The following is a 72,089-nucleotide window of genomic DNA, read 5'->3' as shown; positions in this document are numbered from 1 at the left end:
TTAGCGCTGGAGAGGATGTATTTCTTCTCCGCTAAGTCCCTGGCGCTACAAAGGGGAGTGTTGGGTACTTCGTAAGTCTTGTGGAACCTCGAATAGTCTACTTTGTAGTAATGCTTCTCCTCGAAGAGGACGGGCTCGTAGCGGTGGCCCCAGAGGATTTCGTTGGCCAGGTACGAGCTCCGGCACTGCGTGGTCATGGCCGTGGCTTCCACCATGCCTTCGAGTATCACCACGATCTCAAAGTCCGCGTTGTCGATGTCCTGTTTGCTCAGATCGTATAAAGGGCTGTCCTCGTCTATCTCGTGGACGATGGTGATGGGGGACACCAGAAATATGCGGTCAATGCCGCTGTCAAAGCCGACGTTGATGTCTATTTGATCCAGGGGGATGTACTCCCCTTCGGAAGTAATCCTGGATTTGAGGAGCTGTGCTCGCACGTGAGCTTCCACCAGGTGGCTTTTCCGAAGGTTGCCCACCCGCCACATCAGACAGAGCTTGCCATCCCTCATGGCGATCACGGCGTTGTGGCTGAAGACCAGGGTCTCGTTTCTCTTCTTGGGCTTGGCCATCTTGGCCATGACCGCGCCAATGATAAAGGCATCGATGATGCAGCCCACGATGGACTGGAAGACCACCATGAAAACAGCCACGGGGCACTCGTCTGTGACGCAGCGGAAGCCGTAGCCTATGGTGGTCTGCGTCTCGATGGAGAAGAGGAAAGCGGCCGTGAAGCTGTTGACCTCGGACACGCACGCTTTGCTCTCCTTGGATGCGTCCAGGTCCCCGTGGAGCAGCGCTATCAACCAAAACACGCAGCCGAAAAACAGCCAGGAGAGAACGAAAGCCAGGCAGAAGATAACCAACATCCACCGCCAGCGGATGTCCACACACGTGGTGAAGATGTCCGCCAGGTACCGCTGGCCCTTCTCGCCCACGTTGATGAACTGCACGTTGCAGTGGCCGTCCTTCTTCACAAAGCGGCTCCGGCACTGCTGTCGAGTGTGGACTTTACTCTTCCCGTTCCCAAAGCCATTGGCCACCGCCAGGGTGGCCAGCTTCATGCCGTCCTCCTCCGAAGAGACGATGCTGTAGCGGTTGGTGCGTACGCTGCCCATCACTTCTGCTGTGGACGCCAGCGCTTCTGCTTTGGAAAACAGTCTGAGTTTTTGCAAAACCCTTTGGAGAAACAGGTTTGAATGTTCAGTGAAGACCCACACACACAGAAAAGAAGGAGAGATGGGGGTCTCCAAGAGCCTTAAGGTTCTTTCTACCAAGGTCTCTCTCCTGGCGTGCAGAGTCACCTTAGTAACTCAGCTGACATCCAGAGAACAGGTCCTACCAAAAAAAAAAAGAGAGAGAGAGAGAGAGAGATCGTTCGTTACAAAAGAAGTCATGGAAAAATGAAGTCTACTCCCTAAGGCAACATTTCCTAGCCAGACACAGGGTCAGATATAGATAAATGTCCTCTACGTTGAATTACTGGGTTTTTCGTTTCCTTGTAGCCCCAGAGAAATAGACAGATAAGAAAATATTTTCTTATATTATTTAGAAGCATGAAGTCATTAAACACAGAAGAGTTAGTTGTTCGTGACAGTCTTTCAGCTGAAATCTCAGGTCTCCCTTCCCCTATTTTTTGCCAGCGATCTGGAATATTCTACTTTACAGAGCTACCTCTCTCCTCTTATTCTCTTCCTTTGCCTTTGCTACTTGCTGGGGTCCCAGGTGATTAGGCAGAAGAAAGACTTTCTAACTCCAAGGTTTGCCATGAAGCTTTAAGAACGCGGACATGTCGGGAGAGCATTTCGCATGAACGCAGAACGTTAATATTAATTGAACAGCAGGTGCATGTTGAGAGAATATGAGAGCCCTTGATGACAAGTTGAAATCCAAAAGCACCGACTATTTTGTTTAAAAGATAAAACTGAGCAGACAGCCCTTCTAATCATCTGAAAGGGATCCCAGTTTCTGGAGACTGTTTGGGCTTATTCCGTCACTTCACACACTGAAAGCAGCCACTAGGCAGAAACGCCTGATAACATCTCTGTTAGCGCAAGTGATTCTGACTTGAAGACACAGGTTTACTCTGGGGGATACAGAGAGATCCTGTTGCCTAGCAATGAGAGTCCTGAAAGTCTCTGGAGGTGGGATTGTCATGTGTGATGACAGGCTAGGAAGTGAGCACCTTTGTGCCCAAGGACCAGGTCTTTAGCGGATTGACATAAGGCTGGAACTCATTTCGTGGAAGTCCAAGTCTACGTTTTCCCAAACAGAGACGACTTTGCAGTAGTAAATCGTAAGGGTCCCTCAGCTGACTTTTCACTTCCAGTGCCGCTGCTTGCTCTCTGTTCCTATGGAAAACGCACTCACCTTTACTTAATGAGAACAAATAGTAGTTTTCAGTTTTCTCCTCCTGCTCCATCTCTCCCCACCCCGGCCCAGGTGAAAACCACCCATTGACTTTGACTTCCAATTTTGCTCCAAAGAAACTCGTTTTTCCTGGACTCACAAAAGCCTAGGAGAAAGTCTAGGGTGTTTTGTTGACCAAATACAAATTTAAAAAATGAATATAGCACAGATCCGAGAAATAAAAGTGATGCTCGACTTTTCAAACCACCAAATCGCTCTCCTGTATTAAAGGGGTCAATGAGCAACAGATGCACAGGATCAGAAATCTGTCGAAGCCCTGATGACGAAGACTCCACTTTTTCTTTCTCCCCCCAAGCCACATTCAGATTAAGCACTTAACAGAACCACGTCCAGCCAAGCCCACTGCAAACAAAGAGAGCAAATCATTGGTCTGTCTCGGGCACCCCCTTAAAGAGAGGCAAGGTGCACTGTCTTTGCAAATGTCTTGTTACAGTCTTTTCACTTCTCCCTTTTTATCCAAGTTATTATGCAAGAATGCGCCCCAACACATTTTTCCTGAGATTAGTCATCTGTGAAAATTGCAATGTGTGTTACATTTTCACAGCTTTTGACACCTAAGTGATGCCTGATTTGAAAGTGCCTTCGAATTACTTTATAAAAAGAAGTTGCTGTGCCTTCCCAGCCTTCCACCTGCTTCAATGTTTTGTCTGCTTCCCCATGAAGTTTGTACTTGGACCAAAGAAACAAGACTCCTATTCCTCAGGGTTCTAGATCCTGGACACGGAAAGAGTTTTTTTAAACGGTGATTTCAGCTCACTCGGCTCGTAGGATGTTGCCAAGCGTTTCTACACAAAAACAGAGATCACAACATGACACTGAATGCAGGTGCATTTTCCAAGAAGGGGGGCGACGGAGGCCTCATTTAAATAGTACTTGCATCCATGAGCTCTGTGTGACTTCAGAATCTTAGAAGCTGACACCAAGAAATTCCCTTTTCATGATTCAAAACAATCCTTCCATCTGAGTTACCATTAGGGCCCACGAGGAGACAGTCTCAAATTTCTCCTGACTTATTTCTGCACTCTTTCCAGATTAAAGCATAACAACCATATGAAATCTAAAGACGGAATTACGACTTTCCAAAAATCTTGACCCCAGGACATTAGCTTGCATTCCACAAAACACACACTACCAGCTTCCTACGAATAGCTTTCCACATTCAGAATCTTGAAAAGAGCCTGTATCGAGCAACTATTATTGTCTTATTTCCATTGCTAATGACAGAATTTGTTCCATATGTGGAGCATCATTTAGAAATTCTACCATTTCTGCCTGGAAAGGGGGGAAAAAAGGATCTTTTTTGGCAAAATGGAAACTTCTGTCACTTCCAGCAGGTATGCTCCACAACAGATTTACGTGTGTCTATGGGCGCACACACACGATGTGCATTCGGACTCTGGTGGAGCTGACGATTACCCTCGCACACCTGCCAACGTGCGAGAGGGTAATTGTCTTAATATTCCGCTCTGAGGAATGTCTTTCCTATCAACCTGCCCGCATGCCTGAGGGGCCGCAAGTGAGCAGAAAACTTCCTTGCCTGCCCTTCTCACACTGAAAATCACCGATTCACGAGCAGCTGGGAAAGTACTTTAATTAGGAATAGGGCTTTCGCGTACCTTCATTTTAGGGCTCTAGTCTTGATACGTTCTTAATTAAGAATAGATGAAAACATCAGGTGATTGGAGTCCTCGATGGGCACAACTCAGGAGAACTGATACTGGGTTGATGAACAATGTGTAAATTCCCCCGTTTTCAGCTAAAGTATTTAAGGGCCTGATAGAAATGTAATAGACACAGATCATCATTTTTACCCAGGCTATCACCAATGAGGTAGAACGTATTCCTGGGAAACTGAGAGGTTACATGTGGTGTTCTTCATGTTAAGACTATTTATAGGCCGAGCCAAAATGAAGCATAAGCAACGGAAAAAAATAGTTCAGGGCTTCACTCTCAAGGTAGATGTTAAAGGAGAGAGAGCTGTGGACCCACATACACGGTCGAGGAGACAACACGGTGTAAAGGAATGCATCCAAAGCATTTTTACCATAAAGGAAATATTCCCAACACGGAGTATAAAAGAACAGAAACATGTAACCATGAAGAATAAATGAGAATAAGTGGGTCCCCTCATAGGGTCGTGGCGTGGAGCAAATAAGAAAGTTTCTAAGGAAGGAGAGGAAATAAGGATGGTAAAAGAAAGTGGCCTGGGATGAAAGAGAGATCGGCTGAGTGTCTAGAGCAGCTATTCCCCTGCGGACGCCATATAGACCGGCCTGAGTGTGCTCTGGGCACGCCGTTGCTATTAGAGCTCTAGGCTAGCAAAGCAACCTCTCAGAGGCTCAGTAAACAGAAGGGAGGGGGAGGGGCGGTAAGGGAGGCGGGATACCCACTCGTCTATGTGAGCCCGATAACTTTGACACCCAACGATGCAGGTAGCCTCACTCAACGTGTGCACAGGCTGAAAAATATACCTCTTTGGCCAACAAAAAATAGACACTAAAAAGAAAAAAGCTTGAAACAGTCCGGTTGCTCAGGTAAAAACATGGTCAGTCTCCCATGCTACTCAAAAGTCATACAAGGACTCTACAGCTAACCAGGGGATTCTACAACCAGAAAGTCTGAAGGAAGTAGAAATAGCGAGTGTGTGTGTGTGTGTGTGTGTGTGTGTGTGTGTGTGTGTGGTGTTTTAACGCCACATTCACAAGAGCTCGGAGCAAATATCCCTATGGAGAGCAATAATACAAAAGAAAGTGCTCGCAAATGGGGAGGGGGAGGGGCTGAAAGTAAAGTGACATGACCTTGACCCCATCTCTCACCCCTCCCACCATCCTTAAAGTAACATCTCTTACTCCTGAGCCTGGGGATTTTTCCGGATAATGCCAAATATAAATAAAACACTTGGCGCAGGGTTGGAAGCGAGCAGGAAAAAGCTAGCAAGTGTACAGGTAACATACAGCAGACACACAACAGCGGTTAGTGAGAGGAAATCTGACAGCCTACCGATTATTAACGTGAAAAGAAGACAAGTGGTACAAAGCAATATGCACTCCTCGCATACCCAAAACACGTTTTCAAATAATGCCTTGTTTCCTAAAAGGTAAATTCTGAGTTTATGAAAATCCCCAGAATTCACAGGTACTCCAGTTACCATCCTACTGACAGGATTACCCAGACACAGACGATAAACTACCCGTTTCCTATCTCGATTTTTTTCCAACTGTCATGATGACTCTATGTTATGATGCAATCTTTTGCAGAATCAAGTCGTTTGACCACTGTGCTTCCCTGAAACCACACTGTCTTCCAATTTCGGTGTTAATATTATTATTACAAAGAATAACAAGTTGCTCAGGGGAGAGTGACATAGGATGTGAAAGTTGTGCTGTCTTCCGGCTGAAATCCAACGCGAGCTCCCGCTCTCTTTCCCAGCAAAGCAACTTTGAGACGCTCGCTGGGTTTGGTACTCGAAGCTACACTTGAAGCAATGACAAAGGGGCGGGGGTGGGGGGGGGAAGACACCAAGAATCCAGATCTAGCGCTGCGTCCCCAGGTTTGCCAAAGTCTGAGACCAGTACTCTAGACGCACTCGCTCCCCCCTTTTTTTCCCCTTAGAGCGAGAGCGAACAGAGGCTCCCTCGCCCTTGTCTCCAAACTCAGTATCTCGCTACAGCTGGTGCATTGGAAGTTATGAGCACAAACAGATGCTGCAGAGAAATCTGTTTCTATTGCTCAACTGTTCCAAGCATGTCTCAGTATTTTTAGCTCTGGGGGTGTTCTGGTGCGCGCACAAACTCTATAGGCATGGTCTGGGACTCCGGAGCGTGGGTGAGCGCTAAGGCAGAGTGACAGCTGGGCACCTCTGGGGCGGCGGGGCAGGGGAGGGTCGGGGACGGCAGCCCGAGTCCACTCCCCGGGCCGCACAGGCAACGAGAGGAAAGGAGGGAAGAAAACACACAGCAGCCCTTACCTGTTGCCGGCGCAGGAGCATGGGGACATGGCGTGGAAGTGGGGGGTTACAGAGGCATGTAAGATCCAGGAGTTTGTACAAGCGAGCGAGCCAGGGCGAACCAGCATTCCCAACACCCAGCTTGCCGGCGCCGGGCGGGCTGCGCGCTGGCCGGGGCTCCAGGGCGCTCTGAGCTTTCCTGGGCTCTTTTGAGGCGTCGCGAGCCACCGGCCCGCCTGGCCCCGCCCCCGGCCGCGCCGGCCAATCGCAGCGCGCCTCGCCCCGGGGACCGCGCGGGGAGGGAGGATGCTGCGCCCGCGGCCGCGGGGCTGCCGCCGGGGAGAACCTGCCGCCGCTTCCTTCCCGTCCGGCCCCCGCCCCCCTCCACCGCGCCCCAGCCGCCGGTCCGGCCGCGCAAGGGAGGGGGAAGCTGCGGCCCGGCCCGGCCGGCAGCAGGTGGGAAGCTCCGCGGCCGGGCTCTTGCGGCTGCCTCGTGGCAGCCTGGCCCTTGGGCAAAGCTTTCAACCCCTTCGCCAGCCCTACACTTGCCCTCTTCTGTCGTCTGTGGCTGCGGGGCGGGGCGTGCGCCCCCAGAGGCTCGCGAGGTGCCAGGGTCCGGGAGAAGCGGTGGCAGCCGGGGAGGCTTGCATTTCAGCCTTTCAGCCGGGGCGCGTCTTCTTCTCCCTTCACCCCCCTCCCACCCTCTGAATCCGCCCGCCCCCCACCCCCCACCCCCCCGGGACCAGCGGTGCGCTGAAGAGCCGCGAATTAAACGGGGAAAGGGACCGCGACCGGCTCGCAGAACCCAGCGGGATTCAGACGCGCGCGAGGGTTGCAGCTGCCTGGGAGAAGAAGCTATCCCTCCTCCCGGCTCTGGGTCAATTACTTACAAAGCGCCTAGACTGCTCGGAAGGGTGAACCGCTCGCTCGCTCTCGCAGGGCCCGCCCTCAATCTCTGTCTGCACCAGCGCCCGGCACGCTCTGCTGATCTAAAATCAGAGCAATTAAAGAGTAATGAACTCTCTGGAACGGCGACTCCTACAGACACTCAGCGCTGCCGCGCATCAGCGCCTCCCAGCCCTCCTTCCCAGCAGCCAGGCAAGAGCATGTAGACCCTTTCCAGAGACCCTTTCAGAAGCTCCGTCAGCTTCAGCGCGAACCGGGTGTGGACCCTGGAACGTTACAGATTAAACCGTGTGTGTGTGTGTGTGTGTGTGTGTCTGAGTACTTTGGTGTCATAACGCAGCTTTGCTCTTAAAGGATATTTAGGAGTCCCCAAGTTTGAAATCCGTGTGTGTGTGTGTGTGTGTGTGTGTGTGTGTGTGTGTGTTGAATGTGCATTTCCTGAAGCGGTCAAATGTGTCTTCCGCGCAGTTTATTTAAACCTCTGAAAGGCCTCCTAGAGACGCCGAACTACTTCAACAAACTAGCTCGTATTCTGGGCGGCACAGCCCGGCTGGATTTGTGCGTATGGGAGAGTGAAACTGACACTTCAAGGAAAGGGTCTGCGCCTGGACCCACCTCCGAGCCTCATACCCGCACGCGGCCCCTAGGAGGTGCTGGTGAAATACGCTTGGGTTTTGCAGATCGCTCTTAATCCTGCCTTAGCAAGTGGGCCACTTTTCCTAGCACCGAGGAAGACGCTGAGATTCAAAGGGTCTGGAACAGGTTGCGCGCGCGGTGTCTCTCTGATAGCCAAGCGCATTGCTGTTTCATTCCATTTGCTGAGATAGTACAGTAGTCCGAGCCCTGGTACCAACTGTCTTGCCTTTTAAAGTCCTCTCCGTGGGAATAATGCTTCACACCAGGGAGGTCTAATTTAACCTGTGTTAAGCCGAGTGTTATTTATAGACCGTTTGGATCAACTCTGCAAAAGAGATGGATGTATAGAAAGCCAGGCTGTAGCCTAAAGCTAAAAGAACCTGGAGACAGAGGGGCTGACTCTGCGTAACCAGAGCATAGAGGATGAGGTACAGCTCACTGCACTGCAATAAGCTTCCTCTGAAATGGGTTTCCTCATGGATTTCTTCTAAGGAACAGGCGGGAGAGGTCCAATTAACCCTTCAAAGCATATTAAACCTAAATGGAAAGAGGGAGAAATTCATCATCTATAGATGTTCTCTTCTCTACTATGATTCAATCTATGTATCTGTAGATGGCTAAGAATTTTCCAAACCACAGGAATTCGGAGAGGCAACACTCTATTTCCAGGTAATGAGCTGTAGTTCAAAACCAGTCACCCAGAAAGGGGTGGCATTTCTCTGCAATTAGGATTGAAATTGTTCTACTTTAATTTAATTTAATTTAATTTACTCTAAGTAAACTGAATACACCCCAGGCCAGGAAAGTTTCATATGATAGGAAAAATCTTTAAAGAAATGAATGCAAAGTTACAAGATTATGGTTGTTTGTATAAATTTGCTGATGGGAGGGGGGCAAATAAATATATGTATTTATCTGGGTAAAGAGGCATCTTTCTCATCAGTGTCACCTTCACCTCCCATGTAATGCTATGCAGCAAGGCTTACTTGTTGCAGTAGAATATTAGAGAAAAGTTGATTATTTTAATAAGCAGCTTCCCAATCTGAATAGAATTTTCACCTTAATTATTTAGCTAAATAAGGAAACATGAAGGATTAAATTTTGTTAGTAACTGAAACTTTGTAAATTCGGGATAGCATTGATTAACTCTATTGCTTCACCTTATAAAGAAAAATATAAATTTGCATTTTAATTAATGAGAGAGACTTTTCACTACGTCCCTAGTAGGAAAATTCTAGTGTTCCAAAACATGCAGTGCTTGGGTAAATATACTTTTTTGGAGCGATGCGTGATACAGATTTCTCTAGTCAGAGTATATCTTTTTGGCTGAATCAGTCCTTATTTAGCAAAAAAGTCCCCATTAGTTTTGGACACCAGTGCAGCTGAGTGTTGGGATCCATCTGTGGATTAAATTTTTCCAAGGAAGTGACAATTATGCTCTTACTGATTCCCTCCATGGTAACCACCTATAATATTAAAGCCAAATATTAGTCACAGTCTAGATCTGCAGTCAGATTATGAATGGTCGTGTGATGCAGAAGGAGATTGTTTCACGAGGAACATAAATCTTTCCTTTGCATTTATGTAAAGATCACCAGCAATTAGATATACTTTCAGGTGTCTGTTAACCATCTATGCAGCCCAATTTCATAATGATAAAGATGAGAAACTCCTGTTATTTGCATCTACTAGGTAGTAAGAACCACTTACTAGTCTTTGCAGTAATAATTAATAATCATAAATAAGTAAACGTTATGTTGACTTGAAATGTAGACAGGGTGAGTTTGCAGTCTGCTGCTATGAGGACAAGCCACCCACTAGGGTATTTTAAGCCACTGAGTGTAATCTGTTGGGAAACGGCTTTGGCAATCTCACTTACTGCACTGGTAAGATCTCATCTCCATAATAAATTCAATAAAGAGTAGTAGCTACTTGTTGAGTAGCTACTTTGTACTTTAGCTGTGCGCTAGGTGAGATAAGAGAAGAGCCCTAGGAGGAACAGTTCCTTCTCTTTAAGAATTCACAATCTCTAACTGAGAAGACAGACAGTGCACAAGTGAAATGACTAAATGACAAGATAAGGCAGCCTCTGATTAAGTGCTAAAGTGGATTTGTGAAAAAAGGAAAATCTGGAGAATGAGGAGTGTAGAATGAAATGGATTAGAATGTATGGGGAAGTCTTTAGAATGGAAGACAACACGTGTGACATAATAGCTTGCATAGTTGTGTTAAGGATGCTAAGAGCATACCAGAAGACATGGTTGCCCCTCACTCAGATTTTGTCCATAATGGTGTGCCCCCGGCTCTGACTATATGTGTGTAATTGTGTTTATAAATTATAAGCTGCTTCTAAGAATGGCATGTCCTTCCTGCATGCCACTGCCTGCACAGTTTCCTCTAAAGCAGTGGGATTTAGACCACAAGGCTTATTTGCCATTTGTCACACACAGCGATGATGCCTAACTGATCTGGCAGACCTGGGAATGCAGCATAATCACATAATGCAGTGGTCCCCAGCCTTTTCGGCACCAGGGACCAGTTTTGTGGAAGACAATTTTTCCACAGACTGTGGAGGGGCGGGGCGGACGTGCAGGCAGTAGTGCGAGCAATGGGGAGCGGCTGTAAATACAGACGACGCTTCGCTCACTCACCCACCGCTCACCTGCTACTGTGCAGTCCAGTTTCTAACAGGCCGTGGACCAGTACCAGTCTGTGGCCAGGGGCTGGGGACCCCTGACATAATGGCTTTTCTCAATTGAAATTTGTTTGATTGGGAATTATTTTCCCTTATGTAATATATGCATCCTCAGACTCTAACTGGTTGCCCCTGTAGCACTCTGTACATAGTTCTAGTATAGCATATTTTGTTCCTCTCATGCTGTTACAGATATATTTTTCCCTGTATCTGTCTCCACCTACCAATGGGGAGCTTTTCAAAGTCTGCTGCCAGGTCTTTTTTTTTTTTTTAATCTTTATATCCTTATTGCCCTGCACATGGCCAAGTAAATAAATCAGGCTCAGTAAATGGCAGTTAAATGATGAAAAGAATGAAAGTAACAATATTTTTGAGTATAAAATGACTTTTGAATAATGACTCAGTAATAACTCATTATAATAAACATAAACTATTTCATTTTTACCTGCAATAGCGTGGGCCTGTCAGGATACCATAAGAACAGTGTCTTCTACATTAAATGACCCCAGACTAGCTTATTTAAGCCTTTCTGCTTGTTTTTCCTTCTTCTCCATCAATGAGCCTTCACTTCTCATTTTTGCTTCTGCCAGCGTGCCTTGAATTTGCCAGGCTGTCACTGTGTTCTGTCTAATTTGTTGATTCTAATATGCACTGGGCTGAGAAATTATGTAACCAAGGTTGTTTAAAAATATATGCAAAGTAAAAGTAAATATGATCTAAAGGGCTTAAAGTGGATGCATATTTTTGAAATAGTATGAGCATATGCTAAATTTGGAGTTACCTTGTTTTGGTCAGTTTCCTTTTTGGATAAAAAAGCTGCAGGATATGGACTTATGACATCTATTTTAGCTTCTCAGAGCACTTAAATGCTTCAGACCTTGTATTTGCTGTGTTAGGAATAGTTGAGAAGGAGCTCTGGAAAAGTAAGATACCTGTGTGTTTGCAGATATGCACATGTTTATACGTTTCTGTACAAGAAAATCATACACTCATTTGTGAGAAATCATTTGAATGCTTACTCTGTCCATTAAATATATCTTTGTTTTCCATCAGATATGTTAAAACCAACAACAGTAAGTGGGATGTTTCTTTAAGAAGCTCACACTTCCAGAGCAGCTGAGTTATTATTTAGTAAATTCTCTCTGTTTTGCTCTGGAGGCCTTTATTTATCTCATGTGGGTGAGACAATCACACTCTGAAAATGCCGTATTCATCTTAGGGCCAGACCCTCACATCACTGTCATTCTTAACACAATGATTGTGATGATCATTTCATTTGTGTCATCTGTGGCAGGTTAGCACTCTTAGGGGTAATATTCTACAGCTTCGGTTCATTCCCTTTCAACACAGATGGTGGTCCCTTTGACCTGATAGCCCTAAGATGCATGCAACTTGGCTTTTTCCAGAACTAACAATAACAACAACAAAACAAACAACTTTGCACGATCAATGCTCCTCACTGTTGCAGATATTTAAGGAAGGTGCCACAAGCTACAAAGAAAGTGCAAAACATATTTTGAGTAATGTCAACAATACTGTAATGATACTTTTGAAAGAAAGTTTACATACATACCTGAATATCTAAGTTCGGGGGTATGGGCTTTAACAGTTTATGTGTGTGGGTTTCTAAGTGTAAAGTGTATTTAAGTCTTTTTTTTAATTGTCAAACAATATATGCCCATTGTGAGATACGTACAAGATAAACATTACAAATATAGAAGAATGTAGGAACATACAGAAAATAAAATAAATTCATATTCCCACCATTATAAATACTTTGGTTATCTCTTTCCCTTTGTCCTATAGTTCTGTTTCTATTTTTATATCATTATTTTTCATAATTTTAAATCAATTGTGTCATACTTTTTGAAAAATGAGTACCAAACTTTTTATATTTAAGCATTTGTCATGTCATCAAAAACCATATATTTTAATGTTTGCATATATTTTATTTCCATAGCATGTATGAACCATACTGTAATTAATCATCACCTATTCTTATGCATTTATATTCTTTTATTTTATGCTCACAAGGATGTATTAACTGTCCTTGTAGATTAATGTTTATCTTCATCTCTTACTGTTTCCTTAGAGTAGGTTTCCAAATATGGAATTACCAGGTCAAAGGGTATGATCTCTTTTTTTTTTTTTCCAGGTACTATCAGAATTTATTGAAAACCTAATCTAGGGTTTGTGAACTTGCATGGGAATAAATTACATCTTTATTTTCACTCATCTCTAACTGAAATTTGGCATGTTTTCCAATTGTAATGTAAGCAACAAGTCACAGTAATATTAGCATGACCTTGACTTTGTCACCAATAAAAATCATGGATTTTTCACATCATGCTGGAGTCGTTGTAGACATTTCAAAATATCTTTCAAGTTCAAAACTACTTCAAAATTATGGTACTTATAAGACCTGCTGCTAGATCTTGTTATTTAATGTATTACTAAAAGAGGCATGTATATTACCATATTGCAGATTTAAAAAATATTCTAAAAGCTTTATTTTTGATATAATCGGCCTCCCTTGCAATCTGACATATTTCATTTGATGCATTTAAAAATACTACTCTGAGAAGAGGTCTGTAGGTGTCACCAGTTTGCCAAAGGGGCTCATGTACAGAAATCCATGCTTGTCATGATGGTAGCAACTCCTCCTCAGAAGCCTCAAGGGCCAGAGCTCTGCCTGGAGCTCCCCTTTGCCAAGACAAATCTCTCGAGGGGCAAAAGAACCCTCACTTCAACTTTGAATTCTTGTCTTCTATTCACTCGGACTAAGCTGACACCAGTGAAGCTTTCCTTTCGACTGACAGTTTGTTTCTTTGTGTGTTTTTTTCTTAATTTATTTTTTATACAACAGGTTCTTATTAGTTATGTATTTTATACATATTAGTGTATATGGGTATGATCTCTTACAACTTTTTTTTTAATTGCAGTTCTTTCAAATTATATCCAGTGCATTGATTTTTAAGGATGTTCTAAATTATGACCTTGACAATGGTGATAGCACTGCACAGTGGGGAGAATCTGGGCTTCCGGTCAGCCTGATATGATTTGCAACATTGATCTAGCTAGTTGTGAAAGATTGTTATAGAGATTAGAAATAATGTACATGAAATCCCTGACCCATAGCAGTCACTTAGACCATGGTAGTTGTTTACGCTACTACCGCAGCTACTGTTACTAAGGATGATGAAAATGACAAGATAAGTGAATAACTTAGTTGGAAAAATAAAATATTTTATTTTTTTTTAAATAAATTTATTTATTCATTCATTTATTTATTTATTTTTGGCTGCTTGGGTCTTCGTTGCTGTGCACGGGCTTTCTCTAGTTGTGGCGAGCAGGGGCTACACTTTCTTGCGGTGCGCGGGCTTCTCACTGCGGTGGCTTCTCTTGTTGCGGAGCATGGGCTCTAGGCAGGCGGGCTCAGTAGTTGCGGCATGCGGGCTCAGTAGTTGTGGCTCATGGGCTCTAGATCGCAGACTCAGTAGTTGCGGCGCACGGGCTTAGTTGCTCCGTGGCATGTGGGATATTCCCGGACCAGGGCTCAAACCCGTGTCCCCTGTACTGGTAGGCGGATTCTTAACCACTGCGCCACCAGGGAGGTCCCAAGGTATTTTAAAGAGCCATTTTTACACAGTAAATCTTTAAATAACCTAGCAGTCTATGGCAGTGCCTGATTATGTGCTAAAATCATAAATGAAGAGGTAAGTAACTGAGGCATTCAGGAGCACATTATAGCTACAGCTGGACGTATAAACTGGTGTTAGATAAGGGAGGAAAGTAAAGTGAATTTTCCAGTTGATGGTCAGCATTTGTATAAATTCAAAAGTAAAGGGATATTAGGATTGAACAGTAAATTTGGGCCAGATTTTAGACCCTTAGGACAAGCATGAGAAGCCGACACTTTAGACAGAGAGGGATCTACAGATGAGTGAGTAGGAAGATAAGAGATGGAAGCAGGACCGTTGCAACATTAATCGGACTGTCATTTCTTCCGCCATTGCCTCTGGCTGCAGCCTTACCATGTGATCTTTTGTTCTGTTTTGTTTTGCTTTTTATAGGATTTCCCAAGTCCCAATTTTAATTTATTAAGAAACAGAGATATAGAAATTACGTTCCAAGAGAGCTGCTCGTCTGAATGGAAGCTGCAGATAGGGGTTCTAAGCCTGCTGATTTCACATCCAGAGTTTCCTCCTCTACTTTCTGCAGAATATAACATTTCATAGCCTCTCTGCTCAGACAAATCTAGAAATCCTAGAATAGGACTTATATTTTTCACAGACACTTAGTAATTCCCCCAAATTATTTTCACCCTGATTATAGTATATGAAGTTTGGCCTTTTACTCCTTACACAGAGCCTAATTCCCAATGTTTGGCTCACTTTTCATGCTGTGGGAGGATTTCTTCCATGTTGAAAATAAATTTGATCAGTGTCTAAGGATTTGATTGAAAATTTTCCTCCTTCATTGACCAGTTTCTGTACCGCAGGCATAGAACCTCAAATGATATTTAATTCCAGGCTTTTGATAAAGGTATGTTTTAGTATTCAAACCCCTCGTGTATAGTTGCAAATAAATAAAACATGTATCGCAACTATGCAAAAATAAAATGCTTGTATCCTACTACTGGCAATAACATGAATGACAAATGATAACAGAACAAATAACATTAATAGCATTATATGATTATTAAAAGAAAACCCAAGTTATGTCACTACTCACCTTATAGGTGCTTAATATTTTAATGTACTGATTAGGACTAAATCCAGATATTTCTTCTCCTGCATGTGGATTTGAGCTACATCCAGCTATTTCAAATGTTACAGAAATTCAAATGAATTATCACTATTTTATAATTATCACTAACAAGCATTTTAGAAAATTGTTTCCATGGTTAGCAATAGAGAAACTCTGAATTTACGACACAGACTTAAATTCTGTTCCTAGTGTTTCAGCTTCAGATCTTCTTATCACTAAAGAAGATCGCATTTCAAAACTTGTATTTATACCAAAATCTATTCTTTTATAAGGTTTGCATAACTGAGTCACCAAGTTAGCCAGGCAGGAACTGACATTACAAGTAATGCTTTTTTGTAACCTGATTCTCATTTCCCTGCGTGTAAACTGAAATATGTGTAGACTGTACCTGTTAAGTCAACTTGGGAAACAAAAATCAGTTAGGAGACTGAACCTCTCCTGTGTGTTAACACGTGCTATAGTGCTTCCAAAAAAAAAATCCTTGAAAAATAATCATATATTTCCACTTGGGCAAAGGACAAATCCCAAAGCTATTGCTCTTAATGTCTATTATTTTTATATAAAAATGTAGTGCCTCCTCAGTACAGGTTTAAGTAAAGGAAGGAATGTAGTTAATAAATTAATTGGCAGAAAGCAAATTCAGAGTTTATCTAAACATTCAGACACACACACACACACACACACACACACAGTTATAGCTGTTGACATAATGATGACATGCCTAAAAACCTCCTAAGAGCTTGAAGACAGCTGAATTTTGACTTGTAGTTGCTTCAGTCTGACAGAAGAGCTGTAGTCAGCATTGAGACCACATTTCTCAGCAAATTGCTGTCATGATTCTGATTTTATGGTGTTCAGAGTTCAGTTGTATCTTACAATTTACAATTTTTAAAAAATCATCTACTCATCCGTTGCACCCCTATTTCTTATGTGTTAAAATACCAAAACTTCAAAGTAGATAGTAGCAACTCTCTCAATGTTTTTCGACAGTAGAATAACTATAAAGCTCTGAGGCTAAACAGCGTCAATATTTCCGTGCGACACTAGCCAAGTATATGTATCATAAGCAGTTTCCTGAGAAGAGCAGACAATAATGAAAAAGGTTGTTTGTACTTTCTTGCAGAAGTTACCTGAACATCTGCCTGGTCAAAGCATCATGTAGCACAAGAGAGTTAGTCACCAATGCCATACCCACCGTTTCAAAACCCAAGCAGTATGATGGGAATTTATGCAAGGCTCTTTAATACCGGGCTCCAAATGCATCAGCGCTCTTCCCTCAGTGAATTAAGCACAGAAATTAGTTTACCCCTTGCTATGTTCTTTCCTCATGCATTGGTCGTCTTCATTCATTTTTTTTTCCTCCACGGTCTGTACATTATTTCAAATCCTACCAAAAAGGCAGGGGCTGGGACCCCAGTCTAGCCGGTGATCAAGGCAGAGTGCTCAGCACTGTACGATTATCATAATTGAGTATTTGGTTCATCTCTAGAAATACAGTTCGGGATCGGTGGGATTCCAGCTCCACAGGACGCCTTGAAAAGCGTAACCTACAGAGCGACATGCTGGAGAAAGTACCCTGCACACTTGAGAATCTAAAACACCAACCCATATCCTGCAGGTGAGACAGTCCCGTCCGCAAACAATTCATTTTTAAAATTATTCCTCCGTTAGGGAAAGCATTCTTTGCGAATTGACTTACAGGCCAGGACATCAAACCAAAAAAGAAAGAAAAGACAAGAAAACAAGAAAGAACCCTAGGCCTTGACAGATGCTCTGTTCTTTCTCTCGTCTCCTGAACCCTCTTCCAAGTCTCCATCTGAAGGCAGCCTGACCTGCAGCCCGTTTCAAGCCACATAGGAACTGGAGGTCTTTCCTACAAAAGATTTCACCCCTAACTCCTTTGCAGACCCCCTCAGACCAAGAAAAAGTTTTCTCACAAGATTGATTTTGAGAATGTCTGAGTTCATGCTTGAAGCAAATTTCATAATTTCCTTTCTGTGCAAATACCAAGGTATTTATTTCTCTTACGTAATTTCCAGGGAGTCAGTTACATGACCTGACTTCTATTCTGTTGGTCCACTGAGGGACCTTACCGTCAAACAGTCACCCTTGGTGAGAACGTACCCAAGGACTGATCTATGACTGCAAAGGAACTTAACAATTCCTGGAAGGAAAAGGGTTAAGCGCCAGTAAAAACAGCATAAATTTACACATGACCTCGTGTGATTACACGTTTATTCTCTTCCTTGCAAGGGAGTAACAATGGCAACCCCCATAACTAATGCTTCTGGTCTAAAAAGCTTCTCCCTAAAGGAACTGTTTTTACCCACGTTAGATGATCTCAACAGCCTTCTCGTTAGAAAGGATCTCTAGACAGAGAGATGGACTTGCTGGTGAGTTTTCTTTGCAAAGGATCTAACAGATTCATTACATCATGGGAAAATCATCTCCACTATTGGGCTGTAGGGAGTAGCCTCATGTGATTGGTTTGTGACCGTTTGATTCTGACTGAAAGGTACTAGAATTACAACTGCTTTACCCCAAACCTAACTTCCTAGGAAGGGAAATGGCTTGAGTAGCCAGAGGACTTGGCTTCAGAAAGAATTACGGGCAGATAAGCGTCACTGCGGTGGTTTAAGTTAAAAAAAACAATAAAAAAAACTGGCTCTGATAATACTGCTTTTCATCAAGCATCTCGCTCTGCCTTCTTTCTGCAAAATAGGGGAAGAGGATTGTCTAACAGGGGAAAAGTGTTTGGGGAAAAATAGAGGACCCCAGTTTGTTTTCCTTTATTGATGAGATCAAATGCTTCAAAGAGTGAATGAGACAGATGCCAAAGTCTGCCCTGTCTTCACCCTGCAGTGGAGGCTTCCCTAGATGAGCGAGTGCATTGCTGCAAATTGAGCTTTCGGTGGGGGGTGGGGGTGGGGGATTTACTTAGACCAGTAGAAAGTGGGCAGAGCCAGAGTGGGGAGGTAGGGGCAGCCTCTCCCTCTCTCAACTCAGATCTCTTAACCGTCCACCAGCCCCCTTTCCTTTTCCCTTTTCCCTTTTTCCTCTAGGAATTTTCCATCAGCTGGAGAGAAAGGACATCGGTTGTCACAGTGATGAGAGAAGTTGCACTTTTGCCCTTGGCCATGGATGTATCTGGGGGCCTGTGTTCATGCAGCAGCGACTCAGGGGACACCCTGCCAATGCAGCCCTGTTCTCTTCCTCCCCTCTCCTCCTCCTTCCTTGCTGTCTGCACACAAATTCCTCCAGGAAAAACGCTACAGTGTTTTTCTGTAGATACCTAGATATCTAGATACCTAGATCTGCAGAGATCTAGAGCTGGTCTTGGGGACTTTTGAATACGATTGATTCTAAATAGTATTCAGTCTTAGAAGTCCTGATGAAGAACTGAATTAAAACGGAGAAAGTAGCAACCCAGGGGAAAATAAGGAAACATTCAGAGACAGAGATCCTTCGTTGGAAGGTTTTTCTTTAAAAATCAGTTCTTCCAAAAATTCTTTGAGTGCAGGGATTACCCTGGCACCAGATATGGCCAACTCCTAAATGAGTTCTCCCAAGCATATCCTCCTTCTTTTTTTCATGAAAAACAATATAAGATTGACCTTTTTTATGGGAGATTATCTGCAGCAAGAAAATGACCCAGAGCGGAGATACACACTACTTGGTAGGGGAATATCTCTGTATTATAAGACCCATAGGAAATAAAGCCTTTCTGCGAAACCTGGGTTTTTCTAATATTTTCAATCTTAATATTATCCTTCCCATGGTCATAGAACAGGGGTCTGCAAACTACAGCCCCCAGGCCAGACCTGGCTCCTCATGTATACAGCCCGTGAGCTAAGAAAGTTTTTATGTTTTTAAATGGTAGGAAAAAAAAAACAAAAGAAGAATACTTTGTGACAGTTGCATATTTTATAAAATTCAAATTCTGGATTTATAAGTAATGTTTTATTGGAACATAGTCATACTTATTTGCTTACATAATGTCTCTGATTGTTTTTCTGCTGTAATGCAGAGGTGAGAGGATAAGGCAGAGACCATATGTGGTCCACAAAACAGAAAATATTTACTAGTTGGCCCTTCACTGAGAAAGGTCTGCTGACTGTTGGACCAGGATAATGGTACGGAGTGTAAGACCAAGCTGAGCTGAAAGGATGGGAATGCTATATTCCTGATACTCTGATTCTAGCAGGCTGAATACATTTCACTGAAGGGTCTGCTTAACTGTTGAGGCCTCCTTGTTAAAGAGGCGATAGATGCTCGGAGATATATTTTCAGATTAACTATATAATGATTGTAAACTATGTATTCAACCACCACATACTTTCTGTTGAAACTCATTATCGTTGATATATTTTGATCAAATTCACTTCCATATTAAAATTAAGTGGCTTCCAAGTGGGTTCATAAAATAGAGTTAAGGTTACTATTAATATCAAGCCTTAAAATCAGTGAATGTCAAAACTGATTCCACAGAAACTGAGTACATTTGGACCTATTTTTCAACCTTTTATTTTCTTGATTTTGGTAAATTTAGAGCTAGATTGTTTCAAGCTTGCTGGTCTGTAAAGGGATCTGAGAGTCTGCGAAACCACCAGGTAATTATTTACCTTTGTGTTGCTTCAATTCAACCAGTCTTTAATTTGATCTCATCAGCTATCATTGTGTTGCACTTAATAGCGTGTATTGATTAAAAAACAACATCAAAACAACAAATAATTGAACAAATTGGATTATTTTGCAAATTCTGGTAAATTTCCTCTAGGAACTGAAGTACAAAGTCACCTAAAACTTATTCCTCCTAGACATTTCTAAGAATTCATAGAAGTTTGGTCTTTTCTCCCTGAGGCCCATTAAATGTACCTATAAGTCTAATTTAATCCTATTCTATAAGAGTTAAATTCCCTTTAATATCAAAAGCTCAGATTAAAGATAGATATAGGGCTTTTGGACTTCTGCTCATTTGAAAGTTTTCTTTAAGAGGAAGAGAAAGTGCAGCCCATTCCATTATGAATTCCCCTGCTCCTGTTTTGTCATTGCACTATGAACAAGATGAAATGCTAAACCCACAGGCAGACCCTGAAAACCAGACTCTAACATGTGAAAGAAAAATCTTCCTAAAAATCTTGATTTTCAGCAAGGCTTGTTTCTGATAGGTTTGTCACGGGACATTGTTTTTTCCTTAAGAAAATTACATAGTAGCATCAATGGCTGTACTTCCAGAGAGAACAATTAGCCGTTCAGATTACGTGGCATAGGTGCATACATTCTTCAGAATTTGCCTCTAAGAGTCAATTAAAGAGAAACCTAACGGGGAGGGATCGAATAGGAAGATGATGGTATTTTTAAATATAATAAATGATTGTATTTCATGAGGAATTCCACAAAGAAAATTCATCAGATATTAAAAAGAAATAAAGCCAGCTCATTCCATTGCAATGGAATTTTCAGAATCTACTCTAATGAAATGAAAATGATAATATGAATTACCTCAAACAATAGAGGATTCCCCCAAATCCATTAAATTTAATACCAAAATTTTTTATTTGAAAAAGGGAGTTGAGTGATCTTCAGGGTTAAATGTTGATCAAAAATTCATGGACAAATTAATTGTCTTTTTTTACCCTGAAGAGGGAATTGAACAAGGTTCTGTCTAGAGTTATTTTTCTGTGGTATCTTTGGCCACCCTAAAATGGCATAAATTGTACTTTATTTTATTGGCTCTCTTACCAATTTGATCTACTAGAAATAAAATTGTTATAGTCAATTTTTAAAACTCCTGCATGAATTTCAGTCCTCTGGCAGTCATATCATTTAAATGATTATAATATAAACACAGTTCAATGAGCGTCATTACCTTGGTTCTCCATGCCTTGGGGGGTTTCGGTTCTATGACATTCAACATGGCTTGATTATCTTATTTCTTTTCTTTGTTTCTGCACCGTTACTTTAATCTGATGACCTCTGAAGGCTGACCTAAAGGTGTTGTTACTCCTATGACATTATTATGATCACCATCATTGTAGTTTTCAGTAAAGAAAATGCTAACTTAGAGACCACTGCCTTCTTTCTTCATCGCAAATAACTGTATGTGCATTTAAAAACAATAATGTTGTGGGCTTCCCTGGTGGCGCAGTGGCTGAGAGTCCGCCTGCCGATGCAGGGGACACGGGTTCGTGCCCCGGTCCGGGAAGATCCCACATGCCGCGGAGCGGCTGGGCCCGTGAGCCATGGCCGCTGAGCCTGCGTGTCCGGAGCCTGTGCTCCGCAGCGGGAGAGGCCACAACAGTGAGAGGCCCACGTACCGCGAAAAAAAACAAAAACAAACAAACAAAAAAAAAACACAATAATGTTGTGTCTTTTCAACACAATGTTCTTACAGGAATATGGATTTCCTTCACAGAGGCTCCTGGAAAGACTAAACAGACTGGCAGCCATCCTTGCAAATAATCAGAACGCAAGAAGGTAGTGCCGTGGACATTTTCACGAGTGTTTCCTTTGTAAATAACCACACCAGCAAGTTTTTGGAGGCCTCCCTCGTTTACAGATTATGATCATGAACAAAAATCAATGATTTATTCTAGTGACCCGACAAAGCACTTTACGTAAACTAAATATGAACATGCCCCCTCATTCAAATACTGAATTTAAGTAGCCACAAAATAGCCATTAAAATAGCGTTTAGTTTACATCACAAATGACTGCTTCTCCATACTTCCAAGAATACACTTTGCACGTGCCTTTGAATCAGGACGGTCATGCGTGCCCTGATATAAACCCAAACACAGCTTTACAACTACTTCATTTATTAACAGAGACACCTGTTCTCAGATGTGACTCCGTCACTCTCTTTAGAACACTTTGCATGAAAAATGAACTTATTTAGTTTTTATGTTCTGATAAATTGATTGCAAATAACCCTATTAGATTTTAAGCTTCCTTAACTGTGTGTTCTAGAAGAGGGAATTTTAAAAGCATGAAAAATAAACTTAGAAGTCGAATTTAAAAAGACTTTTTTTCTAAAAGGATATCAAAGAATAGATCTCAAATGAAGGCAGCACCAACTTCATTAAGGACCCTCTCGCCTCCTGACTCCAAAAAAGTGGACATGGAAAAGGTCCATGGTGGAGGAGTCTATACAGCAAGGGTACATAGCTGGGTACATAGCTGGGTATGCAGTTGGCTTCAACTGAAAGGCCCAGTTTTGATATTATACACAAATGTGGAAGCAAAACGTCAAATCTAAATGGAAAAACAATAAGTTAAACGATCGCGAGGACAAATAAATGTTTGAAAGTTTCTCAGTTGATTGCTGTTCAACCCCAGCATGGACCCAAAGTAGCCAGGTGGCCAGGGTTGCAGAACAATTTCAGTTTGAAACAGACTCATGGTTCTCCAGCTCATGCACGCAGCCCTCAGCCCCTTTCACTAGGCTTTGTTACTAACCAGACCCCTGGGCTAGGAGAGAGTCCCAACACACTTTACACAATTCCCTTCCACAGCTGGTTGTATTGTATGACCAAACAGAGAGAGAGAGAGAGAGAGAGAGATGGAGACCTGGCAGACTGCAAAGCGTCAGAGGTATCTTCTCTTTGGTATAATGATGTGGTAGTATGTCCTTCTTGAGCCAAAATGGTAATCCAACTGCTAATTGCTAGATCGTCACAAGTCCTGTTTTAATAGCAGATCAGATTCGTCATCTCTGTTACTGAATCGTGTGAGTGCATGTGCCACTCACAAAAATAAAGCATGTTAATTTGGAAAGCTGGACTTTTTTAAACGGATAAATTCTTGGGAACTAAGCTTTATAATAAATGTTCTAGATGAAGAAAAACACACAGTCATCCTGGCTGATGTTACTTCATTTTTTTAAAACTTTTTATTATATATTGAAGTGTAGTCGGTTAAGAATGTTGTGTTAGGGCTTCCCTGGTAGCGCAGTGGTTGAGAGTCCGCCTGCCGATGCAAGGGACGCGGGTTCGTGCCCCGGTCCGGGAAGATCCCACATGCCGTGGAGCGGCTGGGCCCGTGAGCCATGGCCGCTGAGCCTGCGCGTCTGGAGCCTGTGCTCCGCAACGACGGGAGAGGCCACAACAGTGAGAGGCCCGCGTACCGCAAAAAAAAAAAATTTTTAATAAATAAATAAAAATAAAAAAAGAATGTTGTGTTACTTTCAGGTGTACAGCAAAGTGTCAGTTATACAGACACATATATCTATTGTTTTTCAAATTCTTTTCGCATTTAGGTTGCTACATAATATTGAGCAGAGTTCCCTGTGCTATACAGTAGGTCCTTATTGATTATCTATTTTTCAAATTTATTTATTTATTTTGGCTGCACCAGGTCTTAGTTGTGGCACATGGGATCTTTAATTGTGGTGTGCGGGCTCTTAGTTGCGGCATCCTTAATTCAATCCCTAGTTCCCCGACCAGGGGTTGAACCCGGGCCCCCTACACTGGGAGCGTGGAGTCTTACCCACTGGACTACCAGGGAAGTCCCTATCCATTTTAAATATAGCAGTGTGTGCATGTCAATCCCAAATTCCGTAACTATACCTCTGCCCCACCCTTCCCCCGGGTAACCATAAGTTCCTTCTCTAAGTCTGTGAGTCTGTTTCTGTTTTGCAAATAAGTTCACTTGTATCATTACTTCTTTTAAGATTCCGCATATAAGTGATATCACTCGATATTTCTCTTTCTCTGTCTGACTTACTTCACTCAGTATGACAACCTCTATTACCATCCATGTTGCTGCAAATGGCATTATTTCATTATTTCTTTTTTACGGCTGAGTAATATTCCATTGTATATATGTACCACATTAAATGTATGACCACAAACCTCAGAGGGGACTTTGGGATGGCTGGCAATCCTATTCTATTCCCCTAGTATATTCACACCCCTGGTCTCTGAGATGAGGCTCTGAACATTTTCTATCTCCACTCAAATCTCTAATACCTTTTACTCTCAGCTGATTCCCTTGCTTCTCATCACACTGGGGGAAAAAAAGGAGGCAGAGAGAAGATAATGTCTTCAACCATCAGTCCTCTCTACCCCACCTTGAAACCCACTTCTCCATCTCTACCTGGATATGTTGTTTTCCCTCCTGTACCTGTGGCTCTGATGTCACCCTCTCTTCACTTGTAGACGAGAGATGCCACACTCCTCACCTATGCAAAGACTCTACTTCTTTATCTCCTCTCCTACATCATCTATTTTTTCCTCTCTATGGGATCCTTCCCATCTGCTCATCAACATGCTCAACGACCTCCCACGAACACAAGAAAGAAAAATACAAAGAAAGAAAGAAGAAATGCAAAGCTTGCCTGGGCTCTGTCCTTCCCTCCAGCTACGATGATCGCACTCCGCTTCCCCCTTGTCTATCAGAAGGTTTCTCAAGTTGTCCTTACTTCTTACCCCTTGTTCTTCACTGAATCTCCTCGAGTCAGGCATTACTCCAGGCAGACACTCAAGTCCATGGTCAGCTCTGTTCTCTCACATGTGGTGTCGTAAGCAGCGTCCACAGTCAGTCATTTATTGGATCCCTTTCTTTACTTGGCTGTTAAGTAACCACTCTTCTCTGTCCTTTCTCAGATCTCATGGATGGCTCCTTCTCATCCTCCCTGAATGAGTTTCTTCTGTGTCTCTATCTCACCATGTTTCAGCATCCCTGGCTCTGGTACCCAGTTCCTGGCAGAGCTCATGCAAGCCTATACCTTGAACTACAGATCTACGCTGAAGGCCTCCAAATGTCCATCCTCAGCCCTGACCTTCTCCCACACTCAGAACGCATGTATACACAACTTCCTACTGTTTGTTCCCACTGGAGTGTCAAATAGGCATCTGAAATACAAAACTGAACTCTCTCCATTTTGCTACTTCCCCAGATTCTCAAACTTGTTTCTGCTGTAGGGCCTTTGCACTGGCTTGGAATTCTATTTCTGCAGGTATCCACATGGGCTACTTTCTCTATTCCAGGTTTCTGAGAAAGTGTTATCTCAACTGAGAGGCTTTCCCTGACTGCCCTACCTAAAACGGCATCCGTCCTCTTTGCTGGGATACACCCCTTTACTTTTTTTACACAGCACTTAACTATGCCTGGCATTAAATGATGTATTTGTTTCTTTACTTTCGGTCTCTCCTACTAGACTGTAAGTTCCAAAAGGGCAAGATTATTTTTCTGGTTAGTTCATTATTGCCTTTACAATGTCTGTGAATGACCGGACACAAGGTAGACACAATATGTGAATACATGAATTAATGAATTTTAGAAAAATCAGGTGCTGTGACTGAAAACTTTTATCTCACTGACGGCAATAATCCTAGACCTGGAAAATAGATATATGATAGATAGATAGATAGATAGATAGATAGATAGATAGATAAGGAAGGAAGGAAGGTCAAAAAATAGAGTGATGGTTTGGAATGAGAATCACTGTGCACTGCCACAGCACTGGGCAAGTACATAGAGGTAGAAGGTACGGCGCAGGTGTGGGTTCCGCTTTTTACTTATGGGACGCTGGGCAAGAAGCTTTCTGATTCTTATCATTTCATTGATAAAGTGGTTACAAGAGGTACATGGGAGATTTTTGTGCTTTAAAATTCTATGAGATACATACCTAATTTATGGTGACATTATATTTCTAAGTGAGGCAGTACTGCAACATCTTATGATGACAGGGATTTGAATATTGAGAAGAGATCTTTGTTCAGACTCTAAAAATAGAGACAGTCTCCAAGCGCTGAACATTTCCTCTGCGCTATTGTCGGAAGTGCTTTTGCAGGCAACTCGTCATGTAATTGTCACAACTTTATGAGGTAAGAACTTTTAGGCCTATTCCACAGATAAGGAGCCTGAGTTGGAGGTGGAGTACCATCTGCCCTCTGTATCCGAGGGTTCCTCGTCTGGGGATTCAACCCATCCACGGGGTGTGTGGGGATGTGGGACCCGCGGACGCTGAGAGCCAACTGTACTCTGCTATTTTATGTAAGGAACTTGAGCACCGGGGGATTTTGCAGGACTCCTGGCACCAGTCCCCCTCGGATGCCAAGGGATGACTATAGTTTGCCCACAGGCACACTGCTAGTCATCCACAGGGCTAGGGTTCAAATCTAGAGCCGTTCACCTCCTAGATTTTGGTCGAGGTTAATTTTGAGAGTGTGACAAAGAGAGACACAGAAAGATGGGGAGATAAGATATAGACAGTGAGGACAGGAGAGATGGAGGACTTCACAGACATAGACGCGAAGAAACAGAGGCCAAGCGAGGGATGAAGAGACTTAAGGCCCATACGAGCATGGTTACGCATCTAGGGGAACGTATTACATTCTCTCATTCTCCACACACACTATTTACAATTGCTGGGACTTCTTTTTTTTTTTTTCTGATACTTTCATCCTTGATAAAGCTATATGCTTGATGAAACAAGCACTAATAATATAAAATGGTGGCCATTTCTGAATTGATTACAAAATATTAAGATATTATTTAGTTGCCAGCAGACAGTGCTATGTGGGAAGGTGGTTTGTCCTCTTTTTTTCTGTTCCTCACATCTGGATGCTGACATACGTGGAGCTCAGAAAGCAGAAAAAGCCTCTAAATGAATATCAAAACTCTTTGAAATGCATAAAAATTATAAGACAATAATATACCTATTTACAAAGCAAATCTTCACTCATATTATTAAAATTGTGTTTATTAAACTGCTTCTATATATGCATATTGACATGATTATCCTCATACAGTATATTGGCCATTGATCCCTAAATGCTGACCGCTTTCTCATGCTATAATTAGATTGCTAAATTATTTATTAGGTTCTCAATGGAGATGACCCAGACTTCGATGCCTGTATTTGTAGATCGAGAGTGGCAGTCTTTTTTTTTTTTTGCGGTACGCGGGCCTCTCACTGTTGTGGCCTCTCCCGTTGCGGAGCACAGGCTCCGGACGCGCAGGCTCAGCGGCCATGGCTCACGGGCCCAGCCGCTCCGAGGCATGTGGGATCTTCCCGGACCGGGGCACGAACCCGCGTCCCCTGCATCGGCAGGCGGACTCTCAACCACTGCGCTACCAGGGAAGCCCTGAGAGTGGCAGTCTTAATGAACTCGAACTTCATCTTCTAAATGTATAATCCATGTCTACGCAGCAGAGGGAAAATCTGCTACATGGACTTCATCCTTAGGCCGTTTCCATTTGTCACTTTTAAGCATATGCGAGTTTTGACTTGAATGGTGCCCATTATATTTTGTTTCTAGGATTTATTGGCAACATGCTTCCCAAGTTATTCTTCCAAATATCATCCCCTAGGAGTGAGGGCGGAAAATAAAAACTTAATGGATTTACTTCATGGAAAAAAACATGTGTTCTCTTGTGACCACAAGGTGGCACAATGGTGACCAAAAATACTCAACCTCCTAATAGAATTGCAATTACTGGAGGCTTTTACATAATTGCTGTTATTAATGCTGTTGTTATTATTATCATTATGATATTCCAAAAGACCAACACATCGCCCTAGCCTTTGGTGGAAAGAGAAAGTGTCTTTATTTATGTTTTTATCTTCTTCCTTCTGCCTGCAAAATCGTTAATATTTTGCTTCCTTCCATTCCCCAACCCCCAGAAGCCCCAAGCTACACAAGGAGGTGTGCAGATCCTTTATTTATTGTCCAAAGCTTTAAAATGACAGCTTAGATAATAGTAAGTTATTGTACGTTTCTGGAAAAGGATAAACAAAACTTTATATTGTTTGATGAATCTTTTGCTGCTCTCAGAGCGTTAGGCTTTCATGACTACTTTGATATTTATTCATAATGTAAGAATAAAAAAGCCATTTTGGAAACTTTGGTTCAGATTTGTTATTTGCAAATTGCTATTTCTCTCAGGTCCACACCAGATGTGATACTGGAAAGAAAACCCAGAATATTGCAAATGCGCTCTCCGTGTATTTTATGATTGTTTGGCATTGAGATTAGCCCACCTCTCCTCAGGGCTCAGGGAACTCAGAGGTCACTGGGGTCTGGGAATCCAGGTGCTGAGATCGTAGTCAGTTACATACTTATCGGGAGGATATGAAACAGCAGCCACTTTTTCCTAAATGGAAATGAAACACAGGCTGGCCAGGTACAGTTGCCTAAGCCATTCACTGCACAAGTCACCAGTCTGCAGATGCATCAGTTAATAATGGCACAAAGGGCTACTAGCATCCTTGACTGAGCATTTCCCCCCAACTTCCACAGATTAAGCCTCCTGGCATTTCAACCATTTAATAGCATATTTGACGCCCTTTGTTCATTGGTCGTAAATTCAGTTGCCCTCGTCAGAATCTAAGTGCTGTACTTTACTGACTGCGTTTTTTATGCCACTACTTGCTTCCGACCTCTGTAACTGCAAGAGCAGTATTTCATTTCTTATGAAATCAGACTTGCGTCATTTTTAAATGCCTTAAATTTTACCATTTAAAGTAGGTCCAATTTTTTAAAAGTACAGTAATATGAGATCTGAAAACGAAGTTCAACAGATATTATTATTGTAAATGAACTATTGATTTATCATGAGAAGTATTCAGTGTACATCCCAGTTAGTTATACATTAAGGAAAGATTTGAAATGAAGCAGAAAATAACATGAAAGAGGAATTGTTCTGTTAAATTTAGATAGTCCAGTGATCATAAGAATAGGAAAGGTTGTAGTAAATTACATATGTTAATGAAAAAAGCACATACAAAAAACAAGAAACAAAAAAAAAGTCATGGGTAGAAGTAAAGTGAGGGGGAAGACATCACATTTTGTGGCTTCAAAGAATCACGAAAAAATATAAAGCAAACCAGGAGTGTTCAGAAACTGTGGACCAGAGAGGTGAGTAACTTCCCCAAATCCCACAGCTCGTTAGTGGCAGTGCTGGGACTAAAATCAATTACTCTTGGGAGTGGGAAGACAATACATTTAGAAGGTTGACCTCAGCCATCAACCTACACATCACAGTGAAAGCATGAATATTTAGAAAAAAATAATTTTGTGATCATAACTAAAGCATTCTAATGCTACAGCTAACAATGCTTTTGCTTTCAAATTCCTTTGAAACATGCTACTAGGACTGATAGATATAGAGGGAAACAGGAAATATTAGTTGATTGAGCAACTCCTAAGTGCCAGGGAGTTATGTGTATATCTTCACACACACACACACGTGCACACATATATATGGACTGTGAAGAGTATATCAGGATACGTATGTGTATTATTATCTCCATTTATACTCAAGAAGAAACTGAGGCTCCGTGACAATTGGGAAATTGCCCAAGTTCACACAGCTGGCACAGAGCGCATCTGGAATCCAAGCCCACTTCCATCTGATCGAAAGTCCATGACCCCCCTACAAGAGGGTGTCACACATTAGAGAAAAAGACTTGTACTTCCTCATCCCAAATGACTTCAACACCTCTTGTCTGGCACCTGAAGCGAGGCAGCCAGTCTCCTGGGTGGTTCGCGTATTCCTGGGGCCACCAGCACATGACAGACCAAGTTTTTCCAAGTTCAAGTTGCGGCAGCTTATTTGGGTTGTAATGGATCGTTTTTGGATACTGAGATTGCTCCTCCCAGGACCCCTCTAATTTAGTATAATGTATGGTATCGTGACATAAAAGTTAAACACTTTTTGAAACAGCTTGAAGTTCATACCCAGCAGGTGGTTTACATGGAATGGGGGGTACACTGTATGATATGCAGTCTGGTTTCCCCTTGGTTTGGTACTATTCACTAAGTCTTCGGTGTATCTGAGTAGAGTAGTATTTTTATTCTCAAAGCACCATTTTACTAAATCCTGATGCCTCGCTTAATGGAGAAGAAGTTTGATTTACTTCATCCGAAGTGGTTTGGGTAAGATCGTATACAAATCATTTACATTTGGATGCCAATAATTTATCCTCCTTCTACCAAATGATTGCTCCTTTTACTTTTTTTTCCTTTAGCAGTAAGTCCAGATTAAAAGTTAAGGAATGTATAGGGCTTCCCTGGTGGCACAGTGGTTGAGAGTCCGCCTGCCAATGCAGGGGTTCGAGCCTTGGTCCGGGAGGATCCCACATGCCGCGGAGCGGCTAGGCCCGTGAGCCATGGCCGCTGAGCCTGCGCGTCCGGAGCCTGTGCTCTACAACGGGAGAGGCCACAACAGCGAGAGGCCCGCGTACCGCAAAAAAAAAAAAAAAAAAAAAAAGTTAAGGAATGTATATTAATTGACAAAACACTAAAAGAACCTAAGAATCTGCTGCTGGAGATAATAATAATAGCTCACAATTATTAGCATTCGTACTGTGCCAGCTACTGTTCTAAGCACTTTACAAACATTATCTCGCTTAATCCTTACAGCAACTGTAAGGTGGGTACGATGAGTTTCCTCTCCTCACAGCTGAGAAAACTGGGGCACAGAGAAGTTAAGAAAATTGCCCAAAGTCATGCGGGAAGAAAACAGAGAATCCAAACCTAGGCAGTCTGGTCCGTAAGCCTGCGCTCAATCTCAGCTTAAATCAGCAAGAGAAACTCTAGATAAGGAAAGCAGGAATCAGAAACTCCAGCTAAGTTGCTCCAGGTTGTACAACTACTAAAAAGAGCAAACGTTGTCAGCCCAGGTGTCTGGGTCTGTCTCAGGTTGGCCTCCTTTCCTTTTAGGGCTTGCCTCAAAAAATGGAGCACATCCATTCACTGGAAGAAAACCCCCCACTGCTCACCGTGTGTCCTTACCCCTGAGGCTGGCCCTGCAGGAAGACTCAGTGCTCCTGCTTCCAAGGTGACAGGCTTGGTGGCTGGTCCACGCTCGGGGCTGTGCCCCACTGTGCACTAGCATTGCCCTGGAAACGGGTGAGACTTTTAAAATTCAACCACTTTGTTTACATTCTAGAAAAGATTATCGGCATTCATCGTTGCTCTTATCAGCTGTTTCCCACACTTTTTTCCCCCTTGCCCACATTCCAGCCTCTCTAAAAAAATCAATGGCCAACCAACAGTTCTGTTCAGGAGCACTTCTAGAAAATAACGGGCTTCTATTTAACAGAGGGTCTTCAAGGGGTCACTTTTCCCATTTGACGATTACAGAAGAAAACTGATCTCCGGCAGCACATCAGGACCAATTATCGCCTCTGGGGATCCCAGAGAGCCCCGGTCATTGGTCGTAGTGATTTCTTCCTCGGCTGCCTCTCCGAGGCCTTGTCTCATTGGGCAGATCATTTTTCCTCCTATGTAAAGTGGATTCTGACTAGATGCGCTGATGACCCCCAGTGTCTTAAGAATCTTTGCATCTGGAAGTGTCAGCGGCTGGCAGACGCGGCCTCTCCGCCTGAATCCAGCCCCGCGGCCAGCCTCCCTCCCCAGGCAAGCTGCTATCAGATAGAACCAACAGGCACACAAGGCACGATAAATAACTGATCTCCAACATGTGCTTCCAATTCAAATAAAGAGCCTTTAACCACAGTGTGCAGCGCACGTGACAGAAGTATTTTATGTGGAAATTTGAAGGTTTCTGATAACTTGCTGTAAAGAAGTTTTCACAGGGTCCAAACCTCTTGGGGCTTTTCTGTCTCAAGTTCACGTTACTTAGATAGTGATTAAGAAGGTTTTATAAGCCCAGTGGTAAATGACAAAACAGAGAAAAAGCATTCTTTGGCTATGTAATTTAGCAAGACTTAGTATCTGTTTGGGTTTTCATCCACCGGGCCTGCTGAAAACTGAAAATGATTAACCTGCCTCTCTTGGCGGCCTGTGGAGTCTCCAGAGTTTTCATGGAGAACCTGACATCAGTGATGACCCAGCTCAGGTTACCTTCATTATCTAGAAGCCTCTCGATCTCAGCCCAGTAGCTTTTTCTTGGGATGACAGACAGACTCGAGATCCAGTATTCTTTTACTCTGTAGTACTTACAAACTAGAATCAATCAATGAGACCAAACAGCAGAAGGCAAGCGTTTATTTTAAAAGTTCCCTGCTAGGTGCTCAGCAGCTCAGCGTCTCCTGAACTTTGAAACGTTCAGCCATGTTGACCTAAGTCTCCAAACTCTGCACAAAAGCTCCCAAACCACAGGCCTGGATATTTCCCGAGGAAAGGAGCACAGGGTGACCTGATGAAGCAACAGGCTGCTTGCCCCTGGCCAAATCTCATGACCCAACCACACGGTCGTCAGAGGCTTGTGTGAAGTTGCTTTAGTAAACTAAGAGCCGTGAAAGAGGAACTTGGGAATTCACTTGGACGTAAGGTTTTTCTTACTGAAGAAAAGCTCCAAAGCAATGCGGAGGAATCGCGGTGTCCAGGCAACAGTAGGCTTTTGCCTCTTCAGGAAAACGTCCCTGTAGGAGGCCTTGCTTGCTCTCTGCCCACAGATGGATTCAAACTGCGTCTGTTACTAGCTTTCATTTTTAAAGCCCTCCCACCCAAGACAGCCTTTGCAGAGAGTTTGCCAAGTGCCTCCCTGCTGCTTTGTCTGTGTTATTCCTCCTTGCATTCTGCGTGTGGTGCACAAGTTTCTTCTCCAGAGCACGGGTCATAGTGCTTTTAAAAGTGAAAGTTAGAGAGTGAGAGATTGGCTGCAGCAAACTTAGAAGTGGGGCAGGGCTTTGTGATTTAGAGAGTGCCAAGGGTGTAAAGGATGTTTCTAGAAGTCCGAAGGCAAAGCTTACCTCAAAAAAAAAAAACAAAACAACTCAGGGGCTTATAGTGTCTTACAGCATATTCAGAATGGAAGAATCAATGCTTATAATGGATGGAACTAATAGAGTATTTTAAACTGAGCAGAATGAGCGCCCAATCATTTAAAGGAGAGTGGTCCAGAGAATCTGCCTCACGTACCCTGGCCAACTCAGACGGAACGAAGTACGACTATTTAAAGTCAGGGTCTGGGTTCCTTGGTATATTATATATTCAGAGTCCACGTGGATGAACTCATGCAGTCTGATCTCGCCGGGGGTTCTTAAACACAGCCTCGGTAGAGCTCTGCTTTCCTGCCCAAGCTGTACGGTGCTTGCCGGCCTCAGTCTGCAGAGATTTCAGGTCACCATTAAAACACAGGTGCAGGAGGGATGGAAGAAGGTTAAGGGCAGCCCGACAGCAGGCCTGGCCCGTTATCTTATCAAGGTCACTCGGCCCTCACTGTCTCAGAGGGATTTCCAGGCCTAAAGTAATTCTTTTGCATTTGTTTTACAATCATAGCGGTATTTCCTCAACTCTCCCAGAAAATATGTGGTTTCCACAGAGACCCGCTCCGTGAAATGGCATCTACAAGTTCAGGTTGGACGTAACTGGTACATCCTCTTTTTCCTTCCCAGCCTTGTTTCCTGGTTAATTCCCTCTAGATCTATGGCTCACTCTATCAGTTTGGAATCGCATTTATTGTCACCCCTGCAGAAGTCTGGAGATGTGCAATCTAGGCTTGCGCTCTTTCTTTTTTTCTTTTTTCTTTTTTTTTGTGGTACGCGGGCCTCTCACTGTTGTGGCCTCTCCCGTTGGCGGAGCACAGGCTCCGGACGCGCAGGCTCAGCGGCCATGGCTCATGGGCCCAGCCGCTCTGCGGCATGTGGGATCCTCCCGGACCGAGGCTCGAACCCCTGCATCGGCAGGCGGACTCTCAACCACTGCGCCACCGGGGAAGCCCTGCGCTCTTTCTTACTTGTCCAATTCCCCTCGTCAGGAGCATCCCTGATTCTCACTCTTAAGAGAAGGGCTTCAGGAGCGCCAGCCGCCACGTCTGAGGCCCAGGTGAGGAAGAGGACGAATGCATGAAGGTAAGAGGGCCTTTGATCGCTAAGTCAGCCGCAGCCAAAGAGCCTTCTTAGAAGTCACATCCAGAGAGTTCTGCTGGCACCTTGTGGGTCAGAACTATGTCACAGAAGCACACCCTCCACTCCACCCTCGGCTGCAAGAGAGACTGGGAAACACAGTTGGAATTTTTTTTTTAACCTGGGCACTTTATTATCCCACTTGGGAATGTGTCAGTCAGGATAAAGTTAAGAATGAGATATTTGATGACGTGGAAATTAAAAATATCCACCCCTTTGTCTTCTGTGTGGGGATTAAGTGTATCTGTGCAAAGCACCTAAGGGTACTTGATGAGCTGGTGGTCCATGGAAACAGCGTTTCCTTCTCTCTTCCTGTGTTCCCTCCTCTCAGGCTATAAAACACAGTGGAGCAGCGCCTTGATGCCACGATTTATTTTCTAATTGGGTCTACGGAATAATGTCTTTTTTAGGGGGAGACGAATGCCAGAAGAAAAAACATTCTCATCATCGACAGAGCACTTCCAACTAGAAATGCTATTTTGCAGGGAGGTTTCTAGCAATGCTTACAGGAGCACTTAATTGTTCATTTGAATAGAGCTGTTCTGCAAGCTGTTAGAAACGAATAAAAAATGGTTTCTAATTCTGCCCACATCCTAACTCTATGAAACAGCAATCTCAGTTTGGGTGCCCTGTCCCCCCTGCTGACCACAGCCACAGAATTTCCACTAGCATAGGCACACACTTTTTGCACAATTTTAAGATCTTTATTATTATGTAACTCATTGGGGTGTCAAAGTGTGTTATCAATCTAAACAGAAAATGGGAGATAACTATTACATGGTGTTGCTGATTGTACATTCTATTCTGGGTAAGAGAATTTGATGGAAGAGGCACGAAGCCCGACAGAGTGTATTTACTGGACAGTGACACCTCTATCCGGATACTAACAAAGCAAGATCGTGAACGAGCAGAGTCCAGGAAGGAAAGTGAATGAAACTAGACGGGTGTGAAACATGCCAGAAAAGGGGGCAAGTTTGTTTGTTGTAGTGTTGGCTGTTTTCTACTTGGTAGATTGTAATATTCTAATTTAGCTGAGTAATTGCTGCTCCAAAATTCGAATCTACAGGGCATGTGCAGTTTTAAAAACATGGGTTTTTGCGTTCCTGAAACAAGACTGGAAGAAAGAAACGCATTATTTAGCACTCTGATGTTAAGTTTCAGGACGATTTTGCAACCTGTGACCTGAACAGATCTCTTATCCATACAACAACAGGAATACAAGCTTTGCACCTGTGCATCATAAAATAACTTTATTGCTCACAGGCAAAAGAAAGGAGGAGGAAAGGGAAAGAAGGAAAGCAGGGAGGGAAGAAGGAAAAAGGAGAAAAAAGAAGGCAAACAAAAGAAAAACTTTATATACCTATACATTTTACTTCTGTTGGTAATCTTGGACTCTGCAATTCAGTAAAATTTACTTGTGTGCTTTAATTTAAATGGGGAGAGAGAGAGAGAGAGAGAGAGAGATTTTCCAGAAAAAAGCAAAAACTATGTGTGTGTATATATATATTTAAATAAAATAAACACGTGAAAACCTGTGGCATATACTTATTACCAGCTCAGCAAGAATGTAAAAAATAACACAGATAATTCGGAATATAGCTCGTAAGTCTTCAACTGATAAAGCTTAGAGTGAGTGCCTCTTCACTCGCAGGTGATTGGATTTGTGTTTAAAGTAATCATGATTAACATCTTTTAAGGTGGAAATAGAGTATACACATTTATCTCCTGTCCTACAATTTAAGCAATTCTAAAGCACTTAGCTGACCCACTTCATAATGTGCATTAAAATCACCTTAATTATATCCACAAAATCCTGCATTTAAATGATTGTTCCAAGTTCAATGGAAGCGTTTCTTAAAATTCACAATTCAAGTTATTTGTGTTTTCTAAAGTGACCCATACATAATTGCTTCTAGGCACAAATAAATACTTTTCCCCTCACAGCCTCCCCACCTCCTAACCCCACCGCAACTGCTAAAAAAAAACCAAAAAAACAGGGTTCCATCCCTTGTGTAGCCAGAGCTCCAGTCTTCCAGGAACACGTTTTCTCTCAAAGAGTCTGAGGATGTTTACGGCTCTCCATTCCCTCACCCCATCTCTAGGGTCCCGATCCTTCTTCTTGTCCTTCCTCAAAGAAGGTGTGGGGAGGTGGACATAAGCAGTCCCCTTGTCACACACTTTACAAAGCTCCTGTGTGCCTTATTTCTGCCCCCCCACCCCCCGAGCCATTTGTTGGAGTCAAACAGAGCATTTAAGAGAGAAATACCTCTCTGAGTAATAACGCCAACTTTTCTTCTGCCTCACGGATGAGAGAAAAAGTAGCTTCTAGCACTGCTTGATCATTACCTGGCAAGTGGCAGGGGATTCACCGTCAGAACCGGGGGCATTGTTACTTCCTACAGCCACTGCCTCTGCCAGCTGATACCGAGACACTCTGCTGGGCAAACACAGGGACTGATTTCACAGTTAAACAGCTCAACGTTACAATCTACTGAACGCATCCCTTGCACATCTTGAATATATGATATAATGTCTTTATAGGTAACTCATACTACCGATTTGGATCCATTTAAAATTTTTATTATTCATGCTATTCTCCCTTCTACTTTCTATTATCCCAGTGTCCTACCTTTGTTCCCCATTATTGAATATTATACCTCCAACTGACAATACAAGTATACGGAATAACAAAAGGAGATGAAATTTAAATTAATCAATTAGGCCTCTTAATAGCACCCCTAACACAAAATTTGCTAGCCAAAAAAAAAAAAAGTTAAACAGTTGGATATGATGTAATGCTTAGATATCTTTTATCAAGTTTAACCTGCTCTATTTATCTTCCTTCACCATCAAAGACAGCTATCACCTTCTTTAAAAGCTCTGTCGATAACTACTTGCCTTACGGCGATTGGCTAGGGGGTAAAAACATTGACTGGGAGCCCTCGTACTTACAACTCAGGACTACATTTGGGATTCTACAGAGATCCTATTCAAAGTCAGGAGAGCTTTCTGGTAAGGCGCTTCCTTACACTGATCCGTGCCAGAGGTGGTGGTCTCCTCTGGGTTTTCACAGCTGCTGACGATGGCAACGGCGCTAAATGACCTTCTTCTGACATTGGTGTCTGATGTGCCGGGTCCTTGGGCTGGCGGGCCTTTTCCCATGTTGTGGATCTGCTGGTCCTTCCAGTCCAGTTGCTTGGCGCTGCAAAAGGGAGCATAGACTTCCACGCTGCCCTCGAACTGTAAGCAGTTCACTTTGTAATACTTTCTCTTCACTTCCAAGACATCATTAAACCTATGGCCCCAGAGAATTTCTCGGGGAACGTAGGAACTCCTGGATTGGTGAGAAGTCCCGGTAGAGTCGCCAGTATAGATAAACGTCACCAAAATCTCGAAGTTATCTTTGGCCACGGCTTTTCGGTCAAGGGCATACAGAGGGCTCTCGTGGTCGATTTCATGAACGATCGTTACTGGTGTGACAAGGATGATCTGGTCATTGACTAACTTTAGGTCCTTAAATGCCATCGTCATCCGCCCGTCGCTGTCTTCCGTGTAGCGGAGAAGCTGGGCCCTGACCGTGCCTTCTACCACGTGGTTGGGGCGGAATTCACCGATGCGCCACATGAGGCAAAGTTTCCCGTCTCTCATGCCGATGAGGGCGAAGTAGCTGAACCGGATGGTCTGGGCTCGCTTCCTGGCGGTCGCCATTTTGGCCAAGGCAGCCCCAATGATGAAGGTGTTTATGATGCTGCTTAAGATGGACTGAAGGATCACCATGAGCACGGCCGCAGAACATTCCTCGGTGACACAGCGGGAACCGTACCCGATGGTGGTCTGGGTCTCCAGGGAGAATAGAAACGCCCCCGTGAAGGAATGGACGTTGTCCACACAAGGCGTGATGTCGGGATCGTTCAACAGGTCTCCGTGATGGAAGGCTATGAGCCAAAAGATAGAGCCAAATATCAACCAGGAGAGAATGTAAGACAACGAGAATATCACGAACATGTGACGCCACTTGGTGTCCACGAGGGTGGTGAAGATGTCCACCACGTAGCTGCCCCATTCTCCAAAAATGTGCTTGAAGTACACGTTACAGCTGCCGTCTTTATGCAGGAGACGCCTCCTGGCTCTTCGCTTCTCGGCTAGAACGTGCTCCTGGGGGTAGCCCGGGTATTTGGGGTCCACGTTCACGATCGGGTAGCTGCTGCCGTAGAAGCTCATGCTTTCTACTGCCCTTCGGGCATCCGGGTGGCTCCTGGGGCGGCGACTGTTCTAGGGGTACTGACTGCTGTTTGTGAGTTTTCACTTCAAACCTGAAAAACAGAAAATTCGACACACTTGCTTTTAATTTCCATCTCTAGAGCCATGTGCCCCACTGGAAGCAATCTGATGCCATCTGAAACAGCTACGACTTGATTTGCGCGACAGAGGCATTAAGTATTGATTACTCAGTTCAGTTTAGAATTCAACTCAGTCATTACAGGAACAAAATATGCGATTAGAGAAAATAACATTTTTATACATGCATAAGGCTTCAGTAAACACTATGATTATCCCAAATGAGTCCTCACTACCTCTTCTGACCTGACATAAAAAAAAAAAAATTGTCTTCATTTCGTAGACTCTTCTGGCCTGAGGGCATTTAGAAAACAAAATAATCTGTAACGTAAAAAGGCAAAATAGAACTCAGGTATTTGTCTAGCCGTCTTAGAGGCTTTCTAAGTCAGATGGTTTTCCTTAGAAAAAAGAGGCAGTTAAGGGTTTCTACGTTCCTGTTACAATGTAACTTACATACAGGTTGTATCATAGACGGTCCCTCGCCTTCTGCACCTGTGGCCTCCTCTCTCTTCCACGGAGATTTTTCCTCCCTGTGTACTTTTCAGAACAGAACTGACAGGGATGCTATTTCAGATCCAATTCCTTTACCCTAGCTCCACCTTCGGTCTTGAGAGGAAAAAAATCTTTCTTAACCCCAGAGGAGTTAAAACCACTCCCAGGTAAGCTTTCAATAAAGTATAAGATTGCTTCTGCCTTTGTTTCAAAACATCCATCCTTTTTTCTTTTTTCTTTCTTTCTTTTCCTTTTCTTTTTCTTTTTCTTTCTTTCTTTTTTTTTTTTGGACACTGGAAGCTTTTCTCTTTCCCTCTGAAAAGAAGCCGAAAATTTGCCAAGGTTGCTGCTAATCTTGCTTCCCTCTTAAAGGGAGAATGCTGCAATTGGACTCTTCTCACCAGCTCTTCACTGTATTGCTGACGGTTTCACAGCTATGACTGGGCACAATCATTTTCCTCCCTCCAAATCCATTCAGTCTTTAAAAGATCAACTTATATTGATACATACTCTTATTATTGCTTTTAGCATCCTTGATATAGACCAATAGTTTTCCAGCTCAAATCTCAAAGTAAGTTTTAAACTTTCAGTATTAAATGGTCCTTAGTTACTTTTCTGCCAAAAAAGGAGTCACTGGGGCCCAATGTTAACAGTTTAGTAATTACTAGAATAAGTTTTCCACATCATCTACCTGTGCCAGGTGCAGGAGGGGCGTGGAAGGGGGAGGCAAGGCTCTGGATTAGAGGATCCTGCCACTCGGCAGCACAGAACATTCCGTGGGTGTAAATACCGTTCCGGACATGGAGACACCCCTTGAAACCAACCAAGACAATTAATCACCAAGTACTTATCCAGCGCCTTCTCTGCTAGGAAAAGGGAGGAATGAGTTAATTTCCCTCCAGTCAACAGAAATCATTTTTCTGCTTCTCCAGGGATCGGGCCCTCTTTACACTAAACACTTTGTTTGGTGGACCACAGTTAGGATGGACACTGGTTACAGCCAAAATGTCCTGTAAGGCGTGTCCGCGTTTCTCCCTGTCTGTCCGCCCGCCCTGGCCACTTCACCCAGCCGTCCCCCAGATCTGCTTTGAAGAGTTACAGCCTCTCTTTGGTCACCACTTCAGCCGTGTTTCCGGGAGACAATTGTATACTTTCAGGATGGGACCCAAGGCTGACAAGATGCTTATTGGAATGTTGAAGGTAAAATACTCCCACAAATTTTGCCCAGAATATATGTGATTCGTTGTAGGTTCCTGTCTGACTTGCCATTGAAGGACACTTTACAAACAAGAAGCTATTCACGGTCGTCAGTTTCCACTCCCTCTCACATGATCATTCAAGGCATGAGAACGGGACAGTTATAATCAAAGGCCCACATGATTGCAAATTAAGAAGGAGATTTGGAGGTAGGGTTATTTTCTTGGTAAAGGCTTCCTTCTAACCCAGTTCCTTAAAGGGAACTGTACGCATCGTGGGAGTCTGAGAATGAGAAAGCACCATTCGATTCATAAATCAAGAGCTATTGTGTGACTCTGCTCTTTCCTGCTACCAAAAGAAAAAGGAAAGGTTTTTATTTGCAGTGGCGTTTGGTCGGCAACCCTGTGAATTCCGGGAGTGCCAACAACTGTTATAAACAAGCCATTTTTAATATACCTTCAACAGTATGCTAACTGGTGAATGAAACTTCACTAATGCAAGCTACAAGTGAGCAAATGTGAGTATGTAGAAAAATTACTTCTGAATAATGGAACAATTTCAGGGATCCAAGTTAACAGCTGTGAGAATTCTACCCCCAACCCATCACATCCTCTGCAGTGGGTTATTATCACGATCATTCATTTCAACTTATCCAGAGAAACGCTTTCAGATTCTGTTTGAATGCATACTTTTATTCATCTATCCTTTGCTTCTCCCACCACGTAAATGATGCATTTCCAAAAAGACAACTGTTTTCAAGCTAAATGATAGATCATAACCAAACTAATCTTATTTAATAGTAACCATCTCTCAGCCGACACCATGAGCTAAGGCGTTTACAGCGGCCCTTTTGTCAAAATGGCTAGACAACACAGATGTTTATTTATTAATCTCTTCTTTCATATGCTGTGTTAACTTGAGCACTTTTCCAATTGTTTGCCATTAAGTAACAGAAGATAAGGCTTACTGATTGACTGGACATTCTATATTTAACATTTGTTTTTCTCAGAATTGAGGCTGGGCTCTAAAATTGCCTTAATGCTTTCCTAATCATCTTGTCCCCATCGATTCCGTGATGAAAAAGTATTTTCAGTGCTCCTACTTCTGTATTTCTTTTCACATGCTGTGTTCCCTGCTCTCCTGAAACTGATGGTGGCTATTTCATTGATTGCAAAATTCCTTTCTTTAAAAATAAAAATGGAAATATGATCACTGCAATTACAAAATCGTGGGATATAAAACTCAAAAGTAAATGCTAAATCTAAGGTCCCTCTTCTACACCAGTTTCAAACTATTTTGCCCGGCGACTAATGACAGAGGTAAGAAAGGACCTTTGTCATTACATGCAATTTCTTTGTCGTGACGTGGGGTCCTTTTACAAATGTGGCTTAGATTAAGAGGCAGCGCACAGTGAGGATGGTGGCTCTTCCTGAGAACGCCATCCAAGTCCATTACAATTTGCAAAGGTACTCAGGAAAGCACTGCAGACACATGTGAGAAAGTCAGAGGGGTGAGCACACCCAATCCTGACAACGACTTTTCTCAGACCTTTGCTCATGGCACTAAGTCAAGACATTAAAAAATGTTCCTTAATCTACTCTGGCTGGTGAGATCTGCTTTTAGTCCCCAGGTTTTTAGAGCTTTGTATGAATTCAAGGAGAAACCTTTATGAATAGAGCACATTTCAAACGGGCTATAGAGACGACGGGGAATATTTTCAGCAAAACAAAGGGGCAGCCTGTGTACCTGTCCCCTTTGCTCAATGCATAAAAGGGCCTCAGTCAGACTCAACAATTTGGAAGCAATTCCTCTGCTGTTTTGCCACGTCCTCTCAAATTCCGCCATTTACCAAGCAGGCCGCTCTGCAGGTAGCTCTTCAAAGCTAAGCTCTCCATTAGCATGCTGAGGTATAACACAGTGGCTAAGACTTTACACTCCTGTGTCACTCTGATAATAAAATGTGAACTGTCCCTAGCATCTACTTAATATAAACACATGAACAGCAATACTTATCATCTCTGTATAATCTGAGATGCTCCACAAATAAAGGTCTAAAATATCTTTGGTAAAATTCACTTTTTCATGCCCATGGCCTTTGAGGTGAACAAGTACTTTCTTCAGCATGTAAATGAGTTTCATGAAGTCATCAGTAATCAAGTTACTTTCCTGGCAAAACTGTTAGATGAGATAAATTTTAGTGGAAACGTGAGAGTTGACGGGGTAGAGAGTAGAAAGCGCGGCCTGAATTCTGCATGCGGGTCATTGTCTTTGAAGACCCCCTTGGTAGAGTCTGTGGTAAGGGAAGGGGGAAGGGGGCCACAGGGAGGTCCAGGGAGGTGTGCTCAGACGACACTTGGGGTGGGCTCTGGTCGGTGAGGAGGAAAGAAAGAGGAGTTTGACGAGTTAGGGGAGGACCCAAACAAGTTATTTTGCTCAAAACCTGTCCCACAGCTTCTTGCCTTAGAATTGAGCCTGAACCTTATCTTGCCTGGAATCCTCATAAGACATTCAGACGCTCTTAGGTGGACCTCGACATTCAGCCACTGAACACCTGCTTCACCCAGTCCCTGCTGGACACTGCCTGTCCTTTTCCGCACACTCCCTGATTTCAAACAGTCTCTCCTTTGTTGACAGGTCCACGGTATCTCACGTTTCCTTCTCAGCTGCTGTCACCCCCGGGCAGCCTGTGGCTTCACCTATAGCTTTTGTTCCCTCTCCGTTTCCTCCCTCCCAGCCCCACCCTCCATCCCTGGTCCAACTTCTCGGTGACCATGGGTTTTACCTCTTCCCTGACATAACCTTGCAGTTTCTCCTTCTGAATCAATTTAGAAAGATTTGTGCCAGTTTATGGAATAGAGGGGTTTCATCATAGGAAAGGAACTTATAATATGTTATCAACCAACTGAACTAGATGCTGGGAAGCAGCAGAAATCCAGCCTGACAATATTACTCGTAACTTTATCTGGAGATCCTTGTTGCAGCCCCGTTTTCCTCTAAGTAATATGTATCACCTATGTAAATTCCGCCTCACCCCAGAGGATGCTGTGTTTTATAAAGAAGTAGAAGAAATGTGAAGTCTGGGATTCTGTTTCTCCATTTTCTGGATGTCAGGACAGTACCAAAATAATATGAGTTGTAATAGCCGGTTGTTCTGGTTTAGAAAGAGAATAACCTCATTATTAAGAAATAGCCTGAAATAAAATGTGTTTTTGGTACTGTAGAGAAATCATGCATGGGAGGTAGACTCCAGGTCCAGATCTGTCCTCTTCATCGCGAGTGGCTGATGTGCGTAACATTTCTCTGAACCTCAGTGTCTTTAAGGGTGACCTGGGGTTACCGAGGCTACCGAGTTATCGCGAGGTTTGAACGAGATAGGGATGGGCAGCCGTCTTGCACCGTGCTGGGCTCACAGCAGTTATTCAGTAATTATCTCCTGAATCTGGATCGCATGAGCACTGTTGCCCCTTCTGTAAAATACCAGAGCACATGCTTTAACTTTCTCAGAGAGCTTCCCAGTTGCATAACAGCAGGGCAGACAGCACGTGGTTCCCAATAAATACGGATGTCACCACTATTTCCTACCATTAAGCCACCTGGGCCACTTCTCTGTCCTTTCACCACTTCCCCCAAACCCCAGGGGCTTTTCTCTTTCACAACTGTTACCAAATGGAAAATCCCCTAGTCCTTGTTCTCAACACACACATACACTCTTAGGTGCACGATACATACACTTCCAGCTCACGTTAAGAATTTTTTTGCTATTTAATCTGAGGAACCAACCTAAAGGAAACAAGAGTGACAAGCTCGGCAAAGTTAACAGGTTAAAGAAATTCACAAGGCGCTTATCGTACTTATTCTTTGTCTTAAATGGTATGTACCTGCTTTACTGAGACAGCTCTTAAGGTTTCTCTTGTTCTTATCTTGCAAATCAGCCTGCCCGTCCCTGTCTTGGTTGGACGTCAGCCCCCGTCGCTCAGAGTTTACCTTGAGCGGGACCCGGCTTCACGCAGAGGCTGGATATCATGAGATCTTAACATCTCTCTAAGAGACCACAGTTCAATTTCCCCTGGTTGTGTAAGGACAGCACTTCCCCAGTGGTCTCTAAAACCCTCCAGTGGAGAATTAGTGACTGACTGTTTTCATTCTTTTTTTTTTTTTTTTTCATTTAAAAAAAATTGAGCTTCTATATGTGCTAGAGCTACCCACCTTCAGGAATCAGTGAAGAGTCCCACCCTTGTGGGATCGGCATTTGAGAGTTGGGCATCAATAAATAAAAGGAGATGATCACCCAGACCGTGGTGTAAACACCACGGAGAAAAGCAAAATGAAGTACGAAGTCGGAGAGTGTCTGGAACCAGAGGCGATGGTACCATTTCACGAGGGCGATGGGAGAGAGCTGGGTCCAGGACCCAACACTGGAGCTGAGAGATGCTCTTCAATTCTCCTGGCTCTCGCTGTGGGTAAAAATGCTCTCAGCTCACGCCTTGCTGCCCTATTTTCGTTTGTTTGCGGCGCTCTCATTGTCAAGGCTCTCACTGTTGATAGGTGCCGTGTGGCTGCTGCATCCTTTGTGCTCAGCTAATCTTAAGGCCTGGTTCTCACAAGAACCTATCATTACAGGAACTCATCTGCATTTTATCACTGAATTCAAGCTTTCCTGATCAGTTAAGAACCTGGTTTTACCTGGTTTACCTAACAGCCTGCTAACCCATCTCTTGCCACTTTCATCCCGCGTGATATTTCTGAAATGTAAATATCCTTCTCCTGTTACCACGGGGCACAGTCCAAGTTACACAACATGGTCCTCCAGTAGCGCAGTTAAAAGGCAGGAAAATGGAGATCAAAGATTTGGATTCTAGTTACGGTTCTACCACATCTTAGTTGTATGATATCTGCATCTTAACAAATATCTTTAAGCCGCATTGTGTTTATTTAAAACATAAGGACAATAGCTGACTTATTTCAAAATGTTTTTGTAAGGAATGAATGGCATAATATAAAAGGCTACAATGGCTACCACCTTGGAAGCTGTCCTTATAATCTTCCTTTAACCCTTAACTTGAACGAACGTTTCTCCTCTGTTTTTCGCAATAGCTTATAATCCTGGGTCCTGATGGAGTCTGGGAGAGATGGATGTCTGGATTACAATCTGAACAATGAGGACAAGTCTAAGAGGAAAGGGAAAACGAGGTTCCCAGGCAGAAGAACAGCATTTGCAGAGGCTCCGTGACTCAGAGATGAGTAGGGTGTGCTTTCCAAAGAACTGAATACGAGGCAGGGGGTGGAGTGGTGGTAGGGTTGGGGATTTGAAGCTGGAGAGAGAGATAGAGACAGAGCATAAATGACCTACTAGGTAGAATTAAAGATTTGGGTCTTTCTCCCAAGAGCAGTGGAAGTGATTGAAGTGTCCTAACCAAGGGCACAGCATGACAAGGCTTGCATTTTTAAAAGATCACTCTGGCTGTGACATGGAAAATTGGCTGGAGAAATTTCAAAGCAAACATGGGAAGGTAAGGCAGAAGCCACTTCTCACTACAGCCTTTCCCCACCCCACACCTGGACGAGGGTCACGGGAACCTGGACCGACCAATCAGAACTTCACAAACAAGACTTTGATTCCTGAGGACGTGACAGAAGCATGCTGAATCCTATGATTCCAGGCAACTACCAAGAGTCAAGAGGCCAGTGGTGTGATGGTGCACATCTCAGTCACCCAGAGAAAGACACAAGCCGTGGCTTCCAGGGAGACAGTTCCTGAGGTTAGATCTTCATTTGGCCTCTTGATTTTGCTCAGATCAGGGTCTTTCTCTTCATACTTCCCTTGATGCTGTAATATTATTTCAATAATATTTTCTTCTGCTTGTATTAACAAGGGATCGCTTTTGTTTCTTGAAACAGAAAGCACTCAGTTACAATTCAGTTTAATTTACGTTTTAAAAGCATCTCCTGTATGCAAGAGTGCTGGCCTCTCACTCTCCTTTACTCCCATTATGGACACGAGCAGCAAGTCCTGTGGGCTCACCTTCAAAGCAGATCTTAAAACTACTCACTTCTCATCATTGTCAAAACCACGACGTCTTTAATGGACCAGGTCTTCAATGGACCCACAGCAACAGCTTCCTAAGAGATCCCCTCTTTCTGCCCTTACTGTACTTGGATCTTCTCTTTTTAAAAATAAAATCAAAACATGTCACTCCTCTACTTAAAACCATCCAGTGTCTTCCCATTGCAATTAGAGTAATGTGCATAATCAGTGTTGTATACAGATTGTATATAGCTGACCTCTGCCCACCTCTGAAAATTATCTCCCAGTCTTCTCACCACTCACTCTCTCTCCTTATCAAATCTCCCTTTTTCACTAACGCAGGGGGCAGAAAACTACAGTCCATGGGGCACGTCCAGCTCTTTGGTTGTTTTGTAAATAAACTTTGACTGAAACACATTCAGACCATTGCTTATTCATGGCCTACGGTTACTTACTGCCACGTTTCCCCTGTAGACCCGGGTAGTTGCAACAGAGACCATGTGCTCCACAAGGCCGACAATATTTACTATCTGGCGTTCTACAGAAAAAGTTTGCTAAGCTCTACTCTAACAAGTAAGGGTGTTCCTGCCCCAGGGCCTTTGCACTTCCTTTTCTGCCTGTGTGGCTTCTTATCATCACTGATGTCTCATCTGTAAGGCCACCTTTCCAGAGAGGTCTTGTCTGATGAGGATATAAAGTAAAACTCACCCCCATACTGTTATTTTGTCTCGTTAACGTGATTTATTTATTTCAAAATGCTTACCTCTAACTGATGGATTTGTTTGTTTGTTGGCTGGGTTGCCCCACAGAATAGATTGTAAATTCCTTGAGAAAAGCTCTCCTCGTCCTATTTACCACTGTATCCCCAGCAGCTAGAGAGATAAGCAGCATGTGGACCCTCACTAATTAGACTTTGAAGGAGTGAACTAACAAATAATTGAATAAGACGAATTAAACAATGCAATATCCTCAAGGAGGTTTCAGTCCTAGCAAGAGAATCATCATTCCTAGATCCATAAAACCATCAACCCTGCCAGTTCTCCAAACACCAGCTCTCAACTGCTTCCATTTACCTTGCCTCTCCCCTGTCCTAGCTGCCAGTTCATACATAGTTTAAAAAAAAACAAAACAGTCTTTCTGTCCACTTTTGCTTAGCGGCTTCCCTAGAACTGACCATTTTTAGCATGGTAACTATGTGTAACTATGCTGCAGAACTCTCTGGAAATCTGGAGTTGAAAAAATAAATGTCTGGCACTAAAAAGTGTTTAATAAAATTTGTTAAAATGATGATTGAATTATTAGAAATGTGGTTCTCCTAAGAGGAATGCATGTTATTATACTGCCATTTCAAAGATATAATACTACATTTTATACATATATATATATATATATATTTAATTTGAACTATTTCTGGAGGTGAGTTGGGTACATGTGGCAAAAGTCTATGAATTTGGTTCGGCTTCTGATCTAGCAACTCCGCGTGTAGAAATTTACCCTAAAGAAACGATCGTGAATGAGCAGAGAGACTCGGCTGATTTGTAGGGCTATTTGTAGTAGCAAGTTTTGGCTACGGCTTAGCCACCTAATAAATGTGGGATTGTTTCATAGGTAATGGTACAATCATATCATTACTCATCATATTTAATGTAGTCATTAAATGTGAGAGAGTAGAAGAATGCCAGAAAAAATAGAAAACATATTGTTTGGTGGAAAAAATGAAAGAGGACTATAAAACAGCTTGTACAATATAATTTTTTAAGTTTAAATACATTTAAACATGGAGAAAAGACAGAATGACAGAAACAAAATGTGAATTGTGGCCCTCTCTGGTATGATCGTTGTTTTTTTTCTCCCCCCTTTTCTTCTATTTGTCTATTTACAATTTCAAAAATTTTACAATGAACATGCATTACTTTTGCAAAGAAGAGAAAAACAGGTATTTTCAGCTGGTACTTTGAAGTGTACCGATTCCGAGGCTCCATCAAGGGGGAGCAGACCAATGGCTACCTAAAAGCATTTATTAGCGTGTTTAAAAGGCAGCTATAAATAGCCCAGAGAAGCAGACAGTCTTAGAGACATTTAAAGTCAGACACTGATGCTGTAATTTTTGCTGGAACAATCCACAGAAACAAATATAGTGACATTTAATTCATCTAAGTAAAACCAGATCTCATTTAAAACAAGGAAGTGGGGGAAGAGGGAGCTGGGTCAGAGCTGGCCGCTGGAGACCAATTGGAGAAATCATGAAAGCAGCTGGTCACAGTTCAGGGCTACATAAAGCAGAGTTCAGATTCAACAAGCATCGAATGCGGTTCTTCTCCCTCAGTGCCCTCTCGTCTCCCTTCCCCATTCCAAAACCTATTAAACTGCTAATGCCTTTGCTTCTTGGCTTGGTATACCAAAGTCTGTTTTAAGAATCTTTCTTTTATCCTAATATTTGCAATCACTTTGGAAAGAAAATATTAAAAATTGTGCTATTTTGCAACTTAACTACTTTAAGGTCTATGTTGATGGACTTTTAAGACACAGGGAAATGATCTTTAGAAATGGATGCATTTGAAGAAGGCAATTAGATATTTATGATGTAGATTTGCCTAAAGAGCTGGCCCTAGCCAGTTCTTCATAATTCTTATTCATGAACTCCGAAACCTCATTCAGATATCCCTGCAAGCAGTAGAGTGTTTTTGGAAAGTGCAGTCTACTACAACCTGCTTCTGAGATCCTAGGGGAACACGTTTATACCTCCAGATCTTTGGATCCCCCCGCAATCATTGTGATTTATTCCCCTGCCCAACTCCCCTGTTGATTCTCATATATCCTCAAGATGGAGATCCACCATGTTGAAGCTTCAAGAATGGAGAAGATGGGTTCTAACAGACATGAACTTGAGTTCAGAGGCTTGCTCGATCGCTAGTAAGACTGTGCCCCCTGCGTGTTAGTCTCTGAGCCTCTGCTTGCCCTTATGAAAAAAGGCAGGTCATAGGTTGCTAGGGCGAGTAAATGAGCTATGCTCCCAAAGCTCCTTCCACAGTCTTCGGTATTTAAGGAGTAGTTAAACTGCAGTGCTTGTAGCTGTGACTACAGTCGGTTCAAGTATAGATCCCAATGAGGAGACAGAAAGAGTGAGGGAGAGAGGTTGAGAGTTACCTACCATTTTTTTTTTTTCCTCTAAGAATCATGAGGCTGGCAATTTCCAGACTTGTTTTAAAGTCTCTTCTAGCACCTAACTGCCCTGATATATCCTTCAAAGAGCCATGGCAGAGCTGCCGGAAGAACCACAGTATCACTAGGGATAGATCTTATTGCATACTAGTCATCCACTTTGCCTTCTAAGTGCCAGGTTACCTACGACTGGCCTGGAAGAGCTCCTGTGTACGTTGGTTTGGGAGCTCCTCCGGTTGAACTTAACTGTTCATTCCAGAGCGAATATATTTTATGGAAAGTGTACAGGCTGTCATGTTTGACCTTCTCCAAGTTTGGTATGTATAGTATTCCAACAGAAAACCAAGTCCTATCTCTCTGTTGTTATTTTCCCATTTTGTGAGAACCGCCTGCAAACTGTCCTTCTGGCAATTACAGACAGTCTATTTATTAGTCTGTTCAATCTTCTGGGCGTCTTTGATCTCACAGATGTAATTTGCTCATAGATCAGGAACTCCTGGGATAATGTCTACTACTTCTCTGACCTTTAAATGATTGAATTTCTGTTTTAAGCTGTCAAAATGAAAACCCAGGACGTCTTTATCGGGGAGGAAAATAAAGCGGCTGTTATTGGCTATTATCTCCATTCCCGTTTTCCCTCGTTGATACAGATAAATTGAGAAGGTCTTAAAATACAAGACAAATGATGTCCCTAGGAAGATCCAGATAGACAGCCTCCTGATGCAATACTTTAAGCAGTGGGTTGCCTATGACACGAGATTAGCTTTCTATTAGACCGAGCCTTTTCAAGGGTACTTGGCAAAGAAGCACTGCCTCTTACTACAGATAACAGAAGATTTAGGTAGCTGACAGAAATTAGTGCATTAGATAGACTCTTGGATTTCCATGCATTTCATTTTCTATACCTTCTCCACTGCTCGTACTTCAGTTTCCACTAGAGTGCTAGAGAAGAAGAATAAATCACCCTACCTAAGTTGGAAGGTTACATGTCATTATCTGTGAATGCCTACACAGACAGAGGTGACCCAGGTTAGCAAGACTTCTCTTAAAAAGAGAAGTGGTTCTGTTCCCAGCATTTCTTAGGCTGGAATATTCATTGGGATGAACACTGGGGAGTTGAGTTTGAGGCAGACGGGGGCACTTTTCCCTTACCTCTCCTGCTAAGATGTTTAGATGTGCGCTGTAAGAGACTCTATCGTACCAATGCCTGTAATGAGCTGGAAAAGATCATGGAAACAGCCTCTGTGTATTCTTCAGTTCAATCGACTTTTAACTGTGCCTGAGGCATTGGGGGACTATTCCCGAGGACTGTGAGGACAGTTACCGCCCCTGAGCTGCTCAGTCTTGCCAAGTACACCGCATTCCACTCTGTCAAGACAGGCCACTGAGAGTAGAGGCTTCTCCGGTGGAAGAATATCAATCAAAGTGACATCACGCAGTAGACCCCAAAGAAAGGTAGCTGTTTGAGACTTTTCCCAGCATTTAAGGTGCAGAGGTACCTCCCCAGCATTCTGCTTTTGTGGTTAATTCTTGATTTTCTAGGCTAAGGAAGGAAAACGGTGGCATGGATAAGCCACAGAAGGAAAGAAGTGAGAAATCGATTTGCATTTGGCTTGGAGTAAATCACAGGCTCTGAAAAGAATGCCCCATTTCTGTCTGTGGCTGGCTTTTAAAATGACCTGAAGTCAAGCCATCAGACAGGCAGAATGTAATCAAGGGGAACACTCTGGGTAGTTGAGCAAAAGGCAGTTTAGGAATTTTCATTTTTAATTCCTTGGGCTAATTCATCCAGCAGATAAACTGCCTATGGAACTCTGAGTGGTGCTTGGCTTGAGCAAACAGATGTCCCACAGCCAAAGCAAAACTCATTCTTAGCCAGGAATGTACACAGCATAGCGACATGGAAAAAGATTTCCAATGTATTTTGAAAATTCAACAATTTTTAGCTACTTATTTGATTAAAAATCATTCATAACAATTGTAACTGTAGCCAGCATGGCCTCCTTTTATTTGAGGCTGGTTGGAGGAGGGCAGGTAGGGGAAGGTTTTCTCTGCTAATAAAATAGCTTTTGGCTTCAACTTAATCAAAATGCCAGTGTGCACCCACGTAAGGTAGATAACATTTATGAAAAATTCACTCTATTGATGAGCGCTGGCAGTCCTGCAGAAGTTTAATTATCTTAACAGAAAGAATATGCTATGAACGAAAACAGCTTTTTCCACGCATAGAGTTTAGGGCCAGGGGAAGAAATGTTGGCTTTTTAACTGAGAAATGTAAATATCATTGACAGTTTGAACTCCCAAATCTCATGCAAATTTCCTGTAGAGAGATTGGATGCCCTCATTGAAAAAAATTAGAAGCCAGTCCTCAAAGACAGATGTTCAAACGCTTGTGAATACACCCATGCCAGCTTCCACAACCACAGACAGTCAACAGAGGAGACACAACAGTACAAGGAGATACTTGTTCTGTTCATCATTCGGACTTGATTACATGACACCAAAATCTTGTGAACGTCACTCCCCAGCACCATCAACCAAGAGCTTCCGTTTGCTTCTTGGGTTCTCGGTCCATGGTTGCCTTGCCAATGGGAACACAATATCTACGCCTGTGTCATCAAGCAAAGCTGGGGTCCACCTCCTGTCCCCCGACCTCCATCCTTGTCATTTGAATCAAAGAACACTCTTCGTAATGAAGCAACACGTAAGGATTTTTGAGCTCATCCATCTGTAGGATGTGTTCCCCGGCCGGCTCCTTTTGCCAAGGAGACTTTACTGTCAGTTCAACAGAGCAGCACTAATCAAAATCTCGATTATCTAAAAAGTGATGGCTCAGCGGCCAGAAAGTACCTCCAAGTAGTTCAGAATGACGCGGCCCGGGAGGTCCAGCCCATAGGCGACCTGTGATGCTAATCAAGGCGTCTCTCTGTGCTCCCAGCCCACACTGCTAGTGGCACCTGCCCCTCCGTCCAGCTGGGTCTCTTCTCTCAGTGCCTGAGTTCTGTGTCACTCTCCCCTAATTTTAGCAAAAAACCTGAAATGCTTGTTTTATTTTACCTTTTTTTTTTTTTGCTTTGCAAATTAACAAACTAAAACTTAGAGAAAAGAAGTTGTTCACTATCTATCACAGAGGTGGAAAGTGAAAGAACCAGGATTGCAATCCAGGTCTCTATAACTAGATTCTAAATGGTGCATAAAAGTTAATGTCCGGCTTCCCTGGTGGCGCAGTGGTTGAGAGTCCGCCTGCCGATGCGGGGGACACAGGTACGTGCCCTGGTCCGGGAGGATCCTACATGCCGCGGAGCGGCTGGGCCCGTGAGCCATGGCCGCTGAGCCTGTGCGTCCGGAGCCTGTGCTCCGCAGTGGGAGAGGCCACAGCAGTGAGAGGCTTGCGTACCGCAAAAAAAAAAAAAAAAAGTTAATGTCATCCTCTTGGATGTACATATCTTTTGTAGAAAAGGCTTGAACCAGGTTTTCTAGAATTAAGGAGATTGTATGCTATTCCCTAACTTTAAATATGCAGGTTGTGGGAAAATATCTCAGCATCTGTGGTTGTTTTCAAGCTTTCCTGAGATACGTCTACCCACTCTACTGATAAGATCGGCCCATGATGTGCCACCAGTGTGGGTACACCAGTACCCACAAGCCCCAGTGACTGTCAACCAGCAAAACCACTGGATTGAACCACTCAGAACCTAAAGAAGGTCAGCAAAGAAAGAGGCCAGAGGAAGCCCAGGCCTGGGGTGGGAGTGGGGTGATGCTATCAAAGAAGGCGAATTGGGCGATGCCTCTACACGGAGCCGAACGTTTCCAGTTGTGAGATTACACGGCCCATGGGTGGGTGGCAGGGAAGGTCTGTTGCCTTTGGACGCCCTTTGGAATTAAGCCAAAGTGTTTGAATACAAAGGGAAAAACAACTCAGTGTGGATGATGTCACAGAGCATCCTGAGGAAAGCAGCAAAAGGATAAAGCTTCCTACTGCTTGGATCCAAAGAACACAGACTTATTTTGGCATTCATTTCTTCTGCAGCCAGAAGTGTGATTCTTATGGAAGGATTAGCCCTAATCGTAAACGGCCAGTACTGAGGAGGATGTGTGTATGTGTGTGTGTGGTTCTTGATCAGTAAATCAGAGAACTAGCCTTCCCAGCCCTCCTGCACATGTTTTAGGGAGTTTATGAATCCCTGTCACTAGGCAAAGGCCATTTTCCCTGAGGTTCACAGGACATTGGCGTGCTCTCCTCAAGAACACTAAAACCGTGATCAGAAATCTGCCATGTCATACAAGAGCAGTGGTTAGTAAACCCAGAAAAATTCAGGGTAGAGAAGAGGGACCCAAAACTGAAAGGGCTTTAGGTCAGTGGCAGGCTAGTATCAGTAAAGTAAAGAGAGATTCATTTTACTGAATTTCTTAGGTGACAAAGGAGGGTCTGTCTGTCAGCTCAAGCCACAGATGAAAGAATACCTATGCACGGTAAAGGTTTTAAAATTTTCTGTCCATTATGATGTTTCGACATCCTAAAAGGAAAACAAAAACAAAGACATATTCTGGCTGGAGAGAGACTGCCCTCCTCAGGGATAGCCAGTCCTTAGAGATAGAAGAAGACCCAGCCTGGGGCATGCTTTAGACACACAAACTAACTCATCCAGGGCCACATCTCCTCCAGGTGGCTGTACACCCAAGAAGGAAATATTCTTCTGCCCCCATCATCCCAGGGCCAGGCATCAAGCAACCAGGAACAACCCAGAGTTCTCCAGAATCATTCAAACTAACCACAGCTAAGCTATTCATCCTGCCCTGCTTTGAGTTTCTCACGCAAACCCCGATAGAAGCCAGCTGTGACTTGACCTCCCCTCTGCTGCTGTCTTCTGCCTCTGGACCACCCCGGTGTCTTTCCCACGTGGTCCTGTGCCACATCTCCCGTCTCAAGGACGTTTGAGGATAATACTCTGGATTTTTTTCTGAGCCTCGATGCTGTCTGCTGTCATGGCCACACCTGACTATCTCATAAAAGAATACAGAGCAACCCAAGGTTGGGATGAGAAAAAACACATTTCTATCTTCATTGCAAAAGAAACGCCCCAAGGGTGATGAACACATTGTCATTACAATTCAGCATTTTTTAGATGCAAGGGAGGGAGTGCCTTCTTCCGCTTTGGAGGGACACCTCGGAACACTGTAGCTGGAGGACCGCCGTATTCTGAGCCTCGCAGCCTCGGGAGATCATTGCTAAGGCTGACCCAGCAGCTGGCTGCGGAACATGGCTGGCTGTGCTCACGGCTTCTCGCTCTGCAGCCTGTGGGCTGGGGGAGCCGACTGGATCACCTCAATGGCTGGGAGCATGCATTTAGGGAGAATCCGGTAATGCCTTTCTAGGTGCCAAATCTGATGTGTGTGGACTGATAGGCAATAGAACGGCCAGACCCCTAAGGTCAAAGGCCAAGGATTTCGGGTTGCCCACTGGAGAGGGGTGCTGGCTGTGCCTTGGAAGCAGGTCCACCTATAATTGTGGAAGGACGGGAATTCAGTTGAGCTGACAGAGGACAGCATGGGGAGAAAAGACTCCTAGGGCTTTTGTGAATCAGTGTTACAGCCCCGTAGTGAGAGGCCAAGGGCCGAGCAGGAAGGGGAAACACAGAGGTGGGGAGTTCAAGAGAGGGGAGTGGGGGCAGCAGGGAGACACCCGGGCAGGAGAGCGACCACATCAAAGAGGTGTGGCCAGAAAGAACTGAGCCTGTGTGTGGAGCTGGGCTGTAGGGTCATCGGGAATCCAGACACAGGGAGGATAATAAGGGCTGCATATACCCGTCAGCCTGAAAAGAAACATTTCTTAGGTGCCAGCACTTCACATCCATGAATTTGTTTAATTTTCTCCCAAATCCTGAGAACAAGGTATCAATATCATCACCATTTGAAGGGTGAAGAATTTTTTTAGATTTATTTTATTGGGGTGTAGTTGATTTACAATGTTGTGTTAGTTTCAGGTGTACAGCAAAGTCAATCAGTTGTACATATACACATACCCACTCTTTTTTAGATTCTTTTCCCATATAGGTCATTACAGAGTATTGAGTAGAGTTTCCTGTGCTGTACAGTAGGTCCTTATTAGTGATCTATTTTAAATAGTAGTGTGTATACGGGAGGGATAAATTGAGAGATTGGGATATATATATATATATATTCTTTTTTATATTCTTTTCCATTATGGTTTATCACAAGATGTTGAATGTAGTTCCCTGTGCTATACAGTAGGACCTTGTTGTTTATCCATCCTATATATAATAGTTTGCAAGGGATGAAGAATTAAAGCTTAACTAGTTTGGTAGATTTATCTGGGGTCACACAGATAGTAAAGAGTTGGGGGGAAAGGACTACAAGAAATTCATCTCCTCCCATAGCTAAAGTTTTAACCCTTAATGAGAAGAGGAACTGCTGGGAGCAGAATCCGTGCGTAGGTGGGTTTTTTTGGTTGTTGTTGTTAAGGACCTAGAATATCCAAAGCGAACTTGAGAAACATAAACTTGGAAGTCTTATGTTATGCTACATAATTTCAAGATGAACTGTAACATATGGTGATCAAATAATTACTTTACTGGCACAAAGATCAATAAATGGGTTAAATTAACAGAATAGAGAGCTAAGAAATTGATATATACTTATATGCCTATTTTATTTTTTTCGACAAACACATGAAAACAATCCAATGGGAGAAAAAATAGTCAACAAATGGTGTTGGAAAAACTTGATATCCCTAGAGAAAACGATATACCTAGTCCCCTACCCTACACTGAACACAAATATTAACTTGAGATCTATTACAGACTTAAATATAAATAGAAAAACTACACAGCTTTTAGAGAAAAATATAGGAGAAAATCTTTGTGAGTTGGGTGTAAGCAAAGGGTTCTTAGGACACAGCAATCAAAACCATGAAACACAAAACATGATAGTTAGATTTTCCCAAAACTAAATATTTCTCCTCATTAAAATTGGACTTGATCTCAGCCAAAAAAAAAAAAAAAGAAAAGAGGAACCCCAGTCACCAGGGCTGGGGCACGAGTTCAGAGCAGCAGTCACGGCAGGAGGTTCCGGCTGAGTCCTTTGGGATGTGTTCCGGAGCCACCCAGGTGCCCCAGGGATTGACCCACCTCAGAACCGGCAGCAGAGGGGCGTGCCTGTGGGGTACAGTCCCCTAAGCCCTAGGTAGGGACTGGGAAAATTCACAGCAGGGAAATCTAGGCAGATGATTCCACTAAACGCGGATCAATGTCAAGCTCAGAAGGCCAGCGGAGAGGAGCAGTGGGGGGGGGGGGAGGGGGCGGTGGCCCCTGAGCTGAAAAAAATCTAACTTTCCCAGAAAATCAAGGCCAAGAGTCTTGAAAAACTAGTTTTTCATCCACACACAACTCCCCATGAAAGTAATAAAAGTTTGTGTAATTGGAGAGATTCCATATCTGAAGATAATGTTCAATTCTGGGTATTTTGCTTTTCGGGAGAAGTTACTACAATAGTGAAAACTAAGAACTGAAGAAGGAGATACTCAAGAAAGTATCCATTCGCGTATTCAAAACCCTACTGAGCACCAACGATAGTCCGCGAACTTGAACTAGATGTGCTGAGATAATGAAAACATGACCCTGCTCAAGGTGTTCACACCCAGACGTGCAGAGAGGGGACATCTAAATTTGTGCAGTAGAGAGAGGGACCCTGCCGGGTGATGCCACAGAGGTGTGGACCAGGATCTGTGTATGGCGTTTACAGGGAAGTGGAGTTAATCTCTGTACGGAGAAGAATGTTTTTATTGTTAGTGTCTCTAACGATCTGGTGACGATGAAGACTATTGACTCAGAATCTGGAGGACCAGCTTGCAGGATATATAGAGAAGAATGTCCTGAATTTGTTAGGAGGTTGAGCTAAGTAATTCTGAAGGCTTCTTTTTATACAAAGATTGAAAGGTTTTATGTTATTTTTCATTAACCACTAAATAGCATTTCCTCCAATTTTATGAAATGAACAATGGTGAAAGATTGTCCAAGAGGATTAAAAATAAAGTGTCAGAAAGACCTCATCTTCTCGTTCAAGTAAAAACACTTGGGTCTGCTTCTTAATTTTCATAATTATGAGTCACATTTTCATGCCGAGAGAAAAGCTCACACTGACCCATGTTTTGGTATTATTTGTGCCTTTGTTCATTGCATCAACGTTGTATTTTAGTTGATCTGTTTTTATTTTCATTTTGTATTTCTGTGTATGTCCTAAATTAAAAGAAAAAAAAAATCTCGGGCAGGATCATGGATTTTCTTAAGAGAAAAATGAGGGCAAGCCCAGAATAATGGCCGACAGGGAAGTTTCCAAGGGCCAGGGATGCTTCCGGATCAGTTACTCTTGTGTTCCAGGCTGTCCCTGAATCCCGCTGTGAGATCAGACATACTATTCCTTGCAGGTGAGCCAAATTCAGGTTTTGATGGTCTGGGTCTCAGAAAGGTCTTATCAGGTTCTCTTCACAACCTGTTATTCCATTTATATTATTTACATAATGCAAACAAAATAGTACCTTAACCTACATCATTTATGTTTGATTTTTGGAGTCAGACTGATTTCTGTTGGAATCTCATGTCTACCACGTACCTATGTGAATTCCAACCAGTTATTTTACGGTTTTGATCCCCGTCCCTTTAAAAGGGTAATTAAGAGAATGAAATCAGATAGCATTATAAAATGGTAGATGTCCCATGAATGTCAGTAGTTTTCACCTGGACAAAACCAGGAACTTTGCCTTGGCTGACTTGAAGCAGCCATGGTGAACGTGATGGGGCAGATGTTCTCATTTTTTAAAAGATCAGAATGTGAAATGACTGATTTGTCTTTATTAGACCACGTACGCACAAAAGCACGCCCTCGGCCTGGACTCGCTTCTTGACCCTCATCACCCTGATGCCAGCCCATCCCACATACCTTCCTGGACCTCGGCCGCCTCACTGGGGAGATTGGCCTCATCAGAGAGGCGAGGTCCAGGGATGGAATGTGGGTGTCTGGAAGCTGAAAGTGGAAGACTGCTGCTCAGAAAACCATGTCAGAAGCGGGTCAAATTCTAGAGAAGCCCATAGTATGTGATAAAAAAGCAGATCAGTGGTTTCTCGGGGCTAGAGGTGAGGGAAAGAAGCTGACAGCAAAAGGGCATGAGGACCTTTCTGGTGTGATGGAAGTGATGTGTATCTTTATTGTGGTGTTGGTTACATGCCTTATACACTTGTCAAAGTCCATCAGACTATACACTTAAAATGTTTGAGTTTTATTGTATGTAAATTATACCTTAATACAGCTAATAAGAAAGACAAAAAAAAAAAAAAAAGAAGAGGGTCAAGGCTGGTGTAAGTTGCCAGAGCTACCTCTGATATCATGAGTTTTCCGTCATCCTAATTGCAAAAGTGCAACGGACACGTATGTTCTCAAACCTGAGAACAAGATGTACGTTCCCTGGAGTCGAGCCATTTGAGATATTACTTTAAGCTTAGCTATTAACCGACGATCACCGTCTGTATCAGCGTTTCCCTCCTCTCTAAAATGGAACTAATAAGAATTGTCTCCATTGAGTGTGTGCTCACTGTGTGCCAGGCACCACATCGAGGGAGATTAAATCGAAGGAGATTAAATGATATCTAAGAGAGCGAGATTATGAAAGGCTTTTGAAAAGACGGCAGAGAGAAGCTAAGTCACTTGGGAAGGTCACGCTGGTGTAAGCAGCCCATGTGAACTCCAGCTTCAGGATTACGGGCTTTCAGAACCTCTAGGGATGTTCCCCTAGCTCCCTGGGAATTCTCCAAATGATTTCAAGGCTCATGGGAAGTTAAAGAAGGAGGGGGAAGGGCTTTTAAAAAGAAAAGCTTAAACAAATATGGTATTTGCTGCGTTTCTGGTATATACTTTTCTTGTCTATTTTGTTAATGACTTTTTAAAATTATGAATAAGCTTCAAATTTTATTTAATGAGCTTTCTGCATCTACTGGATACATCATACTGAGAAGATCACTTTTTTCCTTGAATGTGTTCATATATTACCTGTATCGATAGATTTTTCTAATGTATATTATCCTTACATTCTTGGGTAGACGTATCCACTGGCAGATTTAATTTGCAATTTCTAAAGTTTCTTTTATTATATAGCAAAATTTAAATTGGCCTATAATCTTAATGTTTTGTGTTTAATCTTTGTTTGTTTTAGGCATTACAATTAAACTAGCCTTGTAAACTGCAAAAAAAAAAAAAAAGAAAGAAAAGCTTAAAGAGTTTCGTAAATAAGACATATTTATGGTTAAACCCACGGCCCTGCATCGACGCAATGTTGGAATTTCCAGGTAGACAAGTTGGATTATCTCAACCTCTGCTCCTTTCACCAGAGAAATGAACTCTCAAGCCATGGGGTGTTAACCGATGTTAATGACTCCCTGGCAACCAAATTGCAAACCAAAAGGCAGTGAGTAGAAGAAAAACATTAAAAGTTAAAAAGCCCAGTGCTTCTCCACCTAATCAGACGTCAAAGCCTGAGGAGCTCACTATTTACTGAAGTTACCTTTTAGCAGTTTTTCTTTTCTAATGCGTCTTCCCAGTATTTCTGTCTATATTTTTAGTAGTCAAGACGTCATTAATGACAGGTCAATGACAGCACTTCTTATCACACAGTTTCAGATCTTCAGTGCCACTTTGTTGCCACTTTGGAACAGTGGAAGAGTGACGAAGACACACAAAAGGAGGGTTTGATGAATGACTATTTCCACAGGAAATTAAAGACTCATCCTTTTCCACATTGCCCCACGGCATCAATAAGTCACGTTCGGTTGGATAAGTCATCATGCTTTTAAGTCTGTCTCTCTGTTTCTAATGGTTACTTCCCCGATCTATAAAAGGCACTTGCATTCTTAATCTGTTCGATTCAGCACTCCCCAGAGATTATATGAAGGAAAGAAAGACTATTCCCAGCCATAGACCGTACAGCAATCAATCACACTATGTAGCCCAAGGAAGCATCATAAGGGTCCTACTAGCAGGCATATGCCCAAAAAAGATCGAGCAAGAGAGCAATGCTTTCAGGCTTGGATCACTTAGTAACCCACTAGATGGTCTCACCTTAGTTACGGATGATGAAGTTCAGCTCAGACCCCCGCGTCCTTTGCGTCGTGTAAGAGCACGGCAACTGGACGTCCAGGGCTCCTTTCTCTCTGCTCCTCCGAGCTCGCTCTCAAGCTGTCAGCACCCACCGCCATGGAGATGAGAAAACCCACGGGAGAATCTCGCTCTTCTTTGCCTTTCCGGACACATTCACCACATACAAAGGCCGCTGAGATCTCCGCTTGCCTCTAGAGAATCAACACTTTCTTTAACTTGTTCCCATGCCTACCCGCAGGAGATAGTCTTGCCAGTGGTGGCTTCCAGAAAACAAGAATCAGGAAGAAAGAGCCTCCCTTCCTGCCCATCTATACCTTTGTGTTTTGAACTTATTCAACAAGGCCCTCCCCAAATCACAACATGGCCGAAAGTTGCCCCTAAACTTCTCACCGTCCCAGAGGCTGGATTTTTTTTCTCACTAACACCTCCAGGACTTGAACAACGTCTTCCAAGTGTGTTCTTCTTAAGTGTAGGTGCCCTAGACTGTCACTGTAAAGATTTTTCTCTGCAAACACACCCTGTCTATGTAATCGTACACCTAAGGCGAACAGTATTTCATTTGGGTTCCAAGGAAATGTGTACCCCTTGAAGACCACTGACAAGCCCAGTAGTGGTTTCAAGGACAACGTTTAGATATTTTTCTGAGAAGCCCGTTTCATTTTCTGGCTTGTTTGTTCTAAGTTTGGGATATGGGAGAGAATAAGTCTCTTACTCGATATCCACTTTTCACCTATTGGGAAGTCTTATAATTTGGAATGAACTGGTCATGAAAATGTGGACATTTCTAAGAAATTGATTGGATGCTGGTACCAATTACTAAGATGATGAAACCAGGAGAGAAGGAATTTTGAAGTGGGGAACTCAGTGGTTGAGGTTTTATTGTGGTTAACTGGATGAGCCAGTGAAGGAGACTGAAAAGGAGAATTTCTTCAAGTAGAGAGAAAACCACGAGATGTGGCAGGAGGTGAAGAAAAGATGGCAAGAAAAAGGGAGTGATCCTCTGTGTCAGAGATTAAGGAGAGGTCAAGATGAGGACTAAGAACTAACTGTTGGATGTGGCCATGTGACGTCACCGGCGGCTTGACGAGAGATGTTTCAGTAGAGTCCTGGAGACAAATGCCTGATTAGATCAGGAACAAGTGGGAACAGGGTGAGAGGAAGTGGAGAAAACATGTATCCCCTTTGTAAGGAGTCCTGCTGTCAAATGGAGTAGAAAAATGGGCTGATGGATGGGAAGGAATATGGGGCTCAAGGGGGGTTTATTTCTCAGGGAGGCAGTTTTTTGTTTTGCTTTAATATGAGGGATGTACGGTTTGTCACGGAAGATTTTGCCAACTTCTTAATTTTATTTTTTTTTTGCGGTACGCGGGCCTCTCACTGTTGTGGCCTCTCCCGTTGCGGAGCAACAGGCTCCGGACGCGCAGGCTCAGCGGCCATGGCTCACGGGCCCAGCCGCTCCACGGCATGTGGGATCTTCCCGGACCGGGGCACGAACCCACGCCCCCTGCATCGGCAGGCGGACTCTCAACCACTGTGCCACCAGGGAAGCCCTTCTTAACTTTTAAATTAAGTAAATGTCCTACAAGGATTCTTGTGTGTCGTTTTTCTTAAAAATAAGTACTTCTTTTGGGAGACTTGAAGAAGGTGTCCTGTTTGGTCTCCTGGTTTCATTACAAAATCATGAGGAGAGCGTGGAATACTTGTATTGGACCAACAGCTGTGTCTGCTTTGTGCATGTTATGTTACCAACCACCAATTTAACTAACTGGGTGAAAAGCGAATAATCAACTTTCTAAAAATCATTTTCTCTCCCATTTTTTTCCTACATTATGCAAAATATTTGGCTTAATTTCATCGTAAATAAAACATCGTTTCTATACTTGTGTAGAACAACATAAACTATAGAAAATATAAAACCCATACTAATAACTTCTCAGTACATTAAAATAATCCTAACTTTAATCTACAAATTAATCATAGCCTACTCCTAAACTACTTGTTCACCTATAACATTGTCTGGTGTACAGTTTATGCTTAATAGTTATTTCTTGAAAAAAAAAAGAATGAATGAATGAATGAGTGAATAACAAGTACTAAAGAAATCTGCTATTATCACCATTTTCCTTAAGAGTTATATTCGTTTTCAGACTACGTTATGAATCTGAGTTCTTTCTAAACCATTCAGATTTGTGAGAAGAGCAAATAAAATATGAGACATATCAGTTGAGAATCTACTTAATGACAGACTGATATGTTAATGAGAGACCCGTTAATAGGTGTAGTCGCATATGCACAGAGTTTTCTGCAGCTTTTATAGTACAGTTGAGGAGGGGCATACATTGTCCTCAACAGAATCACTTTAAATGAACAGGATACCCTAGACCTGGGATGTTCAGCCTTGGTATTTGGGGCCAGATAATTCTTTTTTGTGGATGTTCTGGGCTTATAGGGTGTTTAGCAACAACCCTAAACTCTTCCCACGAGATGCCACATGACCCCAACCCCCATACTGACAGCCAGCAATGTGTCCAGACACTGTCAAATGTCCCCTGGGTGACAAAATCACCCCTGGTTGAGAACTGCTCTCCTAGCCTCAAAGAACCAGGTAGATGAGTTTTACTCTCGGTTAGTGGAATCCGTAATAGAATATGGATTCACAAAATACGTAAATATGATTTCTTTCCTAAAACACAATAAAGTTGGATTCTTGAAGGAGAAGATACATATGTAAAATGTGTATAAAAGGATGCAGTGTTTGGAACTCGACGTTAACACAGCTCTGTGCTTAGGAAAATATCCATTCATAAGAAGGCTGGACTTCAGGAAAACAGGTAGAGAGAAAGCACATTTCCATTGAGGCATTAAGTGTCCGCGTTGGTCTTTCAGAGAATCGCGTTAAGATGGGTTCAATTTCTTATCTGTAAAGTGCGAGGCAACATAGTGATTACGAACTGCGGTGGGAGACACTCTGCTGATTGGAAGCCTGACTCTCGCGGTGCCGGGGCCTCGGTAAAAGAATGATAATAAGAACACCTATTCGGTATAGCTCTCAGCAGAAGCAATAAATGAATATTCGTAAAGCACTTATAAAAGCATCAGACAATAATATTTGCCCTTTCAACGCCGTTAAATAACAGTCTGATGGGAGGACACAAAGAGACACACATGTGGGCTGGAGGATGATTTCTGGGTGGTGAAAAGTCAGAAAAATGGAAAACACTGGAAGATCTTACATGGCTGAAGGAACGGGCAAAGTGTCAGGTAAGAGTAAAAGTGTGTAAAACGGAAGGCATCGCGCTTAGGGAAAAACTACATGACTATTCTTATGGTGATCTATAAGATAATCAAACTGGCTAATTTAATAGAGTAATTTGAAATAGAAAAAAAAAGTTAGACCTTTCTATGGTACATTGTAGACACTAGGTAATGGACAGAATTGTTTATGTTAACATAATTTTCCATACTCAAGGGGAAATTCTAAGTTGTTTGGTGTAGCCTTAGCCCCTGCTGAAACCGTGCCTTTGGATAGACCCAAACAAACTTCAGAGGAGCCACTATTGCTGGCCGGAGGGCTTCCTGTTATTCCAACTGCCCGGTGACCATAGGCGACAGAGGAAGTATCTGAAGTTCTCACTCGAAACAGGGCCTCTCCCGCCACTTACGAAAGTCTCTCCCGCTACCTATGTTCCTAAGCTGTGGGAAACTTACTTATTTTCCTCTCTTTGGCCAAACTGTGCCAAAGTGGAGTGGACAATCTTAATAGATGTCCAAATGTGGACTCAGAAATCAATCAGTGGTCAATTGGTTAGCGTGGGCTTCCTCTCAAATGAGCGATCATTGTTCCATTTTAAAGCTTATCAAAAAGGCATCATAAACATTTCTGCTTGGATCATTATTTTCTGAACTGGAATGAATCACTTCTCCGGCTGGTGGTTGTACCATCTACCGAATACACACTGAGCAAAGACCCTGTGAGAATCGCCACAGTGGCCGTGTCTGTCACCTCAAAGGCTCAGAAGGGCACGAGCACAGCAAGACGTCCTTGCCTGAGCCCTGGTATGACAGCCCCTCAAGGTGGCCCTCGGTCTCTGCTGGGACATTTTCATTGACAGGGACCTCAGTGACCCTCACGTGTTCTGTTCCTATTTTATGATGACTCAACTCTCTCAATGAGGAAGTCCTTCCTTAAACTCAGATAAAAATGTCTTCCGTAGCTCTCACAGGATTTTCCTGTCCCCCTGCTGTCCCTCTGCAAAACAAGTCACGTCTTACTTCCAACAGCCAGTTCTTCAGACAAAAGAAGACCAGAATCTCCTAGTTACTTCTTACCTTCCAAGTCCCGGGCTTCACTTCCTCCAGGGAAAACCCTCCAAAGCCTCCTAGTTCCTGATCTGCAGAGTGATGAGTTAACTTGTCACTTTGAAGGGTGCAGAGTGTTGGGACAAATGCTAAAACGATGAGTCACCGAGACAGCAGGTGTCAAACCAGGGCTGCTGGGACGCTTAGCTTATTCATAAGCAGTTGCGTGCTAGCAAATTTTCATCACGGGTTCTCTGAGGGAAAAAAAGGACTGATTGCAGTTTGCCAATTTCTTTTTTTTTCTTAATTTTTAATTAGAGTATAGTTGATTTACAATGTCATGTTAGTTTCTAGTGTGCAGCAAAGTGATTCAGTTATACATATACATATTTCCATTCTTTTTCAGATCCTTTTCCCACATAGGTTATTACAGAATATTGAGTAGAGTTTCCTGTGCTATGCAGTAGGTCCTCATTAGCTATCTATTTTATATCTAGTGGTGTGTACATGTCAATCCCAAACTCCTAATTTATCCCCCCCCCACTTTTGCCTTTGGTATCCATAAGTTTGTTTTCTACATCTGTGACTCTATTTCTGTTTTGTAAAGAGTTTGCCAATTTCTATGGTATAAACTGAAACCCTGGCTGATGTCCAGGTGCTGATGGGATGTACCAGAACGTGGAGGTGGTAAGGGGTGAACAGCTGGCTCCTGGGAGCTGACACAAGTCTGCTCCCGCACACCCCTGGGTCACAATCCATGTTTTAGGATTTGCTCAATATCCTGATTATTCTTCTCTGATTCTCCCTTTTAAAATGCGACATATCTTAGTTCACAGTTATTGAGGTGCTGTTTGACCAGCCCAGAATCTGTCCAGATTCCACTCAAAATTCCACTTCAAAGATCCAATTTCATCAAAATTCAACTTCGCAACTACTGGGAATGAGAGGAGGGAGGTGAAGAAAGACAAAGTCACCGAAAGGGCCTCTAGCTTCTAACATTTAGGTCAGGAAAAAGAAAGCTGGTCTTTAGTGTCTGTACTGGAAAGAAAATTGGGCAAAGCTGATATACGTTAAACTATATATATATATATTTATATATATATCACTAAGCAATTCTTATATACCGCGAAGTCTTAATTAAAGTTGTCATTTTTTTAATGGAACGAAAAAGAAACTGGCTTCAAAACGGCTGGCTTGTTAAGAGGGACAGTGCAAAAAATGATTTAAAGTTTTAAACGTTTCCCTGTGATTCAGTAAGCCTTTGTGAAGTCCTTCTCGTGCATTAAGGAAACTCTATTAAAATTCAACTTAAAACTCTGCAAATGAATACACTTCTTTTCACGGGTAGCCTTCTTCACTCTTGGATAGACTCTACTTTCTTCAAAGCCACGGGTATGCTTGTGATCGTTCTTTAGGGAATCCACGCTGCAGTTGTTACTTGTGAGTCATTTTTCCCCAACAGTGTAATTTACACCCTTCTTCTACTCATACTGAATGCAACTGGTGGAGACAAACCATGTTAGCGCCCAATAGGGGTTACAAGAAAAATTGAAGTGTTTATTTGGCTTGAAGGCGGGATCTAGGATGGGGCAAAGTATGAGAGAGCTGGAGTGGTGAGAGCCACATCTGGTAAGTCAGGTTCAAGAATTCCAGTTATTCTCAGGCAGGATTAAAGGGCTTTGATCAGGGAAGTAGGACAATCTGATTAGAATTTAAGAGCATGTGTTCTGGCAGCGGTGGTGAGAATGGATTGGCCAGACAACTAATAGGGAGGGAAGTGAGGAAGATATTGCATAACCTGGGGGAATAAAGCAAAGGGAACAGATTCAAGAGGTACTTGGGAGTCTGAATCCACAAGAAGCAGAAATCCATCAGGGAGGGAGGGAGGGAAAAGGGAAAGGAGTTGCAGAGTAAAGGGAAGGGTGGGAAGAGTCGAGTATGATTCCAAGGGAAGGATGGGTACGGCTGTAATCAGGTCAACAGGTGGGATGGCGAGAAACTGGTGACTTTATTTCTTGGTTCAATAAGGGGATGGTGGGTACAGAGACAGGATCAGAGACTGAAAGAGAGTTGAAAACATTTGAAATAGTCAACCGTAGGGAAGTTAAAAACTATGTTACGTGGGCCTGCACTGAGGGCCCGTCCTTAGGAACGTTTCCTCAAGAATCTGACGGAAGACGCGCATTCTGTAAATGTGTTCCAGGTGCTCCTCTTAGGGCTTCCCACTTGCATGTAATGATCTGTGCCTCTAATTTTTAGTGAAACTCCCCAAAGAAAACCAGTGCATTTTGATTTAAGAATTTCAACAGGGTAACTCATTCCATTCGTGGTTTCCAGATTGACCACTAAAGGGCCTTTATGACAAAAACAGTGAACTTCCCACAAAGACTTGTTCCGAAAACATTTGCTGGAGGGCTCCCCTCCCCCGGCCCCGCCCTCCCACAAGCCCCTGACATCAACACGGGCACAGGAGCGAGTAAGCGATTGATACGTCCTGGTGTGGAAGTCCGAGATTTAGTCAGGGAACAAACCCCAGTGAAGTCATGTCTCGTTCAGGATTAAATGGCTAACTCGGATTCAGTGATCACATTAAGAAAAATGCATGTAAAAGGCCCAGGAATTTTTCCTTTGTTTGATTCACAAATTAAACTTGCACACGTCATGTCTGCAAAGCGAGCATTTCACCATGTCAGATGCTTTCTTTGACTGTAATAGGATGTAAGAGAAAATAAAGAACATGCTACCTTCTCCAGCTGGCTGGGTCGTGGACCTTACCGCACCTCTGGAGTTACACAGTTCAAATGTAGATTGCGCGACACTCTAAACAGGCAAGTTTATATCCAAAAACCTTAACCAAGTTACTAGCTCTAAACTGCTCAACTGTAGAGGCCACTGAGAACGCCGAGGCCAAAACATAGTCCTGCCTAATCCCAAAGCGTTCCAGGTCTGAGAGGCGTGGTTTTCGGTAGAGCAGAAAGTGTCCATCAACTGAATTATGAAGACAATTGCCTTGATTCTCCATAAGATGTAATGCATATATTGTCAGATAGCCGTGTTTATCTGATACCTAATGTAATCTGAAAAACTAGCAAGTTACCAGCAATTTCCAAATCTTTGTTCCAAATGTTCTCTGTTATCACATCAGACAAAAAGGATTGTTCCTTTGGAAATATGAACCACTATTTGGATGTTATAATCATAGCCATTACTTACTGAATACATACTACATACGTATTAGTACGGAGGACTTTGGTAACAGTTTTACAGAAGTTATTTGTTTTCATTCTTAAGCCACCCATAAAATAGGTACTTACGTCCCTAGCAATTTTTAAATAAGATTTAAATATACTGATAGACTATCTCAAAGTCTTGTTATGAAAGAAGGTATCGGCAGGATTAGAATTGAAACCTTCTAAAACCAAATACCACATACTTCTCAGTTAATAAAGGCAAAATAGACTTCTCAAAGAAATAGAGCCAATTTGAACTAATTACAGATGATGTCGTTCTCCAAAGAAAACAACCCCCCAAACCGGACTGTGTGCAGGAGACACAAGCAGTGAGACCTTTTCTGCAATGACCTGGAAAGAGGACTGACTATGACAAATTCCGAATTGTCATCAATCTGAAACAGGTCAAAGGAGTCTTGACCCAAGTTTGAACCACTTCTAACAGTTCGTCTGGCTTTCAAAATTATTGGCACTCCACTGAAGGTCCCGTGGCCCTAAATGACTGTCTAAACTTGGGCAGGGCTCATTTTGCTCTTTAAAAGTTTCTATACAGACATCAAATAAATATTGCAGAAATGAACACCGCCCAAATGAGAACAAGCTGGGGCTATCATTCAGAGTTCGCTCTAAATGATAACTAGGCGGGGAGAGTGGGTAATAAATTTCAGCCTTGTCAGACCTACCAATTCAAACTGGTTTCAGTCACAAAAAGGAGGGTCGAAGTATTTGACCATTTTCCCTACCTTTTCTGCCGGCTATATTTCTCTGACTCATCACCTTAGAGGCACCACAAAGCACCATGTGGATGGGTGCAGGCAGTTAAATATTCTGCCAGCCTTTTCTTTCAATCTAGATGGTGTCTGTGTATACAGTACATACTTTCACTAATTATTAGAAGCTTACGTTTTTTCAACTTCTGCAACTTTCTCCGATTCACAGATGCAACACTGAGTATTTATTTGTGATGCAGACCACATTTTAGACCTTTTGGTATTATATAACACCTGATTTCCTAGCCCATAAATGAGGTTCTGCTTAAACAGGATAAGTAACCTAAATTCGCCTAAATTAAAACTCCTCCCCCCATCCCAGGCCATCATAGTACTTGACTTATTTATGTTATTCACTGTGTAGTCGATGCACCCAAGAGTCCCAAGTTAAATGTAAATATTACATGAGAGGGTACAATAAGGGGAAAGTGGCTCTTCACAGAGTACGGGATCCAGGATGATTCAAGGGAACAGGCAAACATCAAGCAAAGCAGCCCTCCCTGGAGAATAGCAGGAAAGTAAAGACCTACACGGGGCTAAAGCAAAGTACTAGACGTGCAACCAGAAGAGAGGAAATCAGAGCATCGGAAGGAGTGTGTGTGTGTGTGTGTGTGTGTGTGTGTGAACTGGGAGACAGGGTGAGGGACAGAGTAGAAGGAAAACCCAAAATAAATGCTGCCTGTTTTGAACTTGTTTGCAATTTATACTATTAAGGAGCAAATTATATATCATTCCTCAACCTAACTTTTGATTATTTGCCCCAAAGACATAAATGCTGTTCCTTACCCACCCGTCCCCGCCCCCCGGCCTTTTTACTACGTTCAAGGTGGTTACTATGAAGACAGGCTGGGACCTGGGACGCTCTGCTGCAGGGCTTGCACCTGGACAGACGTCTCCTTGAGCAACAAGCTACAAAGGAATTATGAGGGACTAAAAATAACAGCGTGCATGCGCAGTCGGGGCAAATTATGGCCAGTAAGATACAAAAAGGCCAAAACGCAACTGTCACCTCTCCCCCTGTGAGGTGTCGGGAGCAAAAGCACGGCGCCATGCGGGACCCCTGCACGCAGCACCGTGAAGGGGGTGGGCAGACCTCCTCAGCCAACCACTCCGGCCCAACACACTGCCCCGCCTCCACCCTTACCCCGTTTAAGCTCACCCCCCCGCCCCCCCCCCCCCGCCGGGGGATGGAGCAAGGTTACGCATTACTTGCTTTCGCCCCCTCCTGCTGCAGCACAAGTCCCCGTAAAGCCTTGTCTGAATCCCTCATTGGGCCTCTTACCAATTTCTACTGATTAAAGAGGTGGGTAACAGATAGGCTATTCGCACATTTATGATTTACAAGACATAATGCCGGTCCCCAGGGAGTTAGTGAGCTGTTTAGAGGACTAGCTATAGCAAACAGGAGATAATCACTGCTATTGTATTTTTATTTCAGGTATGTTTCGACTAACAGTCAAATGAGTGGGAAACGGTCCTGGCTGATGGCTGATGAGCAGAAAACGGAATAGAAACCAGGATGAATTCAAAGGAGGGTGTGCGCCTTGTTGCTTGATTTCATCTGGGAAAGCGTCATGTAAAAGGCGGATTTGGCTCTAACGTTGAGACACCTGCTTAGATAGGTGACTTAAGTGGGAGAGGACTTACATACTTCAGAAGGGAGGAAAGGACGCAGCATTGGTGTAAAGTGAGAGAGAGAAATGGTGGCAGAGAGGGCCAAGCCCCAAATGGCAAAACTTTGACCTGCCTGGCCGAGGACTTTGAGTCTTTTTTCTGTAGCCATAATCTGCTAAACAATATTTCTGAACAAGGTTTTGGGTCCATTTGTGGCCATCGAGGCAAACGAAATGATCACACTCCCATTCTTCAGTTTCTCTGTTTGACAAATTTAGCAAAACTACACGGTCCTTTATACATTCCCTGGTCATTTAGGTAGATAAATCATAGATCGTTGAAGAGAGACTATAGAATTTGGTCATTCACAATGGCAGCTCTGGGCTTTTAAGTACCTTTAACATATGAATATGATAAATGAACCCAATGAATTCAACTCAGTCTGTAAGTAGCACTATTAGCCTAAATGAGGTCCATAATTCAGCCCAGAAAAGAAAAGTACCTGGGAAAATAAACTCCAAGGGTTTCTACTGACCTCAGTTACCCATATAATGTGTCGATTTTATCCAGCCAAAGTGTAACAAAGATGATCTGTTTTCTACTAGCTAAAGGTCTGTGAGAAGGCACACAGTGTTTTGCGTAGACTTTCCCCCTTATCTTAGAGCTTTCAAGCCTGTAGCATTTTCTTTCAAGGGAAAAACAAAAACCTCAGAACAATTACCCCATTCAATTATAAAATCACTGCCATCAGCCTTTCTACCACTGACCCTTTGGACAGAAGCAGAAAGAGCAGGTTCTGCCTAGATCGAGTTGCCCTGTTTTACCAGCACAAATACTTTGGCAGGAAGATAAGTATGTGATTAAATTCAAGGTGGAGCCTAAAAAAATAAATGTTTGAGCAAATGATTGAACAGCCTTCTTGCTGTGCAAAGAGGCAGCTGAGGCTGGACAGAAGTAGCCACCACCAGTCCCAGTCAGATCTCTTTGCTTAAAGCCCCGGGACATTAGGACTAGACCTCGGGTGATGGGCGCAGTTACTGCCAGGGTTATGGAGTGCTAGAGTATCATATTCTGCCTTTATCGTGAGTGTGATGTGACGAGAGATTCTAAACAGAGTTAGTCAGAGCTGTGTGTTCTCTGTAAACACTGAAGTAACTAGCTTTTAATTTTTTACCTACATATAGATTTGGTAAACAGATATGATAACCTTCTGAAAAAAGAATGTTACACACGGTGGTAAGTCTCGTTTATAGCTCAGTATTTTCCCTTCCTCCTAGCCAAGTAAGTTTATTAGTGTGCCCTCCGGTTGTAGACTACCACAGTTATGGAAACCCTGCAGTTTTATTTTACACTTTAGTAACATAAGGTGGTTTTTTTCCCCTCATTGTCTCCTCCAAGTCAAGAATCCCACCTTTGGGAACTATTGGAGCAAATAAACAAAAAAAAAACCCATGGCTTACGTGGCTGTTTCTCTTCAGACTTCAGGAATCTGGGCAGACGGAGTGTTGAATGAAAGCAGGCATACTAAGGTTCTCGTTCCTGGCAGTTAAAATTCATGTACAAATTATGCAAGGCTCTTAATTTGATCTAAAAACA

The 72,089-nt window shown here is 43.1% G+C and overlaps 2 protein-coding genes across 5 annotated transcripts in view; both read right to left on the bottom strand.

Moving 5' to 3' along the window:
- Window positions 1-6,540, bottom strand: part of KCNJ2 (potassium inwardly rectifying channel subfamily J member 2) — a 526,088-nt gene extending 519,548 nt beyond the window's left edge. The window contains exons 1-2 of one of the 2 annotated variants that reach the window (XM_030838063.2): window positions 6,395-6,540; window positions 1-1,335 (exon numbers count right to left, since the gene is read on the bottom strand). The exon at window positions 1-1,335 is cut by the window's left edge and continues 2,544 nt beyond it. In XM_030838063.2, coding sequence (XP_030693923.1) covers window positions 1-1,115 — 1,115 coding nt within the window. In that variant the 5' untranslated portion in view covers window positions 1,116-1,335; window positions 6,395-6,540. The remainder of the gene's footprint in view (window positions 1,336-6,394) is intronic. The other variant, XR_009560302.2, reaches the window with a different exon arrangement.
- A 28,390-nt stretch (window positions 6,541-34,930) lies between these two features.
- On the bottom strand, window positions 34,931-60,663 carry KCNJ16 (potassium inwardly rectifying channel subfamily J member 16). 3 transcript variants are annotated; one of them, XM_030838060.2, is made up of 2 exons: window positions 60,542-60,663; window positions 34,931-38,516 (listed from the first exon to the last, which is right to left on the bottom strand). In XM_030838060.2, exon 2 carries the CDS (start codon window positions 38,422-38,424, stop codon window positions 37,165-37,167), a length of 1,260 nt encoding a protein of 419 aa, XP_030693920.1. In that variant the 5' UTR covers window positions 38,425-38,516; window positions 60,542-60,663; the 3' UTR covers window positions 34,931-37,164. The 3 variants fall into 3 exon arrangements, with proteins under 3 accessions (XP_030693920.1, XP_060146440.1, XP_060146441.1); XM_060290457.1 differs by lacking the exon at window positions 60,542-60,663 and adding an exon at window positions 38,995-39,292; XM_060290458.1 differs by lacking the exon at window positions 60,542-60,663 and adding an exon at window positions 38,999-39,292.
- Window positions 60,664-72,089: the final 11,426 nt, after the last annotated feature.

Source organism: Globicephala melas, chromosome 20 (genome assembly GCF_963455315.2).
Source record: "Globicephala melas chromosome 20, mGloMel1.2, whole genome shotgun sequence".
NCBI classification, from domain to species: domain Eukaryota; kingdom Metazoa; phylum Chordata; class Mammalia; order Artiodactyla; family Delphinidae; genus Globicephala; species Globicephala melas.
This window is presented reverse-complemented; position numbering and strand designations above follow the sequence as displayed.

Coding starts and splice junctions, on each gene's coding strand:
- KCNJ16 (XM_030838060.2), bottom strand. CDS start 38,424: ATGAGCTTCTACGGCAGCAGCTACCCGATCGTGAACGTGGACCCCAAA.